We start from the raw sequence: 72,089 nt of genomic DNA, 5'->3' as shown, positions 1-72,089 counted from the left end.
GTATGCTTTGATAAGATGATCAAAGATTTTGGGTTTATACAAAGTTTATGAGAAACTTGTATTTCCAAAGAAGTGAGTGGGAGCACTATAGAATTTCTGATGAGTATATGTTGATACGTAGAATTTCTGGAAAGCATATAGGGTTATTTGGAAAGTGTTTTTCAATGGAAAGCCTGGATTAAGCTACTTGAACATTGAGCATCAAGATCTATAAGGATAGATCAAAACGCTTAATGGTACTTTCAAATGAGCACATACCTTGACATGATCTTGAAGGTGTTCAAGATGGATCAGTCAAAGAAGGAGTTCTTGCCTGAGTTGTAAGGTATGAAGTTAAGACTTAAAGCTCGACCACGGCAGAATAGAGAGAAAGGACGAAGGTTGTCCCCTATGCTTAAGACATAGGCTCTACAGTATGCTATGCTGTGTACCGCACCTGAAGTGTGCCTTGCCATGAGTCAGTCAAGGGGTACAAGAGTGATCCAAGAATGGATCACAGGACAGCGGTCAAAGTTATCCTTAGTAACTAGTGGACTAAGGAATTTTCTCGATTATGGAGGTGGTAAAAGAGTTCGTCGTAAAGGGTTACGTCGATGTCAAGCTTAACACCTATCCGGATAGCTCTGAGTAGAGATACCGGATATGTATAATGGAGCAACAATTTAGAATAGCTCCAAGTAGAACAGTTATTTGGAATAAGCTCCAAATAGAATGTGGTAGCTGCATCTAGGAGATGACATAGAGATTTGTAAAGCACATACGGATCTAAAAGGTTCAGATCCGTTGACTATAACATCTCTCACAAGCATAACATGATCAAACCCAGAACTCATTGAGTGTTAATCACATGGTAATTTGAACTAGATTATTGACTCTAGTAAACTCTTTGGGTGTTAGTCACATGGGGATGTGACCTTGAGTGTTAATCACATGGCGATGTGAACTAGATTATTGACTCTAGTGCAAGTGGGAGACTGTTGGAAATATGCCCTAGAGGCAATAATAAATTAGTTATTATGATATTTCCTTGTTCATGATAATCGTTTATTATCCATGCTATAATTGTATTGATAGGAAACTCAGATACATGTGTGGATACATAGACAACACCATGTCCCTAGTAAGCCTCTAGTTGACTAGCTCGTTGATCAATAGATGGTTACGGTTTCCTGACCATGGACATTGGATGTTGTTGATAACGGGATCACATCATTAGGAGAATGATGTGATGGACAAGACCCAATCCTAAGCATAGCACTAGATCGTGTAGTTCGTATGCTAAAGCTTTTCTAATGTCAAGTATCATTTCCTTAGACCATGAGATTGTGCAACTCCCGGATACCGTAGGAGTGCTTTGGGTGTACCAAACGTCACAACGTAACTGGGTGACTATAAAGGTGCACTACAGGTATCTCCGAAAGTGTCTGTTGGGTTGGCACGAATCGAGACTGGGATTTGTCACTCCGTGTAAACGGAGAGGTATCTCTGGGCCCACTCGGTAGGACATCATCATAATGTGCACAATGTGATCAAGGAGTTGATCACGGGATGATGTGTTACGGAACGAGTAAAGAGACTTGCCGGTAACGAGATTGAACAAGGTATCGGGATACCGACGATCGAATCTCGGGCAAGTATCGTACCGCTAGACAAAGGGAATTGTATACGGGATTGATTAAGTCCTTGACATTGTGGTTCATCCGATGAGATCATCGTGGAACATGTGGGAGCCAACATGGGTATCCAGATCCCGCTGTTTGTTATTGACTGGAGAACGTCTCGGTCATGTCTGCATGTCTCCCGAACCCGTAGGGTCTACACACTTAAGGTTCGATGACGCTAGGGTTATAAAGGAAGTTTGTATGTGGTTACCGAATGTTGTTTGGAGTCCCGGATGAGATCCCAGACGTCACGAGGAGTTCCGGAATGGTCCGGAGGTAAAGATTTATATATAGGAAGTCCTATTTCGGCCATCGGGACAAGTTTCGGGGTCATCGGTATTGTACCGGGACCACCGGAAGGGTCCCGGGGGTCCACCGGGTGGGGCCACCTATCCCGGAGGGTCCCATGGGCTGAAGTGGGAAGGGATCCAGCCCAAAGTGGGCTGGGGCGCCACTTCCCCCTAGGGCCCATGCGCCTGGGGTGGGGAAACCCTAAAAGGAAGAGTCCTAGGAGGGGAAGGCACCTCCTAGGTGCCTTGGGGGGGAGGGAAACCTCCCCTGGCCGCCGCCCCCTCCTCAGATGGGATCTGAGGGGGCCGGTCCCCCTCCCCTTGGGCTCCCTATATATAGTGGGGAAGGAGGGCCTCTCAAGACACACCTTTGCCTTTGGTGCAGCCCTCTCCCCTCTCCCAAGTACTTCTCCTCTCCCGTGGTGCTTGGCGAAGCCCTGCAGGATTGCCACGCTCCTCCATCACCACCACGCCGTTGTGCTGCTGCTGGATGGAGTCTTCCTCAACCTCTCCCTCTCTCCTTGCTGGATCAAGGCGTGGGAGACATCGTCGGGCTGTACGTGTGTTGAACGCGGAGGTGCCGTCCGTTCGGCACTAGGATCTCCGGTGATTTGGATCACGACGAGTACGACTCCATCAACCCCGTTCACTTGAACGCTTCTGCTTAGCGATCTACAAGGGTATGTAGATGCACTCTCCTTCCCCTCGTTGCTGGTCTCTCCATAGATAGATCTTGGTGACACGTAGGAAAATTTTGAATTTATGCTACGTTCCCCAACAACACCGACATGAACGGGGCCTCAGTCTAGAATGCGCGTACCGTGGGAGAAGCTGACCGCCGTGCGTCTCCACACAAACGTCGCCAGCGGTGGCGGCGCTGATCGCCGTGCGCCTCCACAAGAAGGTAGCCAGAGGTGGCGGCGCGGCTAGAGGACGGCAGTCTACGAGAGCGTACTGTGGGAGCGAGAGGATCGCCGAACCGCGGCGCCGACGTATCCGCGCGGCGGGGAGGGCGGCTTTGGCGGAGCGAATGGAGTGGAGGGGGACAGGGGGGGGGGGGTTTGGGGAATATTATTGGCTAGTTGGCCGAAGGGCGGTTGAATCGGATTTGGGGGAATTTTTGGGTGTGGGGGGGAGGATTTTCGCGCGGTGGGCGGAGGGAGTTTGGCGCATGGTCGGTTTCTCCAAGTGCAGTCCCACGTGTCAGTGAAGAGGCAAGCCGAAGCGCATTCCGTTTGCGTGAGCCGTGTGCAGGACCGAACGTGTGTGGGGTGCAATGCGACCGCGACAGGAGTGCTGTGAGTGTACCGCATTTTTCCTTTTAAACTAGGTGCTTCGCCCCCTCAAAAAAATATGTTGCTTCGCGCGATCCATCGATACTACTACTAGTAATCTGGTAATCCCGACTAAAACAGCACGGCCGGGTCTTTTCCCGCGCGATATGCTGGGAGGTTGGCTTAGTTGGATTTTTTAGGATGAGTAATGCTACACCTACGTAATCCCAGTTACGTAATTAATGTAATGTGAAACGTGTGAGCTGTTGATTGTAGATTGGGGGGAGGGAGGGCCCACCACCATGAAAATCAGGGGAGGAGAGAGAGAGGCAATTTAGGTTAACCCTTTCATAGGTTCCCGTAGATGGAGAAAGATGTGCCCGATCTTGCAATATAGGCCGTCCGATCTATATCTAACGGATAGGAAGGAAACTATGACAATTTACCCACACTCCTCTCCACATTTGCAGATAAGGCTTTTCCTCGTTCATCCTTTTCTCCCACAAGATCTTGATCTTTCGTGCAACGCACGGGCATCTTGCTAGTACTCCTACAATATGTATATTATTGTGAAAGTTCATATACACCGGTCGAGATTAATGCAAACACGGCAGATTTTCATTACATTTCGAACTTTTATAGGACAAAAAAATAAAAGAAACCCGACCCTAAACCTATTCTACGGTGGCGACCGACGTCCTCCATTTGTGATCTCCATGTACGGGGGCGGGGTTCAAGACCCGTGAAGTGAAGGTGCAGTCTCCGGTGAGGAAAATTAGAACACGGGAGATGGACCGGCCAGTTGGCACACCATGCCCTGCGGCCTCCCATGCCCTACTCATCCTCGGAGGAGTCCTCGACCTCGGCGGCGCCGGACGTTGGACGGCGGCAAGTAGGACGCGTGGCCGACGGTGCTCCCGTCGTCGATCGCCAGCGTGGCCACCGCTTGTGCGGTGACTTGAGCGAGGGTGGCGACCTCGAGCTTCATCCCCGAAGACAAGCTCTCCCGCAGAGCGTTCGCGCTTGCGGTCATGGCGGATGTGGTTCCAGGTAGGAGGATGATGCGCTATGGTGTGGAGGTTAGCTGGGCGTTGCCGCTTTAAGTAGCGCATTCCGGTGAGGCCAAGCGTCCAGGTGCGTCATTAAGTCGCCGGAGTTGGTTCCGCGGGCACCGAGCCTCTTAATGACGACATACGAACGGACGGCATGAATGCGGGCAGCTGGCGCCGGCTGTGAACGCACCGCGCAACGGCGCGAGGGATGAGGGTTTTGGTGTGCCAGGGTAGTCAGCTGCGGTCGTGGCAACGTTGGAGATGCCCTTTGCTCACATGCGATCCCAGCATGTCATTGAAAAAGCAAGACGACCCAGCATGGTCTCAGGTCCAGAGGATGCAGTTGGCCGCGCTACACCACTCCGCGGACGCGTCACAGAGCCCCGTGTATCCTCGGCGAGCCGGGTGTTGGGGCGTGTTTGGATTGTGGCCAAAGTGCACCTTGCCAAAATTTTGGTCATGACCAAACGATTGGTCTTTGTTTGGATGGTTGCCATTATTTTGGCATGTCAATGAACTCTAGCCAACTCTAGTTCATTTTTCTTGCCAATGTCGGCCAAATCATGGGCAACCAATACCTCAACCAAAATTTTGGTCATGACCCAAAGATTGGTCTTTGTTTGGATGGTTGCCATTTCTTTGGCATGCCAATGAACTCTAGCCAACTCAAGTTCATTTTTCTTGCCAATGTCGGCCAAATCATGGGCAACCAATACCTCAACCAAAATTTTGGCTACCCAATGCTTTGATGGGGCAACCTTGGGCACAAACCAAACATACCGTTGGTCGTGCCACAGCACTAACGCCACCCTCGGCAAACTAAAACCGATCGTGTCTAGCGACGATATGAGCGTGTCGCTCACCGCGGTCGCCGTGTCCAGAGGCGGTGCTGGAGTTGCGCCCCATTGTTGGCCCCAATGACCCTCATGAACGGTTGTCAGTGGCGAGGAGGTCGTGGGACAGCTCCTCCATTGGACTAGTCTGCGCTACGTCGTCCCGACGGGTGTGCCCCACATGTCTGTTTCCCTATTTTCCCGGCCATATTCGAGCGTCAGTGCTCCGCGTTGCACATTAGGCCTTTCACTATGTAGGCCAAGCGAGACAACTTATTGTTTATTTGAGCCATTCAAGTATAATCATGTGGCGTTTGCTTATTTCTCATTCCTCTCCAACCCTCTTCTCCATTGATCATGTCACCCTCCAGTCGAGTCCATCCTCCCGCATGCCTCATTTGAACATTCCGCCGAGTATCATTCGCATGTACCCACCCTAGTCCTCTTTCAATAGATCTCCGGACCCCGAGATGAAATCGAGAGGGAACGAGTGGGGGCACGTGATACCTAAGGCGGATTCAAAATTTTGAAACGGTGATCATAGCATCCGCAAATCATATATAAAGGGTATTCAATGTTCGTTTTGTTTTTGAACGTACAATATACTCCCTCCTATCCTTTCTAGTTTACATATAAGTTTTATGTGTAGTCAAAGTATATCTACTTTGATCAAAAAGGTCTCAACATTCAACAATGCCCAATCAATATTGTTAGATTCGCACGTACTCCTAGATTTGTACTCGAGATGGTTTCCAATTTGACTATTGACAAGATTAATAGTACATGAGATGTATAATGTGAAAATTATATAATTGGAAACTCCTTTCACATACGAATTTGACCGTATGCTTTGTGTAAGTTGCATGTCATATATTATTACTCTAATATTTGGCCAAAGTTAGCCTCGACAAACGCATTAGACCCTGTATGCTTTGTGTAAGTTGCATGTCATATATTATTACTCTAACATTTGGTCAAAGTAGTATAGTGGAAGTGGATCCTCTGACGTAGGTATCCCTACCTTACCCTCCCTTTCGATCACTTACTGGCGGACCCCATGCTTGCTAGGCCCCGCATGTCAGTTACTCAATGGGTTCGGCCACGTCAGGGGATCCTCATCCGTAGTATACTCCCTCTGTTTTTATTTACTCCGCATAAAACGGAGGGAGTGGTGGTATAATAAATGACGCGGGTGGGGGAGGGGGAGGGACGTCGGTTTGCTCTCAACTGCGGTCCCACAAGCGAGCGAAAATGCAAGACGAAGCGCATTCCATTCAATGAGCGACGTGGAGGGTCCAGCGTGCCGGGCTGCAACGTGAAAGCGACAAGAGCGATGTACAGTCAAAATCGATTGACCGGTCGTCACCGGAACCACTATTCACATCAGAACCTTCGCTGCTCGGCCTACGCCAGCCACTGCCCTAAAACCACACCAAATCTCCAGCCCATTCCCCCACCTTTCGATCCCCTAGCCCGCATCAAGCCGGCATCAAATCATGGGCAACCAATACCTCAACCAAAAAATTTGTCGTTTGTTTTCATTCTTACTAGCAAGATGCCCGTGCGTTGCATGTAACATCAAGATGCATTTGTATGACTTGTTCATCTTGTGAGAGAAAAGGATGAACGAGGGAAGGCCTTATTTGCAAATGCGGAGAGGTGTGTGGGTACCTTTTTGCAAAATTTCCATAGTTTCTTTCCTATCCGTCAGATATAAATCGGACGGCCTATATTGCAGGATGGCAGGCACACCATCATCACCAACTCTGTTTTTTATAAGAGTGTATTTTATGTATTTTATAAGAGTGTAGATTTAGAGTAGATACAAGTCGACAGGTGGGCACGATGGTAGTGAGATAATGTGATGCAACACTAGAGGTGCCACATGGAGCGTTTAACTGGTCAACTAGTCATGTCATGAGCAAATACAAAGTCGTACGGTGAGCCCGTGACTACATAATAACCACTAAACGTAGATGGTGACCGTAATGAGTGGATTCTGAAGTCCAATGTACGTATCGTGCTTTCGCTTCAAATACAATGATCGTCATTGCATATATCGCGAGAGAAAGATGAAACATGCATGAATTTTCTGGGGGCTTACTTTTAGAGGACCTGGAGATAGTTTTGTGTGCATACGTGAAAGGGGCGTACAGGGGGGTATGCGATGGAGAGAGAGATGCTCTTGGTTTCTCTTTATTATGACTAACTTTGTATATAGTATAAAAATATACAAATTCACAATGCGGAATAAATATCATTGCGGGCACCATGCAATGCAAATTAGCGTTCGTACTCCTCCATATAACTTTGTAATGTTGTATATATGTAGAAACTCTAAAATAATTTTTTAGCCACACTTTATTCAAAAAGAATGTTGTACGCGAAATAAACATGAAGAGAGGGATTTTTAGATCAATGGGGTACGTGATGTAACATGTGTGAATGTGTAGTTGATGCATTTGGCGGGGCCTAGAGAGGTATGTGTGTGTATTATGTATTCGAGAGAGGCATGGATAGAGGGGCCGACGGGGGGCGTGGGAGAGATAGCACGAGAAATGAGAGTGGTCTAGAGAGAGAGACGAATATGACGTCACGACCAGAGATTCCATTCCCTTGAGTGTGTATATGCAAGGGGGGGAATAGAGGCACCAGGAGAAATTTTCTGTGTGTGTGGTGTTTGTGTTGGTATGTGAGGGTGTGAGAAGATAATGAGACGTGGGGGCAGAGGGTGTGTCACCGCGTGAGGTCCGGTGGGTCGAGGTGAGGCCCTTCGTTTTGTTCCGTCCTGCGCCACATTGGTCGGCCAGTGACGCATTTAGGAAGACCCATGGATGACTAGTCGTACAAGACAAAGATAGCAGAATTGTGAGGACTCTGTGTCCACTGACAAAGCCGGCTAGGATTTGTAACCCTAGGTTCTCGGACTAAGGTAACCCCTTTATCTCTGATATTACTATTCATCCAACCTAACTTTAAGGGGCATCTTACAGAATGCTTTGCTAGAATCATACTCGTCGATTAGGAAGAGAGGTGTGAGACAATGCGTGAGAGACAAGCGTAAAGATAATGTGCGTACATGAGACACGTAGGCAGGTCCATGTATATAGAAAGGGTCGATGAGGATTGTGCGTATGTATGTTTGCGAGAGGAAGAGTGCTTGTGATAAAGGTTAGTGAAAACAGTTGTAAATGGTTACGAGAGGGAGGGAGGGTTATATCTAGAGTATGTGTGCGAGAAAGACACCTCGGGAGAGAGTGTGTGAGCATGTGTGAGAGACCACCAATAGAGAGTGAAACTACACGTAAAAGACTGATCTACACATTGATTAAAGATATAAATTGTAACCAAATATTAGGATGGGATCATGATATTTGCAATTCGCGTAAGGAGCGGTCATTGATCCATCAGACATCTAGATTCTATCGAATTTGAGCATGTCTATGTTATTATTCGACACAATTGATCCACATAGTTAGTACTTTGAACTCCAGACAATGCATCGCTTTAGCAATCGAATATAAACGTGAGTATAGTTCATGTTGTGTGTGTAAAGCACATTATACATCAAAAGTTACACAATGGATATTATAAATAGCTACTACCTATGAACTAGCATACATTTGAATTCAACTTAAGGTGGTTTAAAAAATCGAATTCAACATGAAGTTCATTCAATTATTTGAATTTGATATCATGGCATTTGTAAACCATACCTAAATTATGGGGGAACCAATCTTTGCTCTGATTTTGTACATAATAGCATATGTAGTCGTGTACAAAATAGATTCAAATTTAGCTCCTCCATTCCAAAATAATCGTAGTTATAGGATTTTCAAGTGTCAAAATTTCAAAAAGAAGCGGATAATTTAATGAGGTTTTCAAACATACAAGGTCAGATATAACGTTGTATATTTAGGTCAATCCTCATAGTTCAAGAGTACTCTAAACGTGAATGCTTGTGTTTCAAAATTTCAAACGAAGCGCCAAAAGAGCCTCTACTTGCCCGAAACCGCGTGAGACCAATGTTTGGTAGTACAAGGAAATTACTTTTCTAATAACTCCGATCCGTGAAACCTACCGTCCCGACGTCCAAAGGTCTAAACCGGGGTAGGTTTGTAGCTTCATCTCGACGCCACGCAACCGCATCCGAAAAACATTCATACACAATGGCCGCCTAAGCACACATGCGCACGGCCGAAATCGCTCCCGCCCACTATTTGGGACACCTGGGATTACCATCCTACCCCCGACCCGCAGTAGGTCCGAAATTTAAGAGGGGGCAAAGTTTGTACTTACCCCAAATTTCAAACAAGCGCGTCCCATCTTCTGTTAAAAAAGCCAAAAACAAGTGCGTCCCAGACCGAAACATGGTTCCCCCCCACCTGTCTGATTCCCCATTCGTACTCCATGGGTGCCAAAACTACCTCTCCACCAGCCGCGAAACCCCGGCGTCCTCCGTCCGCCACCCCATCCCACCCATCAACCGCCGCCCTCCTCCATCACGCTGGAGCCGATACCCCGACGTCGTCGTCCACCGCAACCTCAACCGCAACGCCCTCCACGGCTAGTAGTTGAAGCCGAGGCCGAGCCGTCCAGTTCAACCACGCCGTCCTGCGCCTCACCGTTGCCGCTCCAACTTCGCCACCCTCCACCGCACCAGAGTTGTTCCTGCTACGCCGTCCTTCGCCGCCTCGGATCTGCTTCCCCTCCGCCGACATACGGCCACGGCAACACAGTCAACAATTTGGCCATGGGTTCGTCCAAGCCTGCACCCTCCAGAACATCGGTTTCCCCAGTAAAAAGAAGAAAATCGGCGCGACTTGTGGAGGTGACCACACTGGCAACCGAAAAAGGTACTCATCTTCCCTTATTCGTGCAAATCTTACGTCTCTGCTTGCACGGTATTCATCCCATAGAAGACACTAGTTCACCGCTTCTTCTTGATACTAGATGTTCCTAGTAACTCGCGATGCACAAGGTTTCTCCTCATATACTATTTCACCTTAGCTAGAGGTCCGTCACCCCTAGAATTTCAATTGCTGGCCACTTGATTCCCAATTAACGGAAGCATTCTCTGGCGTAACAGGCTCTAGTACGCCTATTACGCCGGGGAAGCAGCGCCTTGGTGTTTATCTTAGGGGCGTGTGCGGCCTATAGCTACTGGCGCCCGATCTGGAGGTCGGCCGGGATTAAAGGGATGGTCTGGGGGCACTGCCAAGCACGGCGGTGGTGTGAGGTCGTTGGGAGGGCGGGGCGGCGGAGGCAGGGGTCTGGGCCGGTGGTCGTTGGCGGTTCGAGAAAGATCGTCAACAGTGACTGGCGGGAGGTAGACGAAGGCCATCTGCCCGTTCCTTATAGATCGGACGGTTCATTAAAAAAATTAACTGACCTATTTATTTTCAGTCGACTGTTATCTTAGATATGACCACATGTGATGGTGTGCTGGAGGAGTACCTGCATTTCCTATGCTCATATATTACAAAATCATACAGAGTAGAATCTAATTTTGTTTGCCATGCAATGTTGTAGAGCTATCATATGTCTCCTGTCATTTATTTTTCAGCCACCTACTATCTGCTACTTTTACAGTGCACTAGTTCTGCACACACTTCACCCTTACTCTCACTATTGTGTTTTTATGCAAGGGTATTTCAGACTCTGCTGCCATGAGAGAAGCCAAAAAGAAAAGAGAGAAGTCGCTCCAGTTTGGTGTGCGGCTAGGCAAGACACGTTTCAACGCTTTAAAGGGTGTAGTGTCAGCAGATGGAGATGCGGAACGTAGCTCTGGAGTTGATGACCTCGCTCGCAATGAACCACCATCCCAGGTGCTTGCTTTAACTTCGCGGTGTCATATGTGGTTGCATGTTTCATATGGTGTCTAGCTTGTATTCGAAAGACCGAAGTCGGTAAGATAAGGAAAGATATTTTTTTACATGAACCACCATCCCGTGAGCACCAGAAGACAAATAGCTAGTCAGGGCACTGGCCGAGCCAGTGACAAGCCCAGCAAAGATAGGCATCACCTGGAAGCCAACTAAAAAGTTGCGATGGTGGTGAAGCAGCCCGCCTCCCACCAGGCTCTCAGGTCCTAGATGATCATGCTCACCACTCCAGCCGGATGTCTAGCTTGTATTGCTTCCAATTTGGTTAAATTGCATCTGCTTAGCTTACACATTATACCTTTGAATATGACATGCCTTTCTGTTTTTGGTACATACTAGTACATCTGTGTATTAACCATGTTCTTACATCAAACTAATGTTTTCTTGTGTATCCCTCATCAATCACTTATGACGAGGCAGGCAGGCAAGGGGACTACTCCTCATTTAAAGAATGCAGCTTCGGCCTCCCGACATGATTCTCAAGAAACAGAAATGCTAGATGAAGATAGTGAACGTAGCTCTGTAGTTGATTACAGCATTTCCCCTACACTAGCATCGCAGGTGCTTGCTCTAACTTGGCAGCGTGATATGTGGTTGCATGTTGCATAGGTGTCTAGATTGTAATTCTTCCAATCTGGTTAAACTGCATGTGTTAGTCTGCTTAGCTTATACATTATACCTGTTAATGTGACATGCCTTTCTGTATTTAGTACATAGTACATCTGTCTATTAAGCATGTCCTTACATAAAACTATTGTTTTTTTTGTATCCCGCATCAATCAACATGACGAGACACCTTTAGTATATGCAGTGTGATATTAGTTGCATCTTTCATATGATTTATAGCATGCGCTGCTTCTAATTTGTTGAAATTCCATTTAAGATGTGACGCTTTTAACTTGGCAGAGTCATATTGGTCGCATCTTTCATGTGGTGTTTAGCTTGCATTGCTTCTTATTTGTTGGAATGGTTTTTGCTTAGTTTACACAAACAGTTGTGAACATGTCATGTCGTCCTGTTTTTCGTACATATTCCATCCTGGTATCATGTGTTTGCCTTGCATCAAAGTAGTGATTGTCAGTATCATGCATGAATGAGTTCTGAAGAGAGAATTTTATTGCTTTTTCTTGTCAGTTTTACTTGACAATTCAAAATCAATAAAGCGGAAGGAAGTTAGCAAGGCAGCGGATAAAGGTGCTCCTTCTGAACGGAGGGCCTCTACAGTTTCTACTCCTCCACACCCCCAAGATGATTTCCAAGACAACACATGCATAGACACTCAACAAAACTGTGTTTATGATGAGCACGTTTCCCCTAGTGCAGCATCACCGGTGCTCCCTCTAACTTGGCACTGTTATATGGGGTTGCATGTTATGTGTGATGTCTAGCTTGTATTGCTTCTAATTTTGTTGAATTCCATCTGCTTACTTTACACATATATCTATTATATAATTAAAATAAAAGTCAAACAAGCCATCACGTTCGTCCACATATGCTAAAAAAATATTATCCATTGATTCTCATTATAACGGCCGAGATAAAAAAGATGTTAAAAGTTACTTAGAACATCCATTGAGTACAATCGATCTTTGACACATACAAAGAGCTTTGGCACGTAAAAAAAATCAGCACACGTACAGGTGACGAAAAAGCTTCAGGCTAACCCATATAAACGTAACTTATATACTAGGAAAGTAAAGAGATTTACTTAAAAAAGGAAAGTAAAGAGTTGTAATCACATCACAATTATAGTGACTTGAGAAAATATACTGTTCTGCTCGGCTTGGCCTCCACTCCGTGAAGGGCATTGGAGATCCCATCGGAACCGGTGACACAACCGGCATTGCCATCGAGGGGAAGCTCCAGAAGACTAACAAAAAACCTAATCAACGTTCCGGACAAGATGCCGCTCAGCTGATTGGAGCAACCGAAGGACAAGGAAAACCCCAAGATGCTTTCGAAGAAGGCCACCATCCCCACCGAGAAGTGCAGAATTTCCAGCGAGGCCGACGACCTCGACGAACCACACACGCAGGCTGCCATTGGCACCATCACCTCACAGCTCGCGATGGACGGCTACTGTCCGTGGATTGTTTTGGCCTCAATGCCCACGCTGGCGCTGCCGAACCAGCGTGCTGCTCGACACCGGAAAATTGTGTCTAGCTAACTCTACACCATCGTCACCGCCAAAACAGAGAAACTCTTGCCACAACACCTCCACGAGACTGCGGGTGCCACCAGCTCGGAGAACACGACTGCTTCCACAAACAAAACAATGGTTACCACACCGACCATCCGATGAGAGCGGCAAGATGGAGGCTGAATATGAAGAAAAAGATGGGAGTAACGGTTGCAGTAGGCAACGGGTGAACGATGGGCCATCAGCCTTGCAGCTGCTGCATAGCGAGCTGGCTGCGGTAGCCGTGAACCACAACATGCTTCAGTGGATGCGTGGTGGAGTTGGACGAGCAGCAGGTAGTATACGAGCACCATGAGTAGCCGAGTAGCAGCTGCAGTGCCTCGGCTGTGTCTCAAAGTGGGAGCGATTCAGGGCCAGTAACGCGTGAGACGGGAAGAATTAGCTAAGGCACCAACATGTGCAGGGCCACCGACTCAGATGGGATCACAGGAGCGTTTATGGAGCATCTCACAAGGAGCAAAGGAGTCATTGCGTATACTGTAGCCCTCTTGACTGTAGCCCTCTTGACGTGATTAATTTTTCAGAGTCAGCTTGCATGATCCTTTCTTCTAAGTATTTATGGTACGATTTCAAACAAGTGGATGAGCTCCCATGTAATCACATAACAATAATATCTTTTCAAGTGTCAAAAAAATTTAGTCACATTTGTCTTTCTTTTTGTTTGTGTAAATTTCCATGAATATTGATGAGATTTGTTTGACTTTTAAAAAATAAGTTTTCACGATTACAAGATTGTTTTCTAGAGCAATAAAGAAATCAGTTACGGAAAGTACTATTTTAATGAAGTTTACACATGCTTGAAGCATGAATATGTACAGTTTGAACCAATCAATTTGGTACTATACATCTTTTTTGTGAATTTATATAGGAACATTTTCTTTCCCTAATAGCTTCTACATATGGAGACGCTTAATTTTTTTTCTTTTGAGTGGAACACCTTGCATCCCAATTACGATGGACCGACCAAATCGGCGGTCACAATACGGGTTACATATGGAGACTGTTAATTGGGTAAAGTCATATGTCTGTGACAGGATGGATGATTTGGATGTGATAGTAGGAGAACAACTGTGCAAGAAACGGGAAGAAAAACTTAACGGATAAGAAGAGACGGATGTCCAACATAAGTATGGTGACGACACATGAATACCTGGTGGTTCTCGGCTGATTCAAATCCTCAAAGGTTCCCGAACATCATCAATATAGAACACTAGACATGCATACTCTGACAATTATGCTATCATCAATACATACCACACAAATACGACCTTGAAAATGCAGTTAGAAACAGGCAACACAGAATCATATGTGAAAAAAAATCCTAGAAGGCCTACACATGCTCGTTACGGCAGATAAACATCACATTTGAACTGCCATGCTTGAAATTATTTATTTTGTAAAATAAATGATACAGTAGCTGAATGCATAGTATGATATAAATCAATCGAATTACGTTATATAAAAAAGGGTACTACCGTACTCCACGTCGCTAGCAGCCTATACCTAACTAATAATCACACTTCAATGCCATAGGAGTTAGGGTTTAATGAATCTAGGAAAGTAAGATAGTAAGATCGGATTTTTATATAATAACTGAAAGTGAAATTTCTGGATAAAAGCAAGTAACCCGATACTACAACTACATTTGTTTCATAGTGGGGATTGACGAGAAAACATGCCACATAAGGAGAATATAATAACTTCATGGCTAAAGAGGCTTGGATAAAATCAATGTGTTGAAATAATAACCTATCTATCTATCTATTATACACTTAAATGATAGAAAATGAACGGTGCTGATTTGACACTCTAGAAACTAAGATGATTAGAGATTGAGATTTTAGGCAATTAATCCAAGGTGGACACATATAACCATGCAAAAGAAATAGACACATATACAACCAGAATATTTAGGTCTTTGGAAGAAAACTAAAAATTGGCAAATAATACACATGAAAAGAAACTAGCAATAGGCAAGGATTTTTTTAGGGGAATGAGCAATAGGCAAGTAAAATAACCTTGACACGTACAAACAAGTCCACCTTTCCCTAAGAAAACTTACACGCATAAGTCAGACTAAACATATATGATAAGGAAATATAAAAGAAAGCGTAGCCTGCTCTCTCTCCCTAAAAAATGAAGTCTCACATTGCACGTATGCATTAGCGCCCGACGACCGCCGCCATAGGATGATTGAACGCTTCAAAGATTCTTCGAGGATTGCTTGGTTGGCATGGAGTGCTTGCCGGAGATGGAGACATCAGGCATATTGAAGTTCCGGGTTGCTAGAAAAAAGAATTGAGCTAGCGCGATTGTTAGATACATCTTGATGAGCTTGATCCTGGAGGCCGCCCAAATCGTGATGGCAAGCAGTACGCACCACGCACAATGCAAGACCTGGTCAGGTCGTCGGCCACGTCCACATGGTCACTGACATAGATTGCGCTGGCACACATGATGAGAAGATGCACCAGCCGGATAACAAAGTTCTCCTCTTGACGATCAATCAGGAGCTTCCTCCGCCTCTGGGACAACGGCCAGAACTAACTCTGGACACACACAATTCTAGATCTTACTCTTCACTTTTTATGTGATTATATTTCTTTTAACAATTAATAATAAAATATTGTACATAAACCTTTTCGAGTAAAGTTTACAAATTAAAAAAGTGTGCCTTATAAGTTCTTTTTGTCATGCTAAACTCATAAGTTGTACGTAAATAAGATTGTCCCTGTTATAAAGAGTAAGCTATTACGAACGTGATCTTGAGCTACAATATCACTGATAATTATATTGCCATAGATAGGCAAGTGAAACAAGCAAACCAATATGGGAATTAACTGCAAAAAGAAATTATGATCAAAGTGCCCAAGGGAGAACATATAAGCAACATATCATGTCAGGTATGTAATCTAATTATTTGAATTGTGCTAAAAAAATACAACTCGGTGCAAATAATATATAGACTTGATTGGGTAAATAATCATGTGCATGCCCATGTTAAAAAGGTCATGTATAGAATAATTAACAAATGGATGAGAGATAATAACAATAAGAAATGAAGAAAGGGAATACTTTTTCTCCTATATTTGTAAAGGTTTGAAATGAAAGTTCATGTCAATTACATAATAAATTATTTTAGTTGTGCTAAATAACATATTTTGGAGCAATTTTTTTGGCACAATCACAGAAAGGTAAGTTCTGATACAATAACATGGACATGGTTAGATAAATTATAAAGACAAGTTATGCAAGAGTTAGTAGAGATAATAATGTTTTAGCAATTTTTAGTGAACACAAATACATTACATTGATAGGCACCCCATAAACGAAATTGGACTAAGGATTGCATCTGTGTCAAATTTCGTAAGGTCAATGACCAAATTGAGAAAAACAATCCAAGAATCAAAGCTAATATAAAACATATGCTAAAACATAAATTTAAAATGTGTGGAAAATCTAGCCGCGCAAATGCGTGGGTCACCCCGCTAGTTATACTTGAATAAGACACGTGTTCCTGTTTCTAGAACATACAATATCTGTCTATCACACCATGTTCTTACATCAAATTACTACTGTTGTGTAACCTGCAACAATCACTTATCATAAGACACGTTTGACTTCGGAGTGTGATATAGGTTACATCTCACATTCTTTTCTAGCTTGTATTACTAATTTGTTGAAATGGCACTTATGACGAGACAGTTTTAACTTGGTAGAGTGATATTCATTACATCTTTCATATGGTGTCTAGTTTTCATTGCTTCTAATTTGTTGAAATGTCTTCTCCTTAGTTTACACATCATAAGCTATGAATATGCAATGCTGTGAATATGCAATGGCACTAATGACGAGAGACCTCTAACATGGTAGTGTGATATTGTTTGCATCTTGCATATGATTTATTTCTTGTACTGGTTCACATTTGTTTAAACACCATTTATGATGAGACACTGTTAACTTGGCAGAGCGATATTTGTAGCATCTTTCATATGGTGTCTACCTTCCATTGCATTGCTTCTAATTTGGTGAAATGTCTTCTTCTTAGTTTACACATCATAGTTCTGGTTATCTCTTCCGTCCTATTTTTCATACATATTACATCCTCCTATCATGTGGTTGTCTAATATCAAAGTTCAGTTCGTCTGCATCACACATCAATTTGTTTTGAAGAACTAAATTGTTATTCGTTTTTCTTGTCGGCTTGACTTAATATGGCACAGAGAAAGAGGAAGAAACACAGAATGGCAGGGAATGAGAAGCGGATGAATCATGCAGATTCTGCTGGTACTGATGGTGCAATAGAAGGTCAAAGTCCAGCAGAAAATTCTACAAACACAGCATCCCATGCTACACGAGTTGCAAAAAAAGACAAACAGAAACAAATAGCTGCCACCAAACAAGCAGAGACAGCCCTAGTTCTTGCAACACCTACCACAGTATTACCAGCTGCACGACGTACTCGTGCGTCAATTGAGCTAGCAGCACGTTCCCAAGCTCCCTTGCCACCTGACACTACTTCCCAAGCACTCTTGACACAAGATGAGTTGGCAATATCAGATGAACCTTGTGAGCTTCAACAGTAAGAAGGTAGTTGCTGGAGTCAAGTTACAGTTGCATGCTTCTTTATAGGTAGTCTCACAGTTTGATGTACACTAACACTTCCTATGTTTGTTGTTGGACTAGCACCTAGCGCAAGAGGAAACAAAGATCAGGGATAATGCTCGATAGGTTAACTAAATCTAGAGGAGGAAGAATGGAGATCCGTTTTGAGGCAGGTTTAAAAAGGCCACGTGATGCTACAGAGTCAGCCAAGTTAGTATCAGAGGCAGCGGTTGCTGTTAGGTGTCATGTACGTATCCTCCCAACATTGATTCAGTACAAGAATGAAAAAGACGAAACCCAGTTCAATATCTTCCTTGACCATTTATCTGTAAGTATGGTTATGTATGGAAACTAGTAATATCGTCTTGCCTTGTCCAATACTTTCTAGGTTGCTGATAATGAGACTCCTATAATTTTCAACAGATGAGGTTCAAGTTGGATAGCCAAGGTGATGCAACCAGACAAGCTTTCGCCCATGTTTTCAAGTCTGCTCTGCGACAGTATCGGTATAACTTGAGGAAAACTCACTTTGAAGGCAAGGCTAACAGTGAACTTGCCCAAACATCTCCAGTAGAAAATATATCTGATGAAGACTGGAGAGGCCTCGTTAAACATTGGTCTGATCCGAAGTATCAGGTACATTATATATATATATATATGTCATCAGATCACATGTTGAAGTCCTATTTACGCATGTGCCACACAAATCTATCTTCTTGTAGGTGAACTGTTCAAAGAATAAGGCCAACCGTACGAAAGTGAAATTCCAACAGACGACAAGATCGCGTAGCTATATTGCACATTGCGGGGCTCTTGTAATTAGCTGTTGTTTCACTCTTTTCGCTATACCATATTATCAGATCTATATTGACTTGTTCCAAATGCAGAGGAAAGCCCGCAAGGACCAAAAAGTACCTGAACCAAATGTTGTGGAAATCTTCAAGGACTGTCACACCAGCAAGAAGAAGGGCATGACTAAACCAGTCAAATCCGTTGTTGTAAGTCCTTAATCCTCATGCCTTTTAACTACTACTTACTCTGACTTGTGCCTTGAACTGCATGGTTTGCACCCAATGTCTATTACTCTTTTCAATTTTATACACAATTGTCTTAGCATATCATTACACCTTACAAGGTTTAAAAGAGAGGAGTGATGTTCCTTTGATCTTGACCCGTAATCTAGTTCCGTGCTGGACTTGCCCACACAACATTACAATTGTCTGTTTGTCTGTTCTCAGTTGTTTTGTGATATGAATGACATCATACTATGCTTACCGTATTATAAACTTCGTCTCTTTATCCTTGGCCCTCAATATAATGTGAAGAAATAGACAATACATTAGCGATGGTACATGGTCATATGTTTGGAACCTGGTTTTATTATGTACTTTGCAATAAAATACAACTAATATTTTACATGGGTTCACCAGAATAAGTTCTGTATATAGACCAAAGCTATTTTGTTTGGTTTTGCTGCCTCCTTAATATCTTCTGTTCTGGTACTACTAATGTAAAACCTCAACTTTTCAGCGAGCTATGGAAAAATGGTGGAACCGCCACCTTCTGAAGGTGGCGAGGCAACTATAACCGCAATGTCAGCTCTTGCTGCAGTGGGTCAGTACCTGTCCACTAACAGTGCCAAAAGCACGTTCCTACGTAATACTAGGTTGATTGTTAAGGCAATATCGTCCAAACTGCCTCATGATCAAGATATGCAAGCTCAAAGCAATGTTGTATCTGCGCTCCAGACACAAGTCCATTCCCTAACAGAGACCCTTTGTGAAACAAGGAGAAACATTGCTCAATGTCGTCAAGATATGCATGGTTTTGAAACCAGACTATCAAACATTTGCTATGTTGTTCAGGAGCCTAGGGGGAATGAAGGCGAGGGTTATGGTGCTCCATCGGACAATACAGCATGAAAACGTAACAGTCAGGTCAAATGAACTGAGCTTCTGAACTTCTGGTGGTGCATTTATCTGCTAGACTGTTAAGTTTTATGCCAACCTTCCTTTTGTTATATAGTTGTAATTTGTTTTGGTGCGATACAAAATTTATTCTTAACGTGCAGCCACCACCTGAAGAAAACAGCAAGCCATTTTTGTATAGTGTAGGGTGTTCCCTATATTTGCACTGGTGGCGATCTTTGATGCGGAGTGGATGTAATCTGTGCAATCGCCTTAATAGCCTAGCGTTAGTTTCGACCTTATTTATTTCCTAGTCTTCTTTTTCCCTAGTTTGCTAGTGGCCGCAACTACCATGGGCCATATACGGGCCGTACGATCCATGGGTCTCCTACGGGCCGTCGATAAATGGGCCTGTAATCGGTGGGCCTCGGGCCGTCGGATAAATGGGTCTACATGGGCCATAACCGGGCGTAATTGGTATTGGCCCAGCACGGTAACAGGCCGTAGGACAGCAAAGGCTTAATTCTATCACAGGCATAACAGGTCGTTAATGGGCCAGAATATAGGACGGGCCAGAAACGGTGCAACAGGTTAACAGGCCAGAAACGGGCCGACTCTTGCCATGGGCCGAATTTGGCCCATTAGGGTAACAGGCCAGTAATGGGCCGACTCTTGCCATGGGCCGAATTTGGCCCATTAGGGGAACAGGCCAGTAACGGGCCGGAAGTAATCGAGGGCCAAAAAGGAGCCCAAGAACGTATGGGCCGTCAATAGGCCGAAAGCTAACATGGGCTGGAAATGGCCCATGTAAATCACGGGCCGTTAATGGGTATAAAGATAATTACTATTCATTATGGGCTAGAGTCACCGTGGGCCTGTAGTGGGCCGAAAGATACGAAGGCTTCATATGGGCCGAAAGACGTCGTGGGCCATACATGGGCCGAAAGTGAAATGGGCTGGTATTATATTCGACGGCCCACATGACGTTGTTGGGCCGATTTCCTTTAGGGCCTAACGGGCCGTAAAATGGGCTATTTGCGAAGAGACCGTTAACAGGCTTTTCATGGCCAGCCTATTAACTTTTGACCAAGTCAAATGGGCCGGCTTTGTAAGCTAAATGGGCCACTGTTGGGCCATGCCACGTGTCGACATATCATAGGCGCCTATCTGACCCACTGACGAGCTGACACGTGTTTCCTCTAGCCAATGATGATTTTACACGTGGAAAATCCCCATTGGTCGGGGCTGTTAACGGGTTATCGGATCCAAAACCCGACCCGATAGCTTAACGGCGTTTCGTTACGGTGGATGCCACGTGTCGGTCACCCTCGAAAGCACTTCTGTGAGGCGCGATTTATCGTCATGGAAGTGGACACTTCCATGATGATAATTTTGGTAATGTCATGGAACACTTCTACGACAGCATAGGTATGACTATCTTGATTCTGTCATAAATTTGTCATGGATGTACATGCATGACAAAAAAGCGACCTACTGTGACAAACACGTATCATCACGGAAGTGTATTTTTTGTAGTGTGTGGTCCAATGAACATTGAAGCTCGCGGCCGATATCGTTATATTCTCACCTTCATAGATGATTTGAGCAGATATGGGTATATCTACTTAATGAAACATAAGTCTGAAACATTTGAACAGTTCAAAGAATTTCAGAGTGAAGTGGAAGATCATCGTAACAAGAAAATCAAGTTTCTATGATCTGATCGTGGAGGTGAATATTTGAGTTATGGGTTTGGACTTCATTTGAAACAATGTGGAATAGTTTCGCAACTCACGCCACCTGGAACACCACAATGTGGAATAGTTTCGCAACTCACGCCACCTGGAACACCACAATGTAATGGTGTGTCCAAACGTCATAACCGTATTTTATTAGATATGGTGCGATCTATGATGTCTCTCATTGATTTACCGCTATCATTTTGGGGTTATGCTTTAGAGACGGTTGCATTCATGTTAAATAAGGCACCATCTAAATGCGTTGAGACGACACCTTATGAACTGTGGTTTGGCAAGAAACCCAAGTTGTCGTTTCTTAAAGTTTGGGGCTGCGATGCTTATGTGAAGAAGCTTCAACCTGATAAGCTCGAACCCAAATCGGAGAAATGTGTCTTCATAGGATACCCAAAGGAGACTGTTGGGTATACCTTCTATCACATATCCGAAGGCAAGATATTCATTGCTAAGAATGGATCCTTTCTAGAGAAGGAGTTTCTCTCGAAAGAAGTGAGTGGGAGGAAAGTAGAATTTGATGAGGTAATTGTACCTTCTCCCTTATTGGAAAGTAGTTCATCACTAAAATCAGTTCCAGTGATTCCTACACCAGTAAGTGAGGAAGCTAATGATGATGATCATGAAACTTCTAATCAAGTTACTACCTCCTCGTAGGTCAACCAGAGTAAGATCCACACCAGAGTGGTATGGTAATCCTGTTCTGGAAGTCATGTTACTTGACCATGACGAACCTACGAACTATGAGGAAGCGATGATGACCCCAGATTCCGCAAAATGGCTTGAGGCCATGAAATCTGAGATGGGATCCATGTATGAGAACAAAGTGTGGACTTTGGTTGACTTGCCCGATGATCGGCAGGCCATAGAGAATAAATGGATCTTCAAGAAGAACACTGACGCTAACGGTAATATTACCGTCTACAAAGCTCGACTTGTTGCAAAAGGTTTTTGACAAGTTCAAGGAGTTGACTACGATGAGACCTTCTCACCCGTAGTGATGCTTAAGTCCGTCCGAATCATGTTAGCAATTGCTGCATTTTATGATTATGAAATTTGACAAATGGATGTCAAAACTGCATTCCTTAATGGATATCTTAAAGAAGAGTTGTATATATATGATGCAACCAGAAGGTTTTGTCGATCCAAAAGGTGCTAACAAAGTGTGCAAGCTCCAGCGATCCATTTATGGACTGGTGTAAGCCTCTCGGAGTTGGAATATACGCTTTGATAGTGTGATCAAAGCATATGGTTTTATACAGACTTTTGGAGAAGCGTGTATTTACAAGAAAGTGAGTGGGAGCTCTGTAGCATTTCTGATATTATGTGTAGATGACATATTGTTGATCGGAAATGATACTAAATTTCTGAATAGCATAAAAGGATACAGGAATAAGAATTTTTCAATGAAAGACCTCAGTGAAGCTGCTTATATATTGGGCATCAAGATCTATAGAGATAGATCAAGACGCTTAATTGGACTTTCACAAAGCACATACCTTGATAACGTTTTGAAGAAGTTCAAAATGGATCAGGCAAATAAAGGGTTCTTTCCTGTGTTACAAGGTGTGAAGTTGAGTCACACTCAATGCCCGACCACTGCAGAAGATAGAGAGAAAATGAAAGGTGTTCCCTATGCTTCAGCCATAGGCTCTATCATGTATGCAATGTTGTGTACCAGACCTGATGTGTGCCTTGCTATCAGTCTAGGAGGGAGGTACCAAAGTAATCCAGGAGTGGATCACTGTAAAGCGGTCAAGAACATCCTGAAATACCTGAAAAGGACTAAGGATATGTTTCTCGCATATGAAGGTGACAAAGAGCTTGTCGTAAATGGTTATGTCGATGCAATCTTTGACACTGATCTGGATGACTCTAAATCACAAACCGGATACATGCTTTTATTAAATGGTGGAGCTGTCAGTTGATGCAGTTCCAAGCAGAGCGTCGTGGCGGGATCTACATGTGAAGCGGAATACATAGCTGCTTCGGAAGCAACAAATGAAAGAATCTGGATGAAGGAGTTCATATCCGATCTAGGTGTCATATCTAGTGCATCGGGTCCAATGAAAATCTTTTGTGACAATACTGGTGCAATTGCCTTGGCAAAGGAATCCAGATTTCACAAGAGAACCAAGCACATCAAGAGACGCTTCAATTCCATCCGCGGTCAAGTCAAGAAGGGAGACATAGAGATTTGCAAGATACATATGGATCTGAATGTTGCAGACCCGTTGACTAAGCCTCTCTCACGAGCAAAACATGATCAGCACCAAGACTCCATGGGTGTTAGAATCATTACAATGTAATCTAGATTATTGACTCTAGTGCAAGTGGGAGAATGAAGGAAATATGCCCTAGAGGCAATAATAAAGTTGTTATTTATATTTCCTTATATCATGATAAATATTTATTATTCATGCTAGAATTGTATTAACCGGAACCTTAGTACATGTGTGAATACATAGACAAACAGTATGTCACTAGTATGCATCTACTTGACTAGCTCGTTGAATCAAATATGGTTATGTTTCCTAACCATAGACATGAGTTGTCATTTGATTAACGGGATCACATCATTAGAGAATGATGTGATTGACTTGACCCATCCGTTAGCTTAGCACGATGATCGTTTAGTTTGTTGCTATTGCTTTCTCCATAACTTATACATGTTCCTATGACTATGAGACCATGCAACTCCCGAATATCGGAGGAACACTTTGTGTGCTACCAAACGTCACAACGTAACTGGGTCATTATAAAGGTGCTCTACAGGTGTCTCCAATGGTTTTTGTTGAGTTGGCATAGATCAAGATTAGGATTTGTCACTCCGATTGTCGGAGAGGTATCTCTGGGCCCTCTCGGTAATGCACATAGATATAAGCCTTGCAAGCAATGTGACTAATGAGTTAGTTGCGGGATGATGCATTACGGAATGAGTAAAGAGACTTGCCGCTAACGAGATTGAATTGGTATTAAGATACCGACGATCGAATCTCGGGCAAGTAACATACCGATGACAAAGGGAACAAAGTATATCTTTATGCGGTTTGACCGATAAAGATCTTCGTAGAATATGTGGAGCCAATATGAACATCCAGGTTCCGCTATTGGCTATTGACCGAAGATGTGTCTCGGTCATGTCTGCATAGTTCTCGAACCCGTAGGGTCCACACGCTTAATGTTCGGTGACGGTCGGTATTATGAGTTTGTGTGTTTTTCTCTACCGAAGGTAGTTTGGAGTCCCGGATTTGATCACGGACATGATGAGGAGTCTCGAAATGGTTGAGACATAAAGATCGATATATTAGAAGCCTATGTTTGGACATCGGAATGGTTCCGGATGAAATCGGGAATATACCGGAGTACCGGGAGGTGACCAGAACCCCCCGGGAGAACTAATGGGCCACGTGGGCCTTAGTGGAGAGAGAGAGGGCCAGCTAGGGCAGGCCACGTGCCCCCTCCCCCTCTGGTCCGAATTGGACTAAGGAAGGGGGGCGGCGCCCCCCTTTCCTTCTCCCTCTCATCCTTCCTTTCCTCCTAGTAGGAGTAGGAAAGGGGAGTCCTACTCCTACTAGGAGGAGGACTCCTCCTCTCTTGGCGTGCCCCAAGGGCCGGCCGGCCTTCCCCTTGCTCCTTTATATACGGGGGCAAGGGGGCACCCTAGAACACACAAGTTGATTGTTTCCAGCCATGTGCGGTGCCCCCCTCTAGCATAATCCACCTCGATCATATCGTAGCGGTTCTTAGGCGAAGCCCTGTTACGGTAGCATCATCATCACCGTCATCACGCCATTGTGCTGACGAAGCTCTCCCTCGACACTCTGCTTGATCGTGAGTTCGTGGGACGTCACTGAGCCGAACATGTGCAGATTGCGGAGGTGCCGTACTTTCGGTACTAGGACCATTCAATCGTGAAGACATACGACTACATCAACCGCGTTGTCATAACGCTTCCATTTACGGTCTACGAGGGTACGTAGACAACACTCTCCCCTCTTGTTGCTATGCATCACCATGATCTTGCGTGTGTGTAGGATTTTTTTTAAATTACTGTGTTCCCCAACAGCGACGCTACCAACTTCCCTCTAATAGTAAAGATTTGTGTGGTATAGGTGGGGGGAAACGATCGAATGAGAAGTGGAGGTGATGCTACCAACTCCCCTTTAATATATAGTAGAGATTTGTGCGGCATAGGTTGAGGAAAACGATCGAATGAGAAGTGGAGGCGACGCTACCAACTCCTTTTTAATAGTAGAGATTTGTGTGGCATATGTTGGGAAAAAGATCGAAAGAGAAGTGGAGATGACGCTACCAACTCTCCTTTAAATAGTAGAGATTTGTGCGGTATAGGTTGGGGAAAACGATCAAATGAGAAGTGGAGGCGACGCTACCAACTCCTCTTTAATAGTAGAGATTTGCGCGGCATAGGTTGGGGACAAAGATCAAATGAGAAGTGGAGGCGACGCTACCAACTCCCCTTTAATAGTAGAGATTTGCGCGACATAGGTTGGGAAAAAGATCGAATGATAAGTGGAGGCAACGTTACCAACTCCCCTTTAATAGTAGAGATTTATGCGGCATAGGTTGGGAAAAAGATCAAATGAGAAGTGGAGGCGATACTACCAACTTTCCTTGGAGGCGACGCTACCAACTCCCCTTCACTAGTAGAGTTTGTGCGGCATAGGTTGGGGAAAAAGATTGAACGGGAGTTGGAGGCAACGCTACCAACTCCCCTTTAATAGTAGAGATTTGTGCGGCATAGGTTGGGGAAAAAGATTGAACGGGAGTTGGAGGCGGACGCTACCAACTCCCCTTTAATAGTAGAGATTTATGCGGCATAGGTTGGGGAAAACGATCGAATAAGAAATGGAGGTGACGCTACCAACTCCCCTTTAATATTACAGATTTGTGCGACATAGGTTGGGGAAAACGATCGAATGAGAAGTGGAGGCGATGCTACCAACTCCTTTTTAATAGTAGAGATTTGTGTGGCATAGGTTGGGAAAAAGATCGAATCAGAAGTGGAGACGATGCTACCAACTCTCTTTTAATAGTAGATATTTGTGCGGTACAGGTTGGGAGAAACGATCAAATGAGAAGTGAAGGCGACGCTACCAACTCCTTTTTAATAGTAGAGATTTGTGTGGCATAGGTTGGGGAAAAAGATCGAATGAGAAGTGAAGGCTACGCTACCAACTCGCCTTTAATAGTAGAGATCTGCGCGACATAGGTTTGGAAAAAAGATCGATTGAGAAGTGGAGGTGACGCTACCAACTTCCCTTTAATAATAGAGATTTGTGCGACATAGGTTGGAGAAAAAGATCAAATGAGAAGTGAAGGCAACGCTGCCAACTCCTTTTTAATAATAGAGATTTATGCGACATCGATTGGGGTTATCAAAAAACCCAACATGAAACTAATTGAAAAGGGAAAGTGTGAGAGTTAAAAACCTGATGAAAGATGAAGGCGACCCCATCAACTCCCTTTAATAGTAGATATTTTTGCTAATTGTGCAGACACAAAACTCAATGAGATGCGTGTGAAAGTAATTTTTTTAAACACGTAGGACATGGCAAAGCAATTGTGCAGTAGAGTTTCATTTGAACTACCACGAAACATGTGCAAAATAAAAGTGTTTTTAGGCAGATTAGCGGCATCATCCAAAAATTGGTGAAACCCATGTCTAATATTTAAAAAGTCCAACAAAATGATAATACATGTTCGGAGCTTGTGTGGAGGTAAGTGAAACATAACTAACACAATTTCATAGATGTTTCGCATTACTTCACAGCTTAAAATTTGATTATGTTATAAAATGTATCAAGATTGGTCTTACTTTGAAGGTCTCTTTGTAATGGCCAGCCAAATATCGTCATAAATCCAACTTTTTTTTGAGGGATATATCTCTCCTCTCTCCTTTTAATAATAATAAAGCACGGATTGAGTTTTAGGATTCACCGTCGCGGTAGTTTTTCAAAAAAGCCCCTGCGGTTTTCTGTATTCAACCCGCAGTCCCTATGTAAGTGGATCTGCAAAAACGTTTCGATTTTGCAAATTAACCCCTGTATTGTGCGCTGTGTTCTTCATCTTATCCACCGGCTGGAAGGGGCGCACGCTCACCGACTACAGCCGCCGCGGGGACGCCGCTGCCGCCATGGGAACCTTCGACGCGGCCGTCTTCGGCCTGGACGCGGCGCCTGACCTCCGCCTCGCCGCGCACCAGTACAACCAGCTCCTCCACCTGCTCGCCTCCGCGGACGGCGCCGTCTTCCCCGTCCACCCGGCCACCGCCGCGCGCCGCGTGTTCGCCGGCATGCTAGAGGCCAGGGCGCCCCCGTCCGAGGCCACCATCACTTCGCTCGCCTGCATCGTCGCTGCAGATGCCGAGGGCGCCTACGAAGCCTTCAGGCTCCTCTCCTCCATGGGGCAGAAGTACGGCCTCGCGCTGCGCCTCCGGTCCTACAGCCCCGTGCTTGCCGCGTTCCGGCGCGCCGGGGAGGCTGGCAAGGCATACGCGGTCGAGGCCCACATGGCGGCCTCCGTTGCATCGCCGTAAGATCCCGAGCTCGCGCCGCTCCTTGTGGTCAGCGCGAAGGCCAGGGACGCAGACAAGGCGTTTGAGTATATGCACAAGCTGGGTGCCGAAGCCTGAAGGGATGCCGAGAAGTGCATCGAGCTAGATCCTACATTCTCCAAGGGATACATCAGGAAAGGCACAAACCAGTTTTTCATGAAAGAGTATGACAAAGCAATGGAAACTTATCAGGAAGGCCTAAAGCATGACCCGAGTAACCAGGAGCTGCTTGATGGTGTAAAGAGGTAAATAGCACTGAAAGAGATCGTCAATCAGTCACTGGTTTCTCATCTTAGATTCCACCAAGCAGCTCCTAACCGTTGCTGTCCGTTCTCAGATATATTCAGCAGATCAACAAGGCGAACAGAGGCAAACTTTACCCCAGAGGAACTGAAAGAGAGACAGGGCAAAGCTATGCAGGACCCTGAAATCCAGAACATCCTGACGGACCATGTGATGCGGCAGGTAAGTTCATCATCAGATGTCTGTTTACTCCTCTTTCTTGAGCCAGAGGTTGGTCTGGCGAACGGTGCGATAACATTGAGGTGTTTGTTGTTTGCAGGTGTTGATTGATTTCCAAGAGAATCCAAGGGCTGCTCAGGACGTCTCGGGAGCATGAACGCAACGGCGGTCGGGCTTGGGCATCATTGGGTTCAATGATTGGAGACGTGGCCGTTCGTCCCCGATGGATCTCCACCACCACGGCCTGAGAGAGCCTAGAGAAGGGAGGCTACGGACGAGCACCTGTAGGACGACCTGCCATCACGGCCAGCGCTTGTCGACTCCGACAACATCCATGTGGTCATAGTCGAATCCTCCTGTCCTCTCGCGCCGTGTATATTCAGACTAATTTGCGTGCGCCGTAGGTTGTATGAACATGGAGGTGCAGTCACCCGAGGTGCAGAAGCTCCATCACCTACCTCTACCTCCTCCACTACGCTGACAAGTAAGTTAAGCCCCCATCATCTACATTGCTTCCTCCCTGCCTGTGATTTATTACTTCGAGCCTGCTGTTCTTTTACCACATATACAAACATATCTATGCTTAAGTGTGGTCATTAGGTTATGGAACAGGAGAAACAAAGTGTTCTTTAGCAGATCCAAACCTGTCCATTTTAGAATTGGACCAAGAATTACTTGCATTGCCTGTTTGATATGAATAACCATAATTTTTTTGGATGTCATAGAAAAATCATGCTACAGCATAGTTTTTAATCTTTGTAAACAAGTTAAACTTGGAATAAGATCCTAAAAGTAATAGAGCGCTTCTTGAATGCATGGAAACAAAAAAAGTTAGATATCTCAGAGTCAATATGTCATATATTCTGAAAGTGGTGCACATGGATATGTATATTCTTGGTTAGTTTTTGTTCTGTTTCTGTTGTATATGCTCTAGGAGTTTCTGTTGTATATGCTCTAGGAGTCTAAAAGAAGATGAGGTAGCGCTACTTGATTTCCTGTCAAATTTCAGTAATAGTCAAGCAATAATGCAATATTGGCCTTTTCTTTTTCCTGTATTACGTAGTGACCATGGAGTCAAAGCTCATGTCGATGGTCAATTACTGACTGTTGCACTTATATAGAGCACACTGATATAATATCTGCACATATATTCTGGAAGAAGCCTATAGGAGTGCATGAGCAAATAACACATCACATTCGAATAATATTGAATGTGTTGCATCTGTTCACCTAAATTAATTTGGTGTTCTGCTCTACAATGTTAATTGCAGGACAAAACACTAGCGATGGTGCAAACAGAAGATAGGTTTGAAATATAACCAAATTGCAATGGTCACGTGTTTGGAAGTGTAGGTCGAGGACTCAAGGTGGGATTGCGAGTGGAAAGAACACTTTGGCCGTGCGTTGTGAGTGGAAAGAATACCATGATGTTGCGAGTGGACTCGAGGAAGTGCACGGGCCAAGATAAGTGTACGTACATCCCCTTTTAGTCCAGATTTAGAAAAATATGATTTCTGCTATGATAGTTTCCAGAATAGTTTGGCCCTTGAGACACTTCCACTGTATGCATGTGTGTTCCTTTTTTTTCAGAGATATCCATTAAGAACAGTAAAACTGAACCCTTTCCGAGCTCTCTCACGCCCTCACTGATTTAAACCGTTGGATCACGCATATCGGTCATCTCTGGCCGTCCAAGGCACTCGTTTCTCCGCATGGGCTGATACTGGGCCGGTCGTCCCGGGGCAGCTATTCCCGTGGCCGAATCGTAAGCTTCTCGTTCAATGACACAGGCCAACGTCAGATGCCGAACGAACGATCGTGATTCTGCTCTGCGTCCTCGTAGCCCCACCCACTTCGTTCCCCTTCCCGCACCCGACCCCTCTTGGCCTTCGCTATAGCAGACCTAGGTGCGCCGTGCGCCGCCGCTGTGGTCGTCGCCGCAGAGAGAGAACCGACAATAGCAACGGCTGACCGGACCGGATTCCCATCTCCACCCATGCTGCGACGCCGCAGCCGCTCCGCCCACTCAGCGATGCGTCCGCCCCGCTCCAATCCTCACTGCCCCCAGCACGCCGCCGCCGTTAACCCTGCTGCTGCACCCGTACATGGCCCTGACTAGACCGCACGTTCCTATTCTCCAGGGATGATGGCTTGGCGGTGGTGGGCATAAGGTGACGGCAATGGCAGTGGCTTCCACGTGAGGATCTCATCCACGACTTCACTGTGCGCCAGTCTGAGATCTCCTTCACCACCAACTGAAATGACACCCACCGTGCCTTGCTCCCCTTTCTCCTTCTGCCTTCCACCTCTCTCTCGCAGCGTGCCTCGCGAACCCTAACCGAGGCAGTGGTGGTTGCTTTATATCATCCAACCTCTGTGCTTCCGCACTACATTGACTCTAGCCCTGTCTTCGCCTAGATGTGTGAGGGAAAGCATGCAGGAGGACACGGAGAAGCAATCATGCATGTATGTCTTTTCACTTTATGAAATCCAAAACAGATTACCCTGCAAGTGCAATGACAATACTACTTTTTGATTTGTGGTTACCAGCATTTTAGTGTTACTTTTATAATTTCAAGTTACCAATCCTCCATATACGCAGTTGTACAGTTCTACAATCGGAAATTTACATGTTATTTCTGTGCTTGATCCGCACATGAATATTCAGAGATAGTTCAATGCATAATTCAGCAGTAAACTGTATGATAATTAGGTTTTAGTTTGGTGGCCCTTTTGACCAAGCTTGTTATGCAACTTTTGGCTGTTAGGTGAAGCTGAACCAAAAATCATTGATTATTATGTTTCTTGATGTTCTTATCATCAGCCTGTAACTTGCACATCGTACTAACATTTACACTTCTTGCATAACTGTGGTGTGTACTTATACTAATCTGTAGCCTCTCTATTTTCTGCTTCCCTTCTTTTGAGGTCTCTCTCTTTTCCGTCTTCCCTTTTTTTCAGGTTAGTTTGGATGCTAAAGTTATTGGGATCTCAAGCATTGCAAGAACACTCGCCCAGGAAGCTATCTTCATCCTTTAATGTGGATGTTGTATTCACATTTAAACTTCCCACAATAACGGTGGTGTGCACTGATATAACATGTAAGTTCTCTTTCCTGTCTTTTTTTTGTATGTTAGTTTGGCTGCTAAACTGATTTGCAGCTCAGGCATATATAGCCTACTGCCTCAGGAAGCTCAAGAGATACATATCACAGGTTATCTTAGCAAGCTCTTCATAAGAAAACTTCCCTGTTCATATTCAGATTTTTTAAAGCTTTTTAATTATTTTTAAAATTGTTGTTCATGAGGGTGTAGGGGCAGGGCTATCACACATTTCTCATTGTGTTGTGGAGTGGTCTCATTTTCATAATATATTGTAATGCAATTCTCTATACTGTTAGATGTGCTACTGAGATGTGCAAATATGTGGAAACTAATATTCCTCTCTTGCATGAAGGTTGTTCATTGAAAAAATGGGCGGTCATGTCCATTGTATTATGAGGTTCGTATTCAACAAATTCTAAGAGGAAGGTATTATACCTTCAGCTACTATCATATTTTGTAACATTTTTTCCTACATAAGCATGTTGAAGATGTTGAAGGCTCACTTCCACATAAGGTACCACCTTTTGCCCTTGTCATTCAACATCAATGCATAGAAACTGTGTTAGTAACTTGGCATGTATCTTGAAGGGGTCTATTGTTCGAGGTGTGAAATATCAGTCACATGTGTTCACTCAAACCTTTTTTCCATCATATCATTTTTCAAATTATTATGGATAATATTTTGTTATGAGATCTTTTGGCATGTTCCACAATCTTCATGGATTATAATTATGCTTTGGGTTTATGTTTTTAACATCTTTCAAGCTCATTGCGTTTTCTGTAGCCATAAATGTACCATACAACAACTACGACAATTTAATCATTTTTGTATGCAATGGCATCCAATGGCGTCCTTTTAATAGTATGATATATATCATATATACTGAAATAGATCGTCAGATGGAAGGATAATCGGATTGCAGTCAATACAATTTTGTGTTGGCTTGTTTCAAATTGCAAGCCACACTCATAATTTTATGAGCGCCAAATGTGCCCATGAAAAAGTAGCTGAGACAAAATCCTCTCTTAAGCTAACATGATTTGCACAATAAAAGCTATAGTTTTGAATTGAGGTACACTTCTCTAATGCTAGCCAATTTTTTACAGCTTAAGAGTTGATTGCCAAATATTTCTTTTCTGGCTATCAACACCAAAATTTGACCATAATTGTTAAGGCTTATTATCTGTCATGTATGTTAGGAAGATCTTTGACACTGCTAAAAAGACAAACACAAATAAAACATGTACGTGAAGTGGTCCCGTTTTTCTTCTACGGATTATATACACCTTAAACTCTTCCGCTACTAACACTTGTATATGTCGGTCCATGTCAATTTAACCTACATATTTCATTAATTCCTACCATTTTATTGTCAAAATGGACGGGCGCAGCAACGCGCGCCTTCATGATCTAGTGTCTATTGATTATTACTGGAATTGGTTCGACAAACTATTTATGTGACAAATTTACAAATATACTGACCCAGCCTGATAATATGACTAATCCATACAGTGGATATGTGCCAATGCTCAAATTTGAAAAATGAAGGATTCAACTTTTTTTGAAATATTATGGGTGAAGTCGCGAGTATGCCCATCAATCGTAAAAATATATAGTTCGACTTAGTCATAGGTTTTGTAGTAGTCTTGCCTTGCCGCTGCCTCTCCTCTCTGCTCCTTGCTGCCTGTGGCTGTCCCATCTCTCTTAGCGATGTTGCTGCTGCACTTCTTCTGAAGCTCTTCTCAAACCCGTTGTTGCAGTTCTCCTCTGAACTCCAACTTGTTGCCTCTCTCTCTCTCTCTCGCTCTCAATTTTTCTGTAATTCTGTGAACCACTCTCTCTCTCTCTCTCTCTCTCTCTCTCTCTCTCAATTTCTCTGTAATTCTGTGAACCATTACTGTGCGAAAATATGATTTGTGGTATTTGCTTGAGTGAACCTGTAAGGTTTGTACCTTCTGCAAAGTGCTAGCACCTACATATTATCCAACATTTTCTTCTAAATGTCAAGAGGCATGAGCCACAAATTTTCTCAAGAATGACCCTTGGTATATATAAGGCATGCATTCAATTTTAATAATACTCTTTTGGCTCTCATTTATCTGTTGCCATAGAGCATCGTATAATATAGAAGAGTCAATCAAACATAGCTCTTTGAATATCAGACAAAATATTGGTTGCCTGATTTATTTATAAGAAGATTCTTCTATGTATTTAGTTACATGGTTTTAATTTGATCGTCTTCTTTCAACTTTTTTTTGCTGACTATGATATTTCCTTAGGTTCACCTTGACCTTCACTGCCCGTGTAAGAGCTTAAGTAAATTGATGTTGTATCATCAGAATCTGTAGCCCTGCACAGTTTTTTTTGTCTATACATACACTTCAATTTCTTGCTTGCACTGAAATCCCTCTTTGTCACAGGATGAGTCATAAACTGAAGATGATGATCCCTTGGACACAGAAGAAGCTTCCTCTGTCCTCATCGCTGCACTGCAGTCTTTCGGCCAAGCTCCGGTGAATGACGACGAAGAAAAAGATATCGTGACAGAGGTAGATGTCTTCTTGCGTCCTACCCTAAATGACAGGGGCTCTCCTATCAGCAAAATAGCTACTCTGGAGGCGCAGATGACGATCGCAAGAGACCGTATCTTGAGGATAAGTGAATGACTATGAGGTCTACATGTTAAGTATAGAAACCTGACGTGGACAAGTGTGCGCTTTGCTGCCACTTCTTTGCCAGCCGGAGTGGCCTGTTTTCAGTGACGATCATGGATCATGGTGTACATGCATGTATATGTTGTGTCCTGATAGACTGTACTACAAGATTTTCTTGAATGGTTTGGTACTTCTGTTTTATTATGCTATGAAGAGTGTATGTGTATGCTGGTCCCGTGTACTCTGTTTGTACGTCTGGTTGGCAGGAGATTGGGCGAGGTTTTGTATCTTCTCAGGGGTTGCTATCTTGCCGTACATACTCAACTTCTTTGGGTTCAAGGTATTTTCTTTCTTTCTTTCTTTCATGAAGAGGTTAAGTCGGAGGAGAGGATCCGGATCCCGGAGGGCGCACTGCTCTGGCCCCACTCCACTCACCATGCTGGCTGCCCCGCTCGGCCCTGCGGCCCTGCGCAGGTATTCACCCACCTTTCCACTGCCCCTGTAAGGACCTCCTTGATCTTGTACCTATTCAAATCCAAATCCTAGCAAATACACTTCAAAACAAGGTACTATTGTAGACCTCCATCCAATCCGTGATGCCCCCTAATCAATACATGTGTAGGCGTTGTCCATTGCTAATTTAATACTTTACACGTTAGAACATGGTATCAGAAATAGTACGTGCATGTTGCACGGAGATGTTATTTCGCATGCATGAATTCTAATTTAAGCTTAAAGTTAGGCATGTCTAATCTCACACACCATATAATTTCCTTACTGTTCACTACATCTTTTTATCTCCAGTTTGGATAGAGTCTAAGCGATAAGTCTTTAGTCTGATTTATCTTCAAAAGTTTGCTAGAGGCTATAGATGACCTTCTGTGTTTTCTTCAATAGTTTTTTGGAGTGCAACAGTATGAACTGGTTTCCCCATCAGGGCTGTATTTTCTTTTCTTTGATAGATTCTATAGTCATGTACTTTCGTTTCATGTTTCCATGTTTGCCTCTTTCTTGCTGAGGCTTTATTCGGATGAACTTTTGTTGTTGTGTGATGTGTCTACATAGGCATGAACGGACATTTTGATATTGCCTGGTTTGAGACGTTCTTTTATTCTTTGACTCAGGCACTCAGCTACGTGTGGTCAGTGATGACAATCGACAGAATCTCTGTTTGAAAAAATATCCGTAATTACTAGCAGCATTCCATAATTTGTATCGGGCTGTCTTGGTGTCGCTGTTGGGGAACGTAGCAATAATTCAAAATTTTCCTACGTGTAACCAAGATCAATCTATGGAGTCATCTAGCAACGAGGGAGGAGTGGATCTACATACCCTTATAGATCGCGCGCGGAAGCGTTCAAGAGAACGGGGTTGATGGAGTCGTACTCGTCGTGATCCAAATCACCGATGATCCTAGCGCCGAACGGACGGCACCTCCGCGTTCAACACATGTACGGAGCAGCGACGTCTCCTCCTTCTTGATCCAGCAAGGGGGGAGGAGAGGTTGATGGAGATCCAGCAACACGACGGCGTGGTGGTGGAAGTAGCGGGATTCCAACAGGGCTTCGCCAAGCGCCTTGGGAGGAGGGAGATGTATCATGGGAGGGAGAGGGAGGCGCCAGGGCTCAGGGTGGTGCTGCCCTCCCTTCCCCCCACTATATATAGGGCCAAGGGAGAGGGGGGCGCAGCCTTGGCCCTTCCTCCAAGGAAGGGTGCGGCCAGGGAGGAGTCCCTCCTCCCCAAGGCACCTCGGAGGTGCCTTCCCCCTTTAGGACTCTTCCTTTTCCTCTTCTCTTGGCGCATGGGCCTCTTGGGGCTGGTGCCCTTGGCCCATATAGGCCAAGGCGCACCCCCTACAGCCCATGTGGCCCCCCGGGGCAGGTGGCCCCACCCGGTGGACCCCCGGGACCCTTCCGGTGGTCCCGGTACAATACCGGTGACCCCGAAACTTGTCCCGATGGCCGAAATAGCACTTCCTATATATAATTCTTTACCTCCGGACCATTCCGGAACTCCTCGTGACGTCCGGGATCTCATCCGGGACTCCGAACAACTTTCGGGTTACCGCATACTAATATCTCTATAACCCTAGCGTCACCGAACCTTAAGTGTGTAGACCCTACGGGTTCGGGAGACATGCAGACATGACCGAGATGACTCTCTGGTCAATAACCACAGCAGGATCTGGATACCCATGTTGGCTCCCACATGTTCCACGATGATCTGATCAGATGAACCACGATGTCAAGGACTTAATCAATCACGTATACAATTCCCTTTGTCTATCGGTATGTTACTTGCCCGAGATTCGATCGTTGGTATCCGATACCTTGTTCAATCTCGTTACCGGCAAGTCTCTTTACTCGTTCCGTAACACATCATCCCGTGATCAACTCCTTGATCACATTGTGCACATTATGATGATGTCCTACCGAGTGGGCCCAGAGATACCTCTCCGTCACACGGAGTGACAAATCCCAGTCTCGATTCGTGCCAACCCAACAGACACTTTCGGAGATACCCGTAGTGTACCTTTATAGTCACCCAGTTACGTTGTGATGTTTGGCACACCCAAAGCACTCCTACGGTATCCGGGAGTTGCACAATCTCATGGTCTAAGGAAATGATACTTGACATTAGAAAAGCTTTAGCATACGAACTACATGATCTTGTGCTAGGCTTAGGATTGGGTCTTTGTCCATCACATCATTCTCCTAATGATGTGATCCCGTTATCAATGACACCCAATGTCCATGGTTAGGAAACCGTAACCATCTATTGATTAACGAGCTAGTCAACTAGAGGCTTACTAGGGACATGGTGTTGTCTATGTATCCACACATGTATCTGAGTTTCCTATCAATACAATTCTAGCATGGATAATAAACGATTATCATGAACAAGGAAATATAATAATAACTAATTTATTATTGCCTCTAGGGCATATTTCCAACAGTCTCCCACTTGCACTAGAGTCAATAATCCAGTTCACATCGATATGTGATTAACGCTCAAGGTCACATCCCCATGTGACTAACACCCAAAGAGTTTACTAGAGTCAATAATCTAGTTCACATTACCATGTGATTAACACTCGATGAGTTCTGGGTTTGATCATGTTATGCTTGTGAGAGATGTTATAGTCAACGGGTCTGAATCTTTCAGATCCGTATGTACTCCGTAAATTTCTTATGTCATCTTGTAGATGCAACTACTACGCTACATTTGGAGCCATTTCAAATAATTGTTCTACTTGGAGCTATTCTAAATTGTTGCTCCATTATACGTATCCGGTATCTCTACTCAGAGCTATCCGGATAGGTGTTAAGCTTGCATCGACGTAACTCTTTACGACGAACTCTTTTACCACCTCCATAATCGAGAAAATTCCTTAGTCCACTAGTTACTAAGGATAACTTTGACCGATGTCCTGTGATCCATTCTTAGATCACTCTTGTACCCCTTGACTGACTCATGGCAAGGCACATTTCAGGTGCGGTACACAACATAGCATACTGTAGAGCCTATGTCTTAAGCATAGGGGACGACCTTCGTCCTTTCTCTCTATTCTGCCGTGGTCAAGCTTTAAGTCTTAACTTCATACCTTACAACTCAGGCAAGAACTCCTTCTTTGACTGATCCATCTTGAACACCTTCAAGATCATGTCAAGGTATGTGCTCATTTGAAAGTACCATTAAGCGTTTTGATCTATCCTTATAGATCTTGATGCTCAATGTTCAAGTAGCTTAATCCAGGCTTTCCATTGAAAAACACTTTTCAAATAACTCTGCATGCTTTCCAGAAATTCTACATCATTTTTGATCAACAATATGTCAACAACATATACTCATCAGAAATTCTATAGTGCTCCCACTCACTTCTTTGGAAATACAAGTTTCTCATAAACTTTGTATAAACCCAAAACTTTGATCATCTTATCAAAGCATACATTCCAACTCCGAGATGCTTACTCCAGTCCTTAGAAGGATTGCTGGAGCTTTGCATACTTATTAGCATCTTTCAGGATTAACAAAACCTTCCGGTTGTATCACATACAACCTTTCCTCAAGAAAATCGTCGAGGAAACAATGTTTTTGACATCCTATCTGCAAGATTTCATAAATAATGCAGTAATCGCTAATATAATTCCAACAGACTCTTAGCATCGCTATGAGTGAGAAAGTCTCATCGTAGTCAACTCCTTGAACTTGTCGGAAAACATCTTAACGACAAGTCGAGCTTTCTTAATGGTGACATTTACCATCATTGTCCGTCTTCTTTTTAAAAACCATCTGTACCTAATAGCCTTACGACCATCAAGTAGCTCTTCCAAAGTCTACACTTTGTTTTCATACATGGATCCTCTCTCGGATTATATGGCCTCGAGCCATTTATCGGAATCCGGGCCCACCATCGCTTCTCCATAGCTCGTAGGTTCATTGTTGTCTAGCAACATGACTTCCAAGACAGGATTACGTACCATTCTGAAGTAGTACGCATCCTTGTCATCCCACGAGGTTTGGTAGTGACTTGATCTGAAGTTTCATGATCACTATCATAAGCTTCCACTTCAATTGGTGTAGGTGCCACAGGAACAACTCCCTGTGCCCTGCCACACGCTAGTTGAAGAGATGGTTCAATAACCTCATCAAGTCTCCACCATCCTCCCACTCAATTCTTTCGAGAGAAACTTTTTCTCGAGAAAGGACCCGATTCTAGAAACAATCCCTTATTGCTTTCGAATCTGAGACAGGAGGTATACCCAACTGTTTTGGGTGTCCTATGAAGATGCATTTATCCGCTTTGGGTTCGAGCTTATCAGCCTGAAACTTTTTCACATAAGCGTCGCAGCCCCAAACTTTTAAGAAATGACAGCTTAGGTTTCCCTAAACCATAGTTCATGCGGTGTCATCTCATCGGAATTATGTGATGCCCTATTTAAAGTGAATGTGGTTGTCTTTAATGCCTAACCCATAAACTATCATGGTAATTCGATAAGAGACATCATGGTATGCATCATATCCAATAGGGTGCAGTTATGATGTTCGGACATCACACTACGGTGTTCCAGGCTGTATTAGTTGTGAAACAATTTCCACAATGTCTTAATTCTGTGCCAAACTCGTAATTCAGATATTCATCTCTATGATCATATCATAGATCTTTTATCCTCTTGTCACGACGATCTTTCAACTTCACCCTGAAATTACTTGAACCTTTCAATAATTCAGACTCGTGATTCATCAAGTAAATGTACTCAACATCTACTCAAACCATCTGTGAAGTAAGAACATAACGATGTCCACTACACGCCTCAGCACTCATTGGACTACACACATCAAAATGTATTACTTCCAACAAGTTGCTTTCTAGTTCCATTTTACTGAAAAACGAGGCTTTCAGTCATCTTGCCCATGTGGTATGATTTGCATGTCTCAAGTGATTCAAAATCAAGTGAGTCCAAACGGTCCATTTGCATGGAGTTTCTTCATGCATATACACCAATAGACATGGTTCGCATGTCTCAAACCTTTCAAAAACGAGTGAGCCCAAAGATCCATCAACATGGAGCTTCTTCATGCGTTTTATACCGATATGACTTAAGTGGCAGTGCCACAAGTAGGTGGTACTATCATTACTATCTTTTGGCATGAACATGTGTATCACTACGATCGAGATTCAATAAACCATTCATTTCAGGTGTAAGACCATTTGAAGGTATTATTCAAATAAACAGAGTAACCATTATTCTCTTTAAATGAATAACCGTATTGCGATAGACATAATCCAATCATGTATATTCTCAACGCAAACACCAAATAACAATTATTTAGGTTTTAATACCAATCTCAATGGTAGAGGGAGCGTGTGATGCTTGATCATATCAACCCTGGAAACACTTCCAACACATATCGTCAGCTCACCTTTAGCTAGTCTCCGTTTATTCCGTAGCCTTTTGTTTCGAGTTACTAACACTTAGCAACCGAACCGGTATCTAATACCCTGGTGCTACTAGGAGTACTAGTAAAGTACACATCAACACAATGTATATCCAATATACTTCTATCGACCTTGCCAGCCTTCTCATCTACCAAGTATTTAGGATAATTGTGCTCCAGTGGCTGTTCCCCTTATTACAGAAGCACTCAGTCTCGGGTTTGGGTTCAACCTTGGGTTTCTTCACTAGAGCAGCAGCTGAATTGCCGTTTCATGAAGTATCCCTTTGTTCCCTTGCCCTTCTTGAAACTAGTGGTTTCACCAACCATCAGCAATTGATGCTCCTTCTTGATTTCTACTTTTGCGGTGTCAAACATCGCGAATATCTCAAGGATCATCATATATGTCCCTGATATATCATAGTTCATCACGAAGCTCTAGCAGCTTGGTGGTAATGACTTCGGAGAACCATCACTATTTCATCTGGAAGATCAACTCCCACTCGATTCAAGCGATTGTTGTACTCAGACAATCTGAGCACAAGCACAACAATTGAGCTTTTCTCCTCAGTTTGTAGGCTAAGAAAATCATCGGAGGTCTTATACCTCTTGACGTAGGCACGAGCCTAAAATCCCAATTTCAGCCCTCGAAACATCTCATATGTTTCGCGACGTTTCAAAACGTCTTCGGTGCCTCAACTCTAAACCGTTTAACTGAACTATCACGTAGTTATCAAAATGTGTATGTCAGATGTTCGCAACATCCATAGACAACGTTCGAGGTTCAGCACACTGAGCGGTGCATTAAGGACATAAGCCTTCTATGAAGCAATGAGGACAAACCTCAGTTTACGGACCTAGTCCGCATAATTACTACTATCAACTTTCAACTAAATTTTCTCTAGGAACATATCTAAACAGTAGAACTGAAGCACGAGCTACGACATAATTTGCGAAGACCTTTTGACTATGTTCATAATTTGCGAAGACCTTTTGACTATGTTCAGGATAATTAAGTTCATCTTATGAACTCCCACTCAGATAGACATCCCTCTAGTCATCTAAGTGATTACATGATCCGAGTCAACTAGGCCGTGTCCGATCATCACGTGAGACGGACTAGTCATCATCGGTGAACATCTTCATGTTGATCGTATCTACCATACGACTCATGCTCGACCTTTCGGTCTCTTGTGTTCCGAGGCCATGTCTGTACATGCTAGGCTCGTCAAGTCAACCTAAGTGTTTCGCGTGTGTAAATCTATCTTACACCCGTTGTATGTGAACGTAAGAATCTATCACACCCGATCATCACGTGGTGCTTCGAAACGACGAACTTTCGCAACGGTGCACAGTTAGGGGAAACACTTTCTTGAAATTTTAATGAGGGATCATCTTATTTACTACCGTCGTTCTAAGTAAACAAGATGCATAAACATGATAAACATCACATGCAATCAAATAATAGTGACATGATATGGCCAATATCATATAGCTCCTTTGATCTCCATCTTCGGGGCTCCATGATCATCGTTGTCACCGGCATGACACCATGATCTCCATCATCATGATCTCCATCATCGTGTCTTCTTGAAGTTGTCTCGCCATCTATTACTTCTACTACTACAGCTAACCGTTAGCAATAAAGTAAAGTAATTACATGACGTTTATGTTGACATGCAGGTCATAAATAAATTAAGACAACTCCTATGGCTCCTGCCGGTTGTCATACTCATCGACATGCAAGTCGTGATTCCTATTACAAGAACATGATCAATCTCATACATCACATATATCATTCATCACATCCTTTTGGCCATATCACATCACATAGCATACCCTGCAAAAACAAGTTAGACGTCCTCTAATTGTTGTTTGCATGTTTTACGTGGCTGCTATGGGTTTCTAGCAAGAACGTTTCTTACCTACGCAAAAACCACAACGTGATATGCCAATTGCTATTTACCCTTCATAAGGACCCTTTTCATCGAATCTGATCTGACTAAAGTGGGAGAGACAGACACCCGCTAGCCACCTTTATGCAACTAGTGCATGTCAGTCGGTGGAACCAGTCTCACGTAAGAGTACGTGTAAGGTCGGTCCGGGCCGCTTCATCCCACAATGCCGCCGAATCAAGATTGGACTAGTAACGGTAAGCATATTGAACAAAATTAACGCCCACAACTACTTTGTGTTCTACTCGTGCATAGTAACTACGCATAGACCTAGCTCATGATGCCACTGTTGGGGAACGTAGCAATAATTCAAATTTTCCTACGTGTCACCAAGATCAATCTATGAAGTCAGAGTCATCTAGCAACGAGGGAGGAGTGGATCTACATACCCTTGTAGATCGCGCGTGGAAGCGTTCAAGAGAACGGGGTTGATGGAGCCGTACTCGTCGTGATCCAAATCACTGATGATCCTAGCGCCGAACGGACGGCACCTCGGCGTTCAACACACGTACGGAGCAGCGACGTCTCCTCCTTCTTGATCCAGCAAGGGGGGAGGAGAGGTTGATGGAGATCCAGCAACACGACGGCGTGGTGGTGGAAGTAGCGGGATTCCAACAGGGCTTCGCCAAGCGCCTTGGGAGGAGGGAGATGTGTCATGGGAGGGAGAGGGAGGCGCCAGGGCTTAGGTGTGCTGCCCTCCCTTCCCCCCACTATATATAGGGCCAAGGGAGAGGGCGCAGCCTTGGCCCTTCCTCCAAGGAAGGGTGCGGCCAGGGAGGAGTCCCTCCTCCCCAAGGCACCTCGGAGGTGCCTTCCCCCTTTAGGACTCTTCCTTTCCTTTTCCTCTTCTCTTGGCGCATGGGCCTCTTGGGGCTGGTGCCCTTGGCCCATATAGGCCAAGGTGCACCCCCTACAGCCCATGTGACCCCCCGGGGCAGGTGGCCCCACCCGGTGGACCCCCGGGACCCTTCCGGTGGTCCCGGTACAATATCGGTGACCCCGAAACTTGTCCCGATGGCCGAAATAACACTTCCTATATATAATTATTTACCTCCGGACCATTCCGGAACTCCTCGTGACGTTCGGGATCTCATCCGGGACTCCGAACAACTTTCGGGTTACCGCATACTAATATCTCTATAACCCTAGCGTCACCGAACCTTAAGTGTGTAGACCCTACGGGTTCGGGAGACATGCAGACATGACCGAGATGACTCTCTGGTCAATAACCAACAGTGGGATCTGGATACCCATGTTGGCTCCCACATGTTCCACGATGATTTCATCGGATGAACCACGATGTCAAGGACGTAATCAATCCCGTATACAATTCCCTTTGTCTATCGGTATGTTACTTGCCCGAGATTCGATCGTCGGTATCCGATACCTTGTTCAATCTCGTTACCGGCAAGTCTCTTTACTCGTTCCGTAACACATCATCCCGTGATCAACTCCTTGATCACATTGTGCACATTATGATGATGTCCTACCGAGTGGGCCCAGAGATACCTCTCCGTCACACGGAGTGACAAATCCCAGTCTCGATTCGTGCCAACCCAACAGACACTTTCAGAGATACCCGTAGTGTACCTTTATAGTCACCCAATTACGTTGTGATGTTTGGCACACCCAAAGCACTCCTACGGTATCCGGGAGTTGCACAATCTCATGGTCTAAGGAAATGATACTTGACATTAGAAAAGCTTTAGCATACGAACTACATGATCTTGTGCTAGGCTTAGGATTGGGTCTTTTTCCATCACATCATTCTCCTAATGATGTGATCCCGTTATCAATGACATCCAATGTCCATGGTCAGGAAACCGTAACCATCTATTGATCAACGAACTAGTCAACTAGAGGCTTACTAGGGACATGGTGTTGTCTATGTATCCACACATGTATCTGAGTTTCCTATCAATACAATTCTAGCATGGATAATAAACGATTATCATGAATAAGGAAATATAATAATAACTAATTTATTATTGCCTCTAGGGCATATTTCCAATAGTTGCAACCTAGGAAGTACAAACAGGGTCGGTCGTCACCACAAATAAAAACATTGTCGAGCCTTACTTTTTGCAGGTTGCCTTATTTCTGTTTTTTAAGGAAAGATAGCAATTTCATTCATTACAGTCCTGTTGCAAGGACACTGCTAGATCGCGGTGCGTCGAGATCATAATTGCTACACTCAAAGGTTATATTGACCTTATTGCTGACATTTGCAAAAATTATATTAAAAAATGTTGCATAATAGCACGTGGAGCAATTTATACTTAATATTTCGCCCGATGCAACGCACGGGCATTTGTACTAGTATAAATAACTGTAAAATGCGAACCAAATCCAACTTCACTTGAACTCCGGGCCGTTGGTTAGGACCCTGGGTTGTTGGGCCATGACGACAAAACGTATCGTTTCTGCTTTCCACTGAGTCGGCCTCATTACAAGGATTGGGCCCCCGGTCACACGGCTTCGACTTCATTGAATTTTTTTTCCAGCTGTTCGACGTCCGGTCTGTCACAGCGACGGGATGAACTGACGCTGCACGGATCTCAGAGAGGAACCGGATCCCTTCCTCCCTCCGAACGGCAGCTCGGCAGCTCAACTCAACCCCAACTCAACCCAGCCCAGCCGTCGTCGACCCTAGAGAATCTGCGAGGAGCAGCAGCGGAGAAGAAGAAGGAGACGGTGGTCTCTCTCCGCCATGGCCAGCTCGTCTGCCGACCCGGAGAAGCTCATGGCCAAGGCCGACAAACTGCAAGTCCCCTCCCCCCTCTCCTTTATCTCTTCCCCCCTCCCCCACACCGGGATTCCCCTTGCTCCTTCCGATGCGCGCGCCGTCTGATCGCGGCCCAGAGGGCGGACTAGTCGAGGTGCCGCTCTCGAATTAGAGTTTTCTACAGTAGAGTTTTTCTTTCCGGATCGTGGATTGGAGCGTCCTGGATCTGTGCCTGATCTTAGGTGAGGCGGAGCTAGCGATTTTTTTTAATGAAAATATGTGGCGCTGATTTTAGGATCTTGGTGACCTCCAAGTGGTTGGTGGAGGTAAGCTTTGGGGTAGTAGGATTCAGACTGCTTGCCCCAAATGCTAGGGGATTTCCTAGCCATTCCTGCCTGAAAGGGATCATTAGCTTGGAGCAGGCGCAATAAACTTGCAGGAAAAAGATCAAGCAATGCGATTAGGCTGCACGCCGGCTCTTTGTTTTGCTGCAGTTTTGTTTACATCCGATCTGCGCTCCTAGGGAAACACGAGTAGACTCTGTCTCCCTGATCATATATGTTCATATCCCATTAGCCATTGAAACACCAGCGGAAGCAGGCATGAGTGTAGGCGTACCAATTCTTGTGTCAGTCTGTGTTGCTTCTTACTGCGGTTATGCTTTCAGCGGTGTAGCTTGTTGAGCATGTTAGCACATTTGGCTGTTGGAGAATTTGTGGTGCCAAATCCACTGCACTAACTAGTGTGGTACATTCAGAAATTTTACTTGGGCTATTCTCCACTTCGATTGTGATAGTAGATGAGAACAACAGCACTTCTTTTTGCGGGGAACAAGTGCACATTGCCTTGCATAAAAGTGAACCTCTTGTTCATCGTAGTTTCTCAAAAGCTCACCAGTTTATTTAAAACTGACTGATACTCTCTTCGCAACATAGTTTTCATAAGTTTTTTTTCTTCCCAATTGCCTGAATTTCAGATACTTATTAGACGATATGTTTACATTGCCACCTGTTTGTTTTAGCGCGTGAGTGTTTGCTAAGTATGCTGATTTTTGTATTTTTACTGATGTTACTGTATCAAATCAATTTCATTTAAAGAAATTCCTTTTGCATCCATTAATGTGCTAAATGAATATGAACAATCTTTTTTCTAATATATTCTTTTGCAGAACAAAACTGAGCTTCACAAGATGGAATGCTGATTGGAAGAGTGCTACCGCCTTGTACGAACAAGCTGGTCAGTGACTTTGTATGCTGTCGCCATATTCGTATATTCTCTTTCACTGTTTGGTACGCTGCGTTGTATGTAATGAAATTTCATCTCCACTTTAAAGCAATTGCTTATAGATTCAGAAAGGACAATGAGAAAGCAAAGGATGCATTTGAGAAGGCTTCAAAAGGACAAGAAATGATCTCATCGTATCCTTCAGGAATTTATCTATGTCTGTTGTGCTGTCACATCGTTGAACAATCACCTATTTTACCCTTGACTAATTCCCTAGACCGTGGGATGCTGCTAAGCATATGGAAAATGCTGGTGCTTTAGCAAAGGAGCTTGGACTCTGGAATGAAGTTTCGGACTTTTATCGCAGAGCATCAGAATTTTACCGTGAATGTGGAAGATCGCAACCTGCCTCTGATGCTCTTGCAAAGGGTGCCAGGTAATTCAAAAGCAATCCGATCATCATTCGTTCCGAGGCTCTGTGTCTAATCATTATAATATCAGTGCCTTGGAAGATAAAGCTCCAGAAGAAGCAACTAAATTGTATGATGACGCTTGCACACTTCTAGAAGAAGATGGAAAGGAGCAGATGGCTTTTGACTTGTACCGTGCTGCTGCAAGTTTATATGTGAAGCTTGAGAAGTAAGATTGCACAGATCAGCTTGTGCATGTCAATTACACTACATTTTTGCATGTCTTTCTACAAATCCATGGCATGCCATGTGTCATGCATGATTTTCTTGAATTCATTTACTCTTATGTTCTTTGCTGTTACTTTTGGAGCAAGCACATTTTAGGATAGAAAAGGAGTCTCGATCCCAAAACTTTGAGAGCAACACTAGGGGAGTAATACAATATCTACTTGAATAAGTACTCCCCAGTAAACACCGACAGAATTGGAGTAAGCTACACACACACCAAATGGTGGGCAATGATAGGTGGTATCTTTACCAATTTCGGTTCCTACAGTTGTTCTTTCCGGTACTTGGGGATTAATTCCCAGTCTTTTGGTCTATCCTTGCAATTTTTGCTTTAACTAAGAATACTGTTTGGTTCATCAAACATAAAGAAGCAGGCAGAGACTATGGAAATCGGCAAGGGCTTACATTTGTTTACTAAAATAATCCAAACTGGTTGATGCTATATTCCACGAGCTTTTACATCCTTATTCTGGGATTTGTGTATGTTTTGATTGAGTCTCTTTTTTTGGGACAAACCCAGCTCCCTTCTTGCACGCCTTTATTCAGTAAATTCACAGGAGGCCCTTTTTTGTGTATGTGCCTGCCTATTTGTTTTGGTCTTTTTTTTTCTCCTTCCCTGAACAATTGCTCTGCTTAGAATTATTAGAGCTTATTGCACTCATACCTTTTGATGGTTCTGTTTGCTGAATGTACTTGTGGATTAAAATGTTCTTGAAGTTTTAGTGGCATCCTTATTTATCGTTGGATTCTTCAGTTCACACGTTGTCCTTGATCTTTTTCTGACATTTATGCACATATACATCACTTGGCATTCTTAGCAATCGTGTTTATGTACTGATTTATGTGTCATTTCATATTTGGCCATGTCTGACAGGTACTCGGATGCCGCTGCATTCCATTTAAGACTTGGTTCAGCTGCTGATAAGTGCAATGCCGTCAACAGCCAATGCAAGGTAATATTTACACAAAATGTGCTTAGCTATTCAGAAATTTGTACTTTGCAAGGTTTCTGAGGGAAACCTTGGTATTCACCAAAATGTGTTCGCTGAATAGTGTACATTCTGAAACTTTGTTTTTTTTCCTTCTTTCGGCAAGATAATTCTTGCAGCGAGAAAGATTATGCGGTGAAAACTGAAAAGTTTCTTAACAGATAATGGCATGCTAGCTGGTCTTGGAAGTTTATCCCTTATAAAACACTGATGTGCAAAATGAAACTATATTCATTCTGTCTTGTTCAGTTAAGAGGTATCACGATTTTGAAAAAAAGAAGTGTTAATCCAGAGTTGTTCCATGTGTGCAGGCCTATCTGAGTGCAATCATTATCTACCTTTATGCACATGATTTTCAACAAGCTCAGAAATGCTACAATGATTGCTCAGAGTAAGTTATGCGTTGGTGATAGACTGGTATTGCCTTGGCATGTAACATATTTTGTGTTATGTTGGTTGTATTAAATCACTTTCCTTTCCTCCCTTTCTGTGTTGCAGGGTTCAAGGCTTCCTGAATAGTGACCAGAATCGATGTGCAATGAAACTGTTGTCTGCTTATGAGGAAGGTGATGCTGAAGAAATCAAGCGTGCTGCTCAATCAAGTGCCATTAATCACCTCGACCATGTGGTATGTCTTTTGAGATCCTTAGTCAAAAGGCTATCGATTATATGAGAAGATGATCTATGATGGTGCATGTGCTTAGAATGGTGAACTAAGGACTCTCCTAATGCACAGGTGCTTAGAGCAAGTGCTTAGTGTGCGAGGAGGCCTGGGAACTGAACTCCCAATGCATAGGTGCCTAGTTTGTTGTCGCTAAGGTTCATTTAGTTAGCTGTAGGTTCTTTTGTGCAAGCTCAAGCGGTAGCAAGGGGACAAGGACAAGGGGATATGAACGGGATCAAAATATACACAGGGCCTTGTGCCTGGATTCGTTTATTTCTGAGGACACCAAAGTCTTCTCTCCTCCACAATTACATTGCCTCATCTGCTTTTTGCCTATGTGGCATACTTAGCACCAGTACATGGGAGGGCATCGTGCTGAGGCATCATAGGCTAGACATGTTACTGAGAATGTTCCTTTTAATTAAGATATATTCTTCAGATTCTACCATTGTAACTGTGCCAGTCTTGTGTGCTTCAGCAGTAGTCTCAGGATAAGTTTCATTTTCTTATCGAACTAGTACAAGACCGTTCCATCTCACTTTAACTGTGCTCGTGTCTTCATTCGGACTGACGTGGTCGGTCGCTGCAGGTAATTCGGCTCGCAAGGAAGCTACCAACAGGTGACCTGCAGGCCATCAAGAAAGATGTAGGAGGCGACGACGGGGATTCCTTGGACGAGGATGACCTAACTTGATCCCAAACGTGCCCAGCGAGATGCAGAGAGAAGCACAATCAATCGAGTGACTCAAACTATGTGCCGTTGATGAACAGGAAAGGTTGTAAAAACACATTCTGAATTACATAGAAACTTGTAGGCTGCATCTGTATCATGGATTGTGATCCCCTTATTTTCGTTGTTTTGGATCTGTGCACATACATCCTACACCTATACTGCTGGTTTGCTGTTGCCACATTCTTATTTGTTCGATTACCTGGACAGTGTTCTGTTATTTGTATATACACCAGCATATGCTGAAGGACAAACGGATTCCACAGGTCTGGATTTGTATTCTACTTATTACTCCGTCTGAAAAAGCTTGTCTCTCAAATGAATGTATCTAGCATTAGATACATTCATTTAAAAGGCAAGCTTGGGACAAGCTTTTCCGGACGGAGGGAGTAACCAGCAGTATGTCCCGCGAACGGCTAGATTACATATTTTTTGAACTATCATTTAGAATAACCAACATATATGTGTTGCAGAAACATAATTATGCTTTTGTATAGACATGGCTTACCACCCTTTGTATTGTGTTCTTGGCAAAGATTGTCAACCGAAGGTTGATAGATTTGCTCTTCGGCTAATTATGTAACTGACAAACTTGTGGACCGATCTTGGCCTTTTCTATCCTCCTACTAATGATTTTTGATGTGGTTTTAGTAAGGATTAAATCTAAACAATGAACGCTCATGCTTGAGATTAGTCCATCTCTTGATTCAACCGCCTTCTCGTTGGCTATATATTGATATTGTCTACAGAAGAGTGATAATATTGGGGTCTTTAACTAATTGTATAATCGATAGTATTTTGGACGGATCTTGGTATTTTCCATTTCTAATCATATTCTCATATTGGTGTCTATCTTCCCCCTAGTAAGTTTTAGATGAATTTTTAATAAGGATTAAATCTAAATTTGTGAAAGGTTGTACTGTACTCGAGATTAGTCCATCTCTTCATTCAACCACCTTTTCATTGGCAATATGATGATGGTGTTTACAGTTGATGAAATGTCATGTCTCCCATCTGGCTTCAAGCAAAGCATATATTAATGGTGCCCATCCCCCCCCCCCCCCCCCCCCCCCCCCCCCCCCCCCCCCCCCCCCCCCCCCCCCCCCCCCCCCCCCCCCTCTCGCTCCCTCTCTCCCTCCCGCTCCCTCCCTCCCTCTCTAGTATTTTTTTTGTTGACTTGTAATTCCGAGCACAAATAAAATAACCAATTAAATATTTGTCATCATTTGTTCCTTACAACTTTTCTTTTGCTAAAACATCCTCTTGATTTCTCCAGGTGTAGCTTCTCTTTATGGACATGTATGAATTGTCCGTTTCACTTTCCAGTGTATAGAAATTAATAATGAATGATTCTAGCTTATACTGGTGGGGAAGTATATGTATGATATTATTGCTATGGTTTCTAAACTATTACTCCCTCTGTCCCAAAATAAGTGACCCAGCTTTACACTAGCTTTGCACTAAAGTTAGTACAAAGTTGAGTCGCTTATTTCGGGATGGGGAGTATTTTTTTACCTATTTATATACTTTCTTTAAATACATGAAAATCAAATTGTCAATTTTTGTTTTGTTTATTATTTCAAATTTAATGGTCAAAATACAGTATTGAAATTTGATCTAGATAGTTGTCGTTTTATATTTTGTCCATCATGCGGGTCAACTGATTTCACTCATCAGCAATGTCTATAATTTTGCATTTGTGATGTCCATACTACGTGTGTATGCTGAATTCAGTTTTCCCAAACAATGTTCCTTTTTTATGTAGATGATAATAAATTGCCTTTTTATTTCGACTGTGAATTCGGTCTGCTGAATTCGGTTGTCCGAGTTGGTCGGATGACCATACTCGCTAACTGGCCATGCTACACATTCTAAGTGGTGTTTTTTTTTGCTTCTTGACCTCAGCAATGAAATCAGCGCATACACATAAGTATCCTCTTTTTTATGTGTACATGTAAATATGTTTAGAACTATACGAATCAGACGGGCCTCTGATTTATTTTCTTTACAGCGGGACTGCTACATTTGACGAATTAGATTGCCCTCCAATATTTTTTCACAGCCGCACTACTACCTTATTTTGTCCTAAATAGCCCCCCTTCTCACAGCGGTACTACTATGTTATTTTGTCCTAGGCCTTTTTCTCTTTAGATGCGAGATCTCTCTTTTTTTAGTGTGTACGTGTAAATATTTTTAGAGCCCGTATAACAATCAGACTACCATCTGGTTTTTTTTTTTGCTTTACAGCTACCTTATTCTATACGAATCTATTTGTGTTGGAATCGGACTGCCCACCAACATTTTCTTCACAGGCGAACTACTACCGTACCGTGTCCTAATAGGCCTTTTGACAACCATAGGTCTTTTTTTGACAGAACTTCTCCTCCTTTATTCACTTAGCAAAATAGTATCATCGTTTACAAGTAATGGAAGCAGTACATCCGGTGCCTTGAGTCTTTGTTTGACAACAATAGGTCTTTGTTTGTTACCTTGTATAAACAGCGTGGTAATCACTACCGGAATAACCTTATACGCCTACGGCCTTATCTATGCCGACGGCTGCCGTAGGCATAGATGGAGCTATGCCGACGGCCCGGGGAATACCGTCGGCATAGAAAAGCCGTCGGTATACTTCCATCTATGCATACGGCAGCCATAGGCATAGTAAGGCCGTCAGCATATATCGATCTATGCCTACGGCAGCCGTAGGCATAGTTAGGCCGTCGGCATAAAGGTGGCCCTCGTGGCCCGGGGACAGACGGCGGGCTGATGCCGTCAAATCTATGCCGACGGCCCTGACAGCGGCCGTCGGCATAAATATCATTTTTTTATTAGGAGCTGCCACGTGGCAGAGCTATGTCGACGGCAAAGCTGTAGGCATAGTTTTCCATATATGCCTACGTGGCACCTCCTAGTAGCCCCTGGCCAAGAACTATGCCTAGGCATAGATATCATCTGTTTTTTATTTTAAATTATTTTTTGTTTTTAAAAGTTAAAATTTGACTAATTTAAATCTAACTTATCTAAACTTAAACATACACAAATTATACATCGACTTGGGGTAGAATTATCCATAGATTATGAATATATAGTTTGTTTTTGTTTTTGAGTATGTTAGAAATGTGACCTCATGTGCTTTTGCATATAGGTCCTTATAATTTGTTAAAATCATAAGTAATTGATACTTGGATCGATTTTGACAAATTTTATATGGTTTTTATCAGAAACTTGAAATGATTCTGTTGCTATACTATTTTACAAATTTGAACAAACTTAAATCATGTTTGCTTCAAATTTACAAAAAACACAGTTTTGTTTTGAATTTTTTGTAAATTTTTCATTCCTTGGCCAATCGAGACAAATTTTATATCTACATCCATCAGATTGTTTCAAGGATTGTGGTGGCAGGCGCAAACACCCGGCAACCGGCTCCGGAGTGTGACTCCTTCATGGACGGCGATGCCGTCGGCACTTGGAGGGGGAAAACGGCCACGTTGGGTCGACACGGAGGGAATCTTATGGTGGATTTGGCCCAAACCTTGTTCTCAAGTGTTCCTATAGGCTGACCTATCATAAGCAGGTGAAAACATCCATTGGTTAAATCTCGTCTGATGAAAGTCAAAGGCGTAGATCTCCGGGTCAACTGGTCCAGGGTTAGGCCAGTTGGGGGCCTTCGGGGGGTAGCAATGCCACCAGAGCATTACGACGGGTCCTCATACATGTTTTAAGGTGTGGTGGCATGTCTGAAGAGGCAATACGTGGCTCCGGTGTGAGGTCCCCGCCCCTCACGGACGACAATAAAATCGAAATAATCCCTCTATGGTTTTGGCGTTGCACGAATATTTTTGAACACTCGGAGCATGATCAATTCATGAAACTTTTACACAGTGTAGACACATGTGAAATAATCGAAATAATCCTCATGTAAAAAACTCATGATTTTATCGTGCTCCGAGTATTTAAATATTCACGCCGCATCGTTACCGCAGAACGTCTACTACCGTGTCATCGCCGTCCGTGAGGGAGGGCACACCCCGAAGACGCGTGTTGCCTCTTCGGATATGCCACCACACCGTACGGCATGTATGAGGTCCCGGTGCGATGCTCCGGTGGCATTGCTACCCCCAGGACCCTCGTCCCGCCTAACCATGTAGCGTTTGACCACAGGATCTAGCCCTTTCACTTTGCACGAACGGGCTTTGACCAGTGGAACTCTCCACCCGGTTGTGTTAGGTCAGCCCATAGGAACACTTTGGAGCAACATCCGGGCCAAAGCCACAGCAAGATCCCCTCCGTGTACACCCGACGCGTCCGTTTCCCCCCTCCAGGTGCCGTCGGCGGCTCCGTCCGTGAGGGGGGACACACCCCGGAGATGCGTGCCGGGCGTTTGCAACCGCCACAACACTTCCAGACTTGTGAGATGCCGCCTATGCAAGATTTGGCGGCATGCTAGCCCCTGGAGGCCACCGGCCACAGTCGTAGACACGCGAAGAGCAATCCACGTAGAGGGAAGTGTTCAAATACTTCTCCATCACCAAAAATTATGAAAAATTACCATCAGTCCTATAGCACATGTGCCCACGTCGTGTAAAAAACTCATGATTTTATCGCGCTCTGAGTATTTAATAATATTCACGCCGCATCGTTACCGCAGAACGTCTACTACCGTGTCATCGCCGTCCGTGAGGGGGGCACACCCCGGAGACGCGTGCCGCCTCTTCATACATGCCACCACACCGTACGGCATGTATGAGGGCCCGGTGCGACGCTCCGGTAGCATTGCTACCCCCAGGGCCCCCGTCCCGCCTAACCCTGTAGCGTTTGACCACGGGATCTAGCCCTTTGACTTTGCACGGACGGGCTTTGACCAGTTGAACTCTTCACCCGGTTGTGTTGGGTCAGCCCATAGGAACACTTTGGAGCAACATCCGGGCCAAAGCCACAGCAAGATCCCCTTCGTATAGATCCGATGCGTCCGTTTCACCCCTCCAGGTGCCGGCGGCGGCACCGTCCGTGAGGGAGGCCACACTCCGGAGACGCGTGCCGGGCGTTTGCAACCGCCACAACACTTCCAAACTTGTGAGAGGCCGCTTACGCAAGATTTGGCGGCATGCTAGCCCCCGGAGGCCACCGGCCATAGTCGTAGACACGCGAAGAGCAATCCGCATAGAGGGAAGTGTTCAGATACTTCTCCATCACCAAAAATTATGAAAAATTACCATCAATCCTATAGCACATGTGCACACGTCGTGTAAAAAACTCATGATTTTATCGCGCTCCGAGTATTTAATAATATTCATGCCGCATCGTTACCGCAGAACGTCTACTACCGTGTCATCGCCATCCGTGAGGGGGGCACACCCCGGAGACGTGTGCCGCCTCTTCGGACATGCCACCACTCCGTACAGCATGTATGAGGGCCCGATGCGACGCTCCGGTGGCATTGCTACCCCCCAGGGCCCCCGTCCCGCCTAACCCTGTAGCGTTTGACCACGGGATCTAGCCCTTTGACTTTGCACGGACGGGCTTTGACCAGTGGACCTATCCACCCGGTTGTGTTAGGTCAGCCCATAGGAACACTTTGGAGCAACATTCGGGTCAGACCCACAGCAAGATCCCCCCCGTGTAGACCCGAGCGTCCGTTTCCCCCGTCCAGGTGCCGGCGGTGGCGCCATCCGTGACGGGGGCACAACCCCAGAGACGCGTGCCACATCTTCGGACATGCCACCATACCGTACGGCATGTATGAGGTCCCGGTGCGACGCTCCGGTGGCATTGCTACCCCCCGAGGGCCCCCGTCCCGCCTAACCCTGTAGTGTTTGACCACGGGATCTAACCCTTTGACTTTGCACGGACGGCTTTGACCAGTGGAACTCTCCATCCGGTTGTATTAGGTCAGCCCATAGGAACACTTTGGAGCAATATCCGGGCTAAAGCCACAGCAAGATCCCCTTCCGTGTAGACCCGACGCGTCCGTTTCCCCTCTCCAGGTGCCGGCGGCGGCACCGTCCGTGAGGGGGGGCACACCCCCGGAGACGCGTGCCAGGCGTTTGCAACCGCCACAATACTTCCAGACTTGTGAGAGGCTGCCTACGCAAGATTTGGCGGCATGCTAGCTCCTGGAGGCCGCCGGCCACAGTCGTAGACATGCGAAGAGCAATCCGCGTAGAGGGAAGTGTTCAGATACTTCTCCATCACCAAAAATTATGAAAAATTACCATCAGTCCTATCTCACATGTGCCCACGTCGTGTATAAAACTCATGATTTTATCGCGCTCCGAGTATTTAATAATATTCACGCCGCATCGTTACCGCAGAACGTCTACTACTATGCCATCGCCGTCCGTGAGGGGGGTACACCCCGGAGTTGTCAATTCAGCTCAGTTCTCATGAAGGCGCCTCACCTGAGCCTGATGCAGACGAACCTCCACCGGAGAGACCCTCCGTTGCTGCGTGCAGATCAGTCGACCGCCATGGCCGCAGCAGCGCCGCTGCAGACCACCCTCGCAGAGGCCACGACAGGCCCCTGGCATCATATATGATTTAACAAATCACTTTGCGTACAGTTTCTCAAATGACTGTAGGCAAAATGGGTTTATAGATTTTTTTAATTCTAAAAAGTTCATTTTTTTAAAAAATACATGAAATTTGGCAGAATATTGGTTTATGATTCGTAGAGGGTGTGGAAAAAGTTTGAAAAGATTTCATAAAAATCTAATAAATCTAGCAAAACAAATACGTAAAGAAGCACACAAAAATGAAGACTTCCTATTGGGTGACCACCCGGTCACGCGGATCGGTAACGTGGATGGCTGGCCACACGCTCCTCTGCACCTCCAAAAAGAAAAGAAGAAAAAGAAAATGCACGCACGCACGATACAAAATCAAATGAAATTTTGGGCCTTCCCGCGCCACTCAGCCCGCTTCCCTCCCACCCACCAAAATTAAAAAAAAGAAAGGAAGAGAAGCGAGAGAGAGCCCACCCAAGACCCAACACAGCCGCACCACTCCCCACCCCACCACGCAGCCCTCGACCTCTCTCTCTCCCCGCGAGCCTTCTCCGCCGCCGCCACCCACGCCGGCGATTCCGGCGGCTTCCGGCGGCTGCCGGCGACGCCAAGCACACTCCCATGATCGCCTCCGTCCGCTCCGTCTTCCCCTCCGAGCAGATTCGTCGCTCGCGTCCTCTACCGGTCACCCGCGACCGTCCCATAAGCTAGGGTTTCGGCCACCGCATCGCCGGCGTGGCTCCGGCGGCACAAGTACATCTCTCCGTTGAGATCCCCCGCAACCCACCCTCTCTTACTCACCTCGTATCCTCTCCCTCCCAGATCGAGCACGCCACCGTCGCCGTCATTTAGCTCGCGCTGGAACATCAAAGGGAAGGCCATGGACGACGCCGCTCTAGCCCTACTCTGACCCCATCAAGGTCAGCCCCTCCCTCTCCTATTCGATCTGTTCCCCTACCCTTCACTGATGTGCCTACCTTCCTCACCCACACGCAGCAGTAGCAACAACTCGATGCAGGGACGAGGGAGAGGAGGAGTCCTGCTTCCCCCGCGTGCATCCTCTCTCTCGGAACGACGCCCAACCTCAAGCGAGAGGTTTCCCTTCCCCTCCACGCCTCCCTTGTCCTCCTCGATTTCCTAGGCTTGCTCTCAATTTGCTGCGGCTCTGCTCTGCTCTGCATTTTTACTTGCACACATGCTTGACTGAATTTTGAATGGGTGCTACTGCTGTCACACTCCATTGCTGGGTCCTCCTAGCTAGCTAGCTCTCAGTTTGGATTGCCCTTGTTGGTTGCTGCAGCCAGGCTAGGCATATCTTGCATACTATCGACCGATTGAAACTTGTTTGCATATATTGCAAATTTGCATGCCTAGTGAACTAGCCCTGTACGTATTTTTTTGATAGCACAGTCTAAGTGAAGTTTGTGTTTGTGCTAAATGGAACACCTGATGCACTTGTCTTGGTACTGCTTTTGTTGCTGTGACGGTGTGGTGTTCAAACAGTTAATGCCACTCATCCATTGATGAACTAGAGTCCATCTCCGGTTTGAATTGACTCTGCTTTTAGTATATTTTGCTTGCTACCCCAAAAATGCAGTAGAATTTAGCTTATGAATTGGTCTGGTTGGATTTCTCAAGTTATCTCAAGATGCTACAAAATAAATGGTTGTTGTCTCTCCCTTTGATGTTTGATTTGATTTGATTCGGTTTCCTCACGCCTCTCTGTTTGCTCTGTTCGTGCTGCTGCAGGATCTAGGAAGGTCTTTGAGAACCTGAAGGTTCTTCTTTTGATTGATAGATGCATGTGTGGGTGGCAGCAGATCAACCTCCTTCTCAACCCATGTGTAAGCCCAACCCCTGAGATACTCACCTTCTCAACCCAAATTTTTTTTGTCTATCTTGTTCCTTGACAAGCAAATTTTTTTAGGCCAAAACTTTTTGTTCCATTACTACCATCTTGCTGCGCTCGATATCCATGCCCTAATTCATACCTGATCCATTCTTAGATGCTAGTAAGTAAACATGACATGTGGTAGAAAACATATTAAGCCACCATTACGTGTGAATTACACCGGCTCATGTCAGCGTATGTAGTTTGGATGAAAATTTCTTTTTGGAAACAAATGCATCAACACTAACAGAACCATTCATGATTAATTCTGTCCTGTGCAAAATGTAGTGCTAGTTCTGTAGTTCGTCATATGTACACATGTGCTCTGCAGTTTTAGTTCTTCTTGTGTTGCTGCACTTGGTCTAGAGATACAACAACATTAGTTAGGTCCATGCATGGATGGATGGATCAACACATACAACTAGCAGTGCTAGTAACAACAAAAAAATAACCTTGTGATTGATTCTGTTGAGGCTAGCATTCTCTGTTTGTTTTGGAGCCCAACCATGTACTGTACGTACTAAGCTACCTCACGCACATGCATAGCCAGCTCGATTGATTTCTGTAGATACTAGCACCAGCACGCCTGTGTCTCCTATACTAGCTTGTTTAATTTTTGTACTAGCTCAACAACACTAGCTCTGACTTGTTTGTTTGATTCGGAGCAGCATGCATCCTCCGTGGATGATGACGACAACCAGGGCATCCACCGCCACGACGACACCACGCACATGGTCCAACTCGGCTACAACCTCCTCTACCGCGTGACTGTGGACGCGTTCGTGTTCGGCATCGACTACAACCTCCTCTCCGGTTGGTCCATCTCCCACCTCTAGCTCCCTCTCTTGTGCTGCTATAGCAGTACCTTGCTCTGTTTCATGCGCATGGGTGATTTTGTTTGTGCTTGTGCCATGAGAAAGATCATTCCTATTTACAGTGATGATGATTCAGAGTAGCACACTTGTTAAATTCTGCTCTTGTACTACCTCATTTGTGGTTGTTGGTTACTACAGCTAGGTTTTGTTAACTGTTGGTGTTTAATCTAGCTAGCTAGTAGTGTTGGCAGCTAGCAAGTAGTGTTGGCAGCAAGCTACTCCTGTACTAGTAGTTCATCCATATGTGTAATTGATCCTTCCCAGTAATTGAATAATGTGAAGAAATCCTATTGTATCAGCTATGCAGTGTGAACATCAGATCATTTACAACGGAAATCTTTGTTTGCCTCCCGATAGAAGTGTTTCTTGTAACATTTTGGTGATTTCCTTTTGGTAGATGCAGTGTATATATTACATATTCATCCTTATGTGTAGGATCCTTGGTTCATTAAACTGACTGCATGCCACCTCTGTCATCGCCGCCCCGTCTCCCGCACCATCGGCACCGCCCCTCTGCCTTCTCCTTTGATGCTGTACTGGATTCTTAAAATGAAAATGTTGTGTACATCAAATTTATTTTATGGTCTGTGTTTGCAAATTCATGGTTGTTGAATCATGTCTTATAATTGTATTGGAAATTGCTAGCCTTTTAGGCTAGTATTTTTTTAGTGGATTCTTAGAATGAAAATGTTGTGTACATCAAAAATATTTTATGGTCTGTGTTTGCAAATCCATGGTTTTTGAATCATGTCTTATAATTGTATTGGAAATTGCTAGCCTTTTTGGCTAGTATTTTTTTTGGTTTTGGTTCGTAAGTATGCCTACGGTTAAACCGTTAGCATAGATATGCACAGGGCTACCCAGGGCCTGCCATGTGGCAGGGATATGCCTACGGCAGCATAGGTGAAGATCTATGCCGACGGCTTTGCCGTAGGCATAGCTCTGCTGCCAGGAGTCACCAGAGGCCGCCACGTGGCAGAGGTATGCCTACGGCAAAGCCGTCGGCATAGATTTTCACCTATGCCGACGGCAAAGCCGTAGGCATACCTCTACCACGCGGCGGCCTATGATTTGTTAGCGCTTTTGACGGCGCCGTCCATTGCCGTCAGGTGAAAATCACTGTCGACGGCTAAACTATGCTGACGGCCAGACGGAAGCCATCGGCATAGGCCCCTATGCCGACGGCTAAACTATGCCGACGGTCTGACAAGACTACGCTGACGTGATCTATGCAGACGGGGCTATGCCGACGGCAGCCGTAGGCATAGATGTATGCCGACGGGAAATGGCCTATGCCGACGGCCCTAGGTGGCGAGTCCGGTAGTGAATTGAATATTTTTATGTTGTTTAGTTTAATAATTTAATGAGATCCAGTAGGCCAGTCTAAGTGAGCGGGAGGTCTCCTCCTAAAAAAGTTTCAATCGGGCAAACTCTTTTTATTGCTAATGAGGTAGGACCTGGCTGTGTCATGAGTTTTTATTTGACGAATCTCAACGATTAAATATCTGAATTTTCTGTGGATAAATCTTAACCATTCGTTTTCTATCGTTTTTAAGTATATAATAGATGGAACAACTCTGGACTTTGGTGGGACTTGTGATCAATGTGACAAAGTAGTATAGCAATGATGCAATCTGTTGATCTGTCTATCCAAAAGAAGGCGATCACGTCGACAAATCCTTTATTTATTCCGTTGATGATGCATGTAGCACATCAAGGAGGTCATTAAGTAGGGAGAACATACTTACGTGGACCGAAAGGAAATACATACGATAGTTTTAACTGAAAGGAAGTACACACGCCAGGATAGTTGGTACAGACGCTTGAGCGAAACGCCGGTGATTTTCTTCCGGCCGGTGCGTGCTAGCTGCAAGTCTAAACCCACAAGTAGTTGAGCTTCAGCCATGCATGTTAGCCAGCACGTAGTACACCATAGACGATCATGGAGACTTATTGGTGGCGGTGGATTTGGGAACGGGAGGGAGCCCAGGGAGCCCCGGCAGGCCAGGGAGCCCAGGGAGCCCAGGCAGCCCAGGGAGCCCAGGGAGAGGGAGGTCCACCCCGGGCACCAGAGCCTTCTTCTCGCCGACGCCACTAGCAGCACGGGCAGCAGCACCGGCGTCGCTGGACGCGAGCAGGACCAGCAGCAGGAGCGCGACGGCGAGGCGCTTTGCCATTGCTAACTTGGTCCGGGAGGTTCAGAGTTGCTGGCCACTGGGGAGTAGTTGTGTTTGCGTGAGCTTAGTTGGGAGTAGCATGGTGCGATGCTGCTTTTTATAGGCGCCGAGCTTTGGTGGCGCTTCCACGCAGGTGCACTGGGTGTCACGGCAGTGCGTCGTCGGCGCAGGGACGTGTTTGGAGATGGCAAACAAATCAGCTGCCGTCGATCGCTACTGTATAGGCACGGGTGTGCCGTTGAAGAAAAGAAGCCCCTCATACGGTGATACCCACTGATTTTTTTTAAATAAAAATAAAAATTGGGAGCTTATTAAATTGGGAGCTCCATGAAGGCAGGCTATATATTTCTAGACCCAACTATGGTATTAATTATAACCTTGATCCATAAAACCAAGGATGCCAAACAGAGTTAGAAGTTCGGGGCTACCTGTCTTTTGAATGTTACCTTTAAAACTTCCACTAAGATTCTGATGCATAGACTGAAAACTGTAGTCAATCCTATTATTTTCCATTTTCAATCTTTCATATCTTTTGAACAAGGAATATGTTTATTCTAAATCGAATGGTAACATCCAAATGCAAGCCTGGTCCCTTGATGGACACGTGCCATGTGGACCCATCAGCCACCGCTGCTTTTTTCGGTCAAGGCTTATCTCCCCACCTTTTCGCACGAGCTATCATCCATTCATCTCTTTCCCCTTCCCACTCCGGTCCTCATGCTGGGAGGGAGAGGACAGAGCTCCCATGGCGACGCGATCCCCCACCCACCATTGTTGTGAAGTGGGAGAACGACGGCGACCACGGTTTGCTTCATCTCCCCTGCACACCGCTGCGATGTAACAAGCAAACCGGGAATCAGAGCTGCTCGCGAATTACTGCCACACAGTTTTTTCTCTTTCGAATACGCACGAATGTGCGTACTATATATTAAAGAAGAAGAGTCAAGACGGCTGATACAATGCCTTTCGGCAACGTATTACCCAGCGAGGTTAGTACCCACATCCACCGTGACAATATAGACAACTAACCCCCCTTGCCTGTACTCAAGCCAAACAATGACGAAGAGGACGGACACAAAACACACAGGCCGCGTCCTCCTGAATCAAACACCTCAAAACACGACAAAAACACCTAACCAAACTACATCAACACACTCTCCACCCTCGATGCCTAGAGGATCGGCAGGCAGAAACCGAGAGCTAGCCTGACTCGAAGACGCCGTCGAAGAGGTGCCGATGATGGAGTACATAGTGCCCCGGATGCTCCTGTCCACACCAACAACCCACAAATGACAACTTGGCACCCCAAGACTCGCCGCTGAGGCGATCGAGGCAGCCCACCAGTAGCTCCTGACGCACCCCGAGAACCTAGGCAGCGCCTCCAAGAAGGGGACGGCGCCGAGACGTCGCCGCTGCCCGGCCCGACGAACCGAGCCTAGGGTTTCCCCGGTGACAAAACAGGGGATGGACATGGCCATGAAAACGCCCCCAAGGAGGAGACGGCGCCCACAGGCGTCGTCGTTGCCCGCAGCCGCAACCATGTTGAATTTCTCCTTAGCCTTGTCCATCAAAATCTGAAGCGCGGCAAACTGGAAGGTAGGGCAAAGTTGCCACCTTGGGCCATCCCCATGGAGAAGGGGGGGGGGTCGGATGCCGTCGTGCCGCCGACCGGTGAGACCACCGCAGCCCCTGGTCGAGGAAGACCAAGACCTGCATCCACCCGCTACAGCCCCGCCACCCTCACGGCCAGGGAAATGCAGAGCCGCCGCATGATGTCGGCCATCCACCTTGTCGTGCCTCCACTCCGGAAAGAGGAGGGCGAGTCCACCGCAGTCTGGGGCCGCCGCCCCAGCGTACCAGCATCGGAGGAACGACGGGAGTCCCCTGTGCCACCCGCAGCCTCGGCGGCAAGATCTGGCCAAGCCAGAGAAGCCCGACACGGTGGCCACACACGGCCCATCGCGCCAGCAGCCGCGCTGCCAGCCCCACGCCGCTACCGCGCCCCTCTCGACCACCGCCGAACCGCCCTCCACGCAGTTGCCAGGAGGGGGCTGCCTGCTTCACCGCCGGAGCTGTAACGCAACGGGTAGATAAAAGGCCCGAGGTGGGCGCAATCCCCGCACGGTGCTGCAACGCATCACAAAGATGCAATCTCTAGAGAGCGGTCGCCGATGCTGCGATGGGAGTTGCGATGACGATCGGACGGCATCGGAGCTGCAATGGAGCACCGCCGCGTGGGGACACCGGCGTTGCGATGGGAGCTGTGACGTCGACGTCGACGCTGCAATGGAGCACCACCGCGTCGGGACGCCGGCGCTACGATGGGAGCATCGGGGTGCTGCGATGGAGTTTCGCCGGGGGCGCAGGTGTTGCAATGAAGCTCCATCGAGGTCGTTCAATGCTGCAATGAAGGTTCATTAGGGGCCAACCAGTGCTGCAATGGGCTTCGCCGGGGGCCGCCGAGGTTGCGATGAAGCTTCATCGAGCTGTCGGTGTTTCAATGGAGCGCCACCGTGCCGTTGTTTTATCACTACACTGAATGTCGCCGGCGCCGCAGGGTGTTGTGTCGGAGTAATTGAACACAGATACCCCAAAGACGGCGAGACAAGAATTTAAGACATCGGGGCTAGCAAAGCCCCTCAGTCCAACTGCCTGGCCGGCGGCTGACTGCTGGCTGCTGACTGCTCCACCAGGCCGACTGCTGGCTGCTGACTGCTCCACCCGGCCGACTGCTGGCTGCCGACTCCTCCACCAGGCCGACTGCTGGCTGCCGACTCCTCCGCCAGGCCGACTACCCGAAGTCAACTGCAGCCTGACGAGACATCGACGGGACGACCATACCGCGACGTCATCTACAGTGTACTGTGTCCCCTGGGTACTGATTTATAAAGTGCCCCAGGGGACAAGCATGACATGCACCATGCCACTAGCGATGCCTACATAGCTTGGCTTGTAAGCTACCCAAGGTAGCTTACAACCAAAGCCACTACCACCCATGCCAACTCCTATATATATAGGCACACATCCATCCATCAGGGGATGGACTCACACACTCACGCACACACACAAGCAAGCTAGCTAGCAAGCCATCCACACACCCGCATGAGCATACACATGCTCACGGCCATGAGCCATGAGCATGGCCGGCCACTAGAGCATGCCACATACTCGCATATATAAAACCAGATGCCTATGGCACTGCTTTTAGATACAGCTCCAGGAGCACTCTGTACCAGATATACCAGATATACTCAGACATGCAGGAGTAGGGGTGTTATCTCTCCGGAGAGCCCCGAACCTGGGTAAACTAGCGCGTGATACTCGCATACCCGTCCCTGGATATTCCGGCAGCAGCCTTGCCCTCACACGAAGCCACCTTGTGGCATATGTCGTCTTGCACCCCCCGTGAGAATACCACGACATTTGGCGCCCACCGTGAGGCGGTACTATGCTACCGCACTGCTGCTGGTTTCCCAGTCCGGGCAGGACCATCTTCGTCATCTCCGCCGCGGCGTCGCGCCGTCTCTCCGGTAGCGCTCGGGGGCTCGACTTCGACCCGCCCCAGAGCGGCCGCGCAGGACGGCGCATCCTCATCGTCGCCCTCGACCTCTTCATCGCCACCACTGCGACGCCGGCCGCCCTTCCATGCGCGCCGCACGGCCTTGCTTCGGTCGGCCGCATCCGTCCACGGCTTCCATAGTCGTCCGCGCGCCCTCGCGGTTGTTACGGTCGCGCGCCCGCGGTCGGCCTCTCCTCCGCCTACCATCGCGTCGCCGCCGTCCACCGGCGCCGGTCGCTGGCTCGACATCAGCATCCACCGGCGCGACCATGTGTCGTCGTCGCGTGCCCACCTCTTCCTTCGCTGTAGCGGCTCCCACGTTTCGTTGTAGCCGCAGTTGCTGTCATGCAGCGTTTCGCTGTAGCTGCATTTACCGCCACACCTCGCTGTCGCCCGTGTGCGTGCACACATTCAGGAATGGCAGGCAAGCTAGCTAGCCCAATTGATTCGGTGGCATGCGGGCTGCTAGCTAGTCCGGTTCAAATGCACGAAGGGCCTTCCAGCGGGTGCGCGCGCCGGCTGGCCGCCTCTAGCTTGCTCCAGCCGGCAGCTCCATCGCCGCGCTGCTCCAGCCGGCTGCTCCGCGCGTCCGTGCGCTGCTTTGCCGCAGCCGCGGCAAAAAACTCCTCTGGTGCCTGGTGAGGCCGTCTCCGTCCTCGCCCTGCGGGTCATCCGCTCCGTTCACTGCTCTACCGCGCGAGCACCGCAACTGCGCTCTCCGCCGCGCCTCCCTCCACCACCACTACAGACGGCTCCGCCGCCCTGCCCCGGCATCGCGTGCGTCGTGCCGATGGCCCAGGCCGGCTCCGGTTCCCCGCCCCGCGGGTCCCGCCAGCTGCGCTTCTCCATCTCTGCTCCGGACCCCCGCCGCTGACCCGGCTCCCACGCGGCTCGGTCGGCTCCCGCGCCGCCCCGTTCGTGCTCGGCTGCGCCTGCTGCAGCTCCTACTCGGCGCCTCGCGATGGCCGCTTGCGCCGCATCTCCGTCCCGCCGGCTGGCCGTCTCGGCCGCCCGCCAACTCCGCCTGTGCTGCGCCGATCCCGGGTCGCCGCGACCGCATCCCGGATTGGCCGGCCTCCGGCTGCGGCTGCTCCCGGCGGGAGGCCGGCTGTCTGCGCCCGCCCCTCTGCCGGCTCCCCCACCCTTCCCCGCGCGGCCCGTGCCGGCTCGTGGTGGCCGGCCGCGCCCGGCCTCCCGTCCCGCTCCTGCCGGTCCGGCCCCGTCCGTGGCCGGCTGCTCCGCCACCGAGCCGCCCCGCCGGCCGCCTGCTCTGCATCCGGGTCGTCGATCCGGCCTGCCGACTTCCCCGCCTCCCGGCCTGCCGGCTTCGCCCGCCACCCGGTCGGCTGCCGGCTCGCTGCTCGCACGTTGTCCGGTCCGGCCGGCTGCCGGCTCCCGGAGTTCGGCTGCCCGTGGCCGGCTGGAGAAGAGAAAAAGAAGGGCGTCCAGCTGCCAGCAAATGGCAGAGAGAAAAGATGAAGAAAGAAAGAGAAGAGGCCGATTTCCTAGTAGCCGGCTGGGAAAAGTGGGCTGACTGCCCAAGAAAAGTTAAGGGCCGACTGCCCAAAGCCGAAAAAAATGGAGTGAGATGCCGGCTGGAAAGAAGCAAAGGCCGAGTGCCTACCGGCTAAGAGAAAGAAAAGAGTGGCCGGCTGGATATAAAAAAAAAGAGAAAAAAAGGAAAGATCTGACTGCGCAGACTGCTGCCCAGCCGACTGTTTTGTTTGACCGACCGCGTCACCGCTCGGCCGGCCGGTTCATCTGCCCGCTTCGCTGCCTGGCCGACCGATGAGCCGGTCCGGCTGTGCACAACCGGCTGACGAGGAGAAGAGAAAAACAAAGAAGTTGCCGGGAGATCCGACCCGACAACTCAGCAGTCGGCCCAGATCTCGGGGGCTACACCCAGCGGGTGCGCTGACGCGCTCCCGCAAAGAAGAAAACAAAGTAGTTGCCGGGAGATCCGGCCCGACTGCTCAGCAGTCGGCCAGATCTCGGGGCTACACCCAGCGGGTGCGCTGACACGCCCCCGCGAAGAAGAAAACAAAATAGTCGCCGAGAGATCCGGCCCGACTGCTCAGCAGTCGGCCCGAATCTCGGGGGCTACACCCAGTGGGTGCACTGGCGCCCCCCTATGGAAGACTGCAAATAAGAGAAGAGTTTTGTTCGGCTCCGAGCAGCCGGCAGAAGAGAAAAAGAAGAAGATAGGCGCTGCAAGATGCATCGCCGCCTGGCCGGTCGAGCCTGACCCCCTTCGAACACCCGAAGGCTCGAATGCTACACACAGTGGGAACGCCGGCGCGCTCCGCGAGCGCCGAGCCGCGCCGGCTGTCTTCGGCGAACTCCGCCTCGGCAACACGAAAACGAATGTGAGCTCCTCACCCGCATATTTTTTGCACCACGCAATCACGGATAACCCCGAGCGATGCTCGGGGGCTGTCTCCGCATTTTATTACAGTTGCATCACTATTCGCCTCGGCGCCAGCCAGAGTTGGCTCGAGGGCTGGCCGCTTGGCCTGAGACGTTAGTTCCCGCAGACGGCTTAGTACCGTGTGCGGTACCAAAGGCCCACTCTTAGTCACAGATCACAGAGCGGCTGTCCGACTAGCAAGAGTGAACGCTGGAGGCCACCCACGCGAAAAACGTCCGGGAAGAAAAACGCTTCGGGCGACCCAACCGTTTCCTTTATAAGTATCTGCTCGGTTAAATCCACTCCCAGAGTCTGAGTACTATACACTCCACTTTGCGGCCCACTCTCAGCCACAGACCGCAGAGCGGCTGTCCGGCGAGCGAGAGCACAAGCCAAAAGGCGGAGTGAACACGAAAAAGATTGAAGGGGGCTCGGACGAAACCGAGTCGGCACCCTCTGCATTAAACTTGCAATGCTTAAAGCAAACATTTGATATATCTTGTGGACTAACTTTGTCTTTTTCATGATCATTTCCATGAACACTCGCCAAAAAACCTCCGCCCAACTTTGCCAAGTTGCCCGGAGGCTTGGGGGCTACTGTCGGAGTAATTGGACACGGATACCCCAAAGACGGCGAGACAAGAATTCAAGACATCGGGGCTAGCAAAGCCCCTCAGTCCAACTGCCTGGCCGGCGGCTGACTGCTGGCTGCTGACTACTCCACCAGGCCGACTGCTGGCTGCCGACTGCTGACTGCTGACTGCTCCACCCGGCCGACTGCTGGCTGCCGACTCCTCCACCAGGCCGACTGCTGGCTGCCGACTCGTCCACCAGGCCGACTGCTGGCTGCCGACTCCTCCGCCAGGCCGATTGCCCGAAGTCAACTACAGCCTGACGAGACACCGACGGGACGACCATACCGCGACGTCATCTACAGTGTACTGTGTCCCCTGGGTACTGATTTATAAAGTGCCCCAGGGGACAAGCATGACATGCACCATGCCACTAGCCATGCCTACATAGCTTGGCTTGTAAGCTACCCAAGGTAGCTTACAACCAAAGCCACTACCACCCATGCCAACTCCTATATATAGGCACACATCCATCCATCAGAGGATGGACTCACACACTCACGCACACGCACAAGCAAGCTAGTTAGCAAGAGAGCTAGCTAGCAAGCCACCCACACACCCGCATGAGCATACCCGTCCTGGGTAAACTAGCGCGTGATACTCGCATACCCGTCCCTGGATATTCCGGCAGTAGTCTTGCCCTCACACGAAGCCACCTTGTGGCATATGTCGTCTTGCACCCCCCCCCCCCCTTGAGAATACCACGACATGTTGCGAGACTGAAGGACGAAGGAAGCTGTTGTGCGGTGTGAGGAGAGGATCATGTGCGCGTTGACACTTCAAAGCGTCTGACGGAAGGGATCCAATGGTGCGATCGGGGCTGATCAAACGGCCAGCGAGGCGGCTTAACTACCCGTGGCATCAGCTGGTTGATTTGTAGTACTGGCCTTTGAATAAAGTGTAAATCAAACTTCATTTGCATATTCGTGTTTCTCATAACGAGGCTTTGAAATGAGATCCATTTTATCTTGATGAATTTTACAATTTTGTTAAGTTCCAACTACTGAAACTTGGTATGAGTGAGCGACAAAATCATAAGTTTCTCCCTTGTGACCGACAAAAAGAAACCGAAGCTTAGAACTGACCGTGACCTCCTGCGGGATCCAACGACTTTGTGAATTGCGAGGCAATCGAGCGACCGACACGGCTGGGCAAGTGCGTGTGATTATCTTTCATGAAGTCCTTAACACTATATATAAGGAGAAATGAATGCATGGCTTCTCAAAGTTGACTTTGACAAAACATATGATAAAATAAAATGGTCTTTTTGTTTATAGAATGCTTTCTCTTAAATGATTCCCTGATTTACAGTGTGATTGGGTCATGAGCACTATGAGAAGGGGTTATGTTGGGATCAAAGTAAATGACTTTGTTGGACCATATTTTCTAACTCGATCATAAGGGCCTAAGACAGAGGTATTCTGTTGGAATTCTACCCACATGATCGATTACATCAAATCACGATGAACACATGCGCACAAAACTTTTATAGCCAAGGGCTCTTGTCGTGCCCTTTGTTTCTCCTCTTCTTATTTTCTTTTTCTCTTTTTCTCATGGTTACAAAACTCACGGCTTGGCTATGTTTATATACACAACCAACGCAATCTTACTAGACCGTGTCCTACACCTACACGGACACACATGATACAGATCCTGACCGGACTCTCCTATGACTTGGACATGTACCAATGCTTGTGCAGTTGTAGTACTACTAATTATCCTATAGCCTAACTACAGCCGGACCCAACCAGCCAAACTAACCTTGCTAACGTACTAGTACTTGGACCTCACGTATACATCTTATCAATCAAGATTACCTCTAACAATCTCTTCCTAATCTTGACTTTATGTCTTCTGTGCTTCTCCAGTCTTAACTCGTTGTAGATCACCCCTTATCGCTCATCCGCTCGCACCACGACAAATCAAATTGATGATCCCGATTGCTCGCAACAATCTCCCCTCCAATTTCGACTTGGCGAATTTACGGACCACCTCAAATATGCTTTGAACTACCCAGCCTCGCCGGTAACCTGTGGAAAACCCCACCCGGTAGACTGCACCATCCACCCTAGCGAGATACATGCCGGCTCCTTGTGGATCACACCACCCCGTGCACTACACCATGCACTCCAGCCTCATGTAGAGACATGGCATCATTGAAGAGACTCACCTTCACTGGTTTACCGCCCCCACATACTTGAACTTGATCCTCTCGTCGAGACACACAGACGACCTGGGCACGCTTCATCTTCAACGCCTCCTCACAGAGACAAGCACTTGGACATGACGACGACGACGACTGACCAACCGACCGACCGTGCTAACCCGCACGACTCCTTGACTCATCGAACTCCCATGAAAGACGATCTTGACGACTTTCCGGCACCGCACCTCGGCACCACCGCTCCCGTCAACGATCTTCTTCCACTGCCTTGCCGACGACAACCCGCCGTCTCCCTCCATGTCGCTCCGACGAACGACGATCGCTTGTTCCTCCTTGCCGCTGCATCACCCAGCGACTCCATCGCCTGCTCTTTCTCGCCGCTGCACCATCCAGCGACCATATCGCCCACCCCGAGGCGCTAGCAGATCGCCACCCCGGGGCAAGCGCGGCTTCAAATCGACCTAGCTCTTATACCAATTGTTGGAATTCTGCCCACAGGATCGATCACATCAAATCACGATGAACACACGCGCACAAAACTTTTATAGCCAAGGGCTCTTGTCGTGCCCTTTGTTTCTCCTCTTTTTATTTTCTTTTTCTCTTTTTCCCATGGTTGCAAAACTCACAGCTTGGCTATGTTTATATACACAACCAACGCAGCCTTACTAGACCGTGTCCTACACCTACACGGACACACATGATACAGATCATGACCGGACTCTCCTATGACTTGGACATGTACCAATGCTCGTGCAGTTGTAGTACTACTAATTATCCTATAGCCTAACTACAGCCGGACCCAACCAGCCAAACTAACCTTGCTAACGTACTAGTACTTGGACCTCACGTATACATCTTATCAATCAAGATTACCTCTAACATATTCTCTGTCAGCTCTGCTTTTTTACTTGATTGTTGATGCTTTGAGCCTCTGACCATGATTATGGATAGAGCTAAACACCATGGAATAGTTAAAGGGCTTTTTGGATGGCGCTTTAGATGTTATGTTGATGATGCAAAAAAAATGGTTACCCGATGATATTGATACTGCAAGGAATCTTAAATTTATCTTATGTGCTTTCGAACAAATGTCTGGATTGACTATAACAAAAACGAGCTCTCGTGCAAGAAACATTTCCAAATCCTCTCTACACAGGGCGTGCTTCCTCTGTATGTATACATCTCATCTCCGAGCTTCTCGTTGCCACACGCGTCCAGGCCGGGCGGCACGTCGTCCTCTCGAAGAAGACGACGTCGCGAAGGGGTGCAATCGCTGCTTCCCGTCTCGATCCTCGCGCCGAGATCGACGCGTCACGGGTGGGCAGATGGCTTCATTCGTTTCTCCGTGCTGACGTGCTGCAACTTTGGAATGAGTGCTCGATCAGTCCCTCGTAACAGTTGGCTACGCCAAGGTCCTCTCCACATAGGGGAGTACTACATGCTGGAAACAATCCAAAGTCCCGAGTCACCATGCGACCCCGAGAGCTCGAGAACGGAGAAAAAGAAGCTGCGTGATGTGATCGTGAGGCGAGACGTGACCAGAAATTATCCAAGCTTGCGAGTGACTCGCGAGACAGTGAGAGGAGACCTGCAGGCTTTCAACCGTCGCGTCGTTTTTGATCTGTTTGAGTGATGTGCTCGGTTGATTCCTTTCCAACAATCCGTAGATTGTCGGCACTACGGCACCAAAACCTACTCCTGATAAACTACTAGTAGATGCCATTTTAGTGTACGGGAGCACGGGTCCCAACTGGCGCGTGAGAAAGGAAGTCAAGTACGAAAGGGTTACTCTAATCATGAACAAGTGTTCCAACATCGTGCAATTCCCCGTGAAAATTCATCCGTAGAGGTCCGTGCAAAAATTAAAAAAAAATGAGTGCTCCAAATGTGTCTTTTTGAGTCATGAATTTTGTTTTTTACGGAAAGTATCCTTTTGAGCTCGAGCACATTTGAGCCTGGATGAGCAGTAAATTTGTAAAAAAATTTAAAAAAATCTGATTTTTTTGTAGTATACTTAAGTTCTAAGTGTTTGCAAATTTTCATCAAGAGATCATATTCGTGGAAGGCATGGCCAAAAAAAAAATCAATGTAAAATCAGTGTTCCGAAATGCTTTTGAAAGTAACATTTTCAGAACTTTGTTTTTGTTTTTTTTTGTCACGCCTTCCTCGAATGTGATCTCATGATGAAAATTTGCAAGCACTTAGAACATTTGTTAAAGTTTATCACAAAAAAAATCAGATTTTTTTGAACTTTTTTTCAAATTTTTTTCTGATTTCTTCAAGCTCAAATACTCCACGTCTGTTTTTTTACAGGCTTCTATGGATGTCTATTCTAGGTGAAATTTTACAGATTGTTAGTGATGTATGTTATCAACATAAATAAGTAATTAGATTGCTGTTTTTTTTCTTCGAATATTATTGTGCATGCAGGTGTATTTGAGCTCAGGAGCAGAAAATCCATGTGAGAGTCATGTATACACCATAAAAGAACCTATTTCCGTGACATCATAAAAGATATCAATTTTGAAAGAAACTGACTGATGCAATAATTGTTTTGTCACGACCAAAAATTGGGTACATTATCTTCAAGCATGCAAAATCCAAACTTGCGAGCTTCACATAGATACCACATATCTAGCACCACTCCTCCAGTTGGCGTGACCCATAACTTTGCATCTACATACCTTGATATTTTCT

The 72,089-nt window shown here is 46.2% G+C and overlaps 2 protein-coding genes across 2 annotated transcripts; both read left to right on the top strand.

Annotated features, from left to right (window-relative positions):
• The first annotated feature begins 27,529 nt into the window (after positions 1-27,529).
• On the top strand, positions 27,530-28,982 carry LOC125539721 (proteinaceous RNase P 1, chloroplastic/mitochondrial-like). Its single transcript, XM_048703233.1, has 3 exons — positions 27,530-28,280; positions 28,373-28,500; positions 28,598-28,982. Exon 1 carries the CDS (start codon positions 27,616-27,618, stop codon positions 28,015-28,017), a length of 402 nt encoding a protein of 133 aa, XP_048559190.1. The 5' UTR covers positions 27,530-27,615; the 3' UTR covers positions 28,018-28,280; positions 28,373-28,500; positions 28,598-28,982.
• Positions 28,983-44,622: 15,640 nt separating this feature from the next.
• LOC125539720 (gamma-soluble NSF attachment protein) lies at positions 44,623-49,447 on the top strand. The gene is made up of 9 exons (XM_048703232.1): positions 44,623-44,911; positions 46,042-46,109; positions 46,207-46,291; positions 46,375-46,533; positions 46,599-46,736; positions 47,670-47,748; positions 48,096-48,175; positions 48,283-48,412; positions 49,038-49,447. Exons 1-9 carry the CDS (start codon positions 44,859-44,861, stop codon positions 49,140-49,142), a joined length of 897 nt encoding a protein of 298 aa, XP_048559189.1. The 5' UTR covers positions 44,623-44,858; the 3' UTR covers positions 49,143-49,447.
• The last annotated feature ends 22,642 nt before the right edge of the window (positions 49,448-72,089 follow it).

Source organism: Triticum urartu, chromosome 2 (genome assembly GCF_003073215.2).
Source record: "Triticum urartu cultivar G1812 chromosome 2, Tu2.1, whole genome shotgun sequence".
NCBI lineage: Eukaryota > Viridiplantae > Streptophyta > Magnoliopsida > Poales > Poaceae > Triticum > Triticum urartu.
Note: the sequence above shows the minus strand (reverse complement) of the source record. Positions and strands in the feature narration are given on the sequence as shown.

Coding starts and splice junctions, on each gene's coding strand:
- LOC125539721 (XM_048703233.1), top strand. CDS start 27,616: ATGGGAACCTTCGACGCGGCCGTCTTCGGCCTGGACGCGGCGCCTGAC.
- LOC125539720 (XM_048703232.1), top strand. CDS start 44,859: ATGGCCAGCTCGTCTGCCGACCCGGAGAAGCTCATGGCCAAGGCCGAC. Junction 46,110..46,206: donor CGCCTTGTACGAACAAGCTG/GTCAGTGACTTT, acceptor TCCACTTTAAAG/CAATTGCTTATAGATTCAGA. Junction 48,413..49,037: donor TTAATCACCTCGACCATGTG/GTATGTCTTTTG, acceptor CGGTCGCTGCAG/GTAATTCGGCTCGCAAGGAA.